Source organism: Curcuma longa, chromosome 1 (assembly GCF_044706935.1).
Source record: "Curcuma longa cultivar G26 ecotype Majalengka, Jawa Barat chromosome 1, ITB_CL_G26_1.1, whole genome shotgun sequence".
Taxonomy (NCBI): Eukaryota; Viridiplantae; Streptophyta; class Magnoliopsida; order Zingiberales; family Zingiberaceae; genus Curcuma; species Curcuma longa.
Window position 1 is genome coordinate 24,960,080 of NC_133861.1, and position 72,089 is coordinate 25,032,168.

The 72,089-nt window shown below is 38.6% G+C and overlaps 3 protein-coding genes and 3 pseudogenes across 7 annotated transcripts; all 6 read right to left on the bottom strand.

Annotated features, from left to right (window-relative positions):
* Window positions 1-15,085: 15,085 nt before the first annotated feature.
* Window positions 15,086-20,117, bottom strand: LOC141821529 (putative serine/threonine-protein kinase At1g54610). Of its 2 annotated transcripts, none has more exons than XM_074708935.1 (7): window positions 19,834-20,117; window positions 19,462-19,746; window positions 17,155-17,472; window positions 16,652-16,879; window positions 16,390-16,487; window positions 16,193-16,313; window positions 15,086-15,501 (listed from the first exon to the last, which is right to left on the bottom strand). In XM_074708935.1, the coding sequence occupies exons 1-7, from the start codon at window positions 20,044-20,046 to the stop codon at window positions 15,196-15,198; spliced, it is 1,569 nt and encodes a 522-aa protein (XP_074565036.1). In that variant the 5' UTR covers window positions 20,047-20,117; the 3' UTR covers window positions 15,086-15,195. The 2 variants fall into 2 exon arrangements, with proteins under 2 accessions (XP_074565036.1, XP_074565032.1); XM_074708931.1 differs by having other exon boundaries at window positions 15,086-15,507.
* A 1,749-nt stretch (window positions 20,118-21,866) lies between these two features.
* Window positions 21,867-25,524, bottom strand: LOC141839830 (disease resistance protein BAK6-like). 4 transcript variants are annotated; one of them, XM_074727692.1, is made up of 9 exons: window positions 25,251-25,524; window positions 24,727-24,858; window positions 24,443-24,575; window positions 24,122-24,193; window positions 23,828-23,971; window positions 23,520-23,663; window positions 22,320-22,400; window positions 22,177-22,229; window positions 21,867-22,060 (listed from the first exon to the last, which is right to left on the bottom strand). In XM_074727692.1, exons 2-9 carry the CDS (start codon window positions 24,797-24,799, stop codon window positions 22,035-22,037), a joined length of 726 nt encoding a protein of 241 aa, XP_074583793.1. In that variant the 5' UTR covers window positions 24,800-24,858; window positions 25,251-25,524; the 3' UTR covers window positions 21,867-22,034. The 4 variants fall into 4 exon arrangements, with proteins under 4 accessions (XP_074583793.1, XP_074583785.1, XP_074583776.1 ...); XM_074727684.1 differs by having other exon boundaries at window positions 24,727-24,892; XM_074727675.1 differs by having other exon boundaries at window positions 24,727-25,074.
* A 6,361-nt stretch (window positions 25,525-31,885) lies between these two features.
* Window positions 31,886-36,443, bottom strand: LOC141811777 (uncharacterized). The gene is made up of 5 exons (XM_074699833.1): window positions 35,308-36,443; window positions 34,835-35,163; window positions 33,186-34,756; window positions 32,476-32,825; window positions 31,886-32,418 (listed from the first exon to the last, which is right to left on the bottom strand). Exons 1-5 carry the CDS (start codon window positions 36,416-36,418, stop codon window positions 32,120-32,122), a joined length of 3,660 nt encoding a protein of 1,219 aa, XP_074555934.1. The 5' UTR covers window positions 36,419-36,443; the 3' UTR covers window positions 31,886-32,119.
* Window positions 36,444-41,352: 4,909 nt separating this feature from the next.
* On the bottom strand, window positions 41,353-43,257 carry LOC141826765 (uncharacterized; annotated as a pseudogene).
* A 412-nt stretch (window positions 43,258-43,669) lies between these two features.
* LOC141826774 (uncharacterized) lies at window positions 43,670-46,042 on the bottom strand (annotated as a pseudogene).
* A 579-nt stretch (window positions 46,043-46,621) lies between these two features.
* Window positions 46,622-50,568, bottom strand: LOC141826783 (uncharacterized; annotated as a pseudogene).
* Between the last annotated feature and the right edge of the window lie 21,521 nt (window positions 50,569-72,089).

The following is a 72,089-nucleotide window of genomic DNA, read 5'->3' on the forward strand; positions in this document are numbered from 1 at the left end:
ATCTCAGCTCGATTTAATCTAGATTGGATCTGATCGGCAATAGGGAACGCCCTTGAAATGCAGAACAGAGACCATCTAGATTCTGATGATTCAGCTGGAATACTTCGAATCGCTTTCAAATTGATGCGCCGGAAACCTAAAAAAACCTTCAAGGAACGCCTCTGAATGCTCTTTGTTGCTCCGATCAGTTTGGATCTGAAGAAATCAGCTGAAATCCACGGCGGCAAATACGCTCTGAAGAAACCCTCAACAGATGACTCCGCTTCTAATTGATCATCGAACTGAGCTGGTAGATGTCTCTGGAACTCAGGAATCAATTTGGAAAGAAGAGATCCGACGATTGCTGCTCTAACCTAAAAGAACAGACGAAGAAATTGGCGAAGACGATGGCGCTACAGTGATCGCGATCCCAGCGCTACAGTGTTTCTTCTCGTTATAACTGGGATTCGAAATCAGCCGGTTCAGCTGCGGTTTGGCGTTCACTCCTGTTCAGCATCGGTTCACTCCAAATCAATCTGGTTCAGCCCTGATCAAACCCAATTCCACTCCAATTCGACTCCGATTTCGACCCAATCAACATGAATCTTGATCATGAAATCTCAGTCTATAAATTGATCAATTTTGGTTGAACTCGGTCTCAATTTGGCTCAATCATGGTTCCACTCGAGTCCTACAAAGATTAAAATCAATTAATACCAAATTAACCATCAAAATTATAGAAATTAAATCAACCATCTGAAAATATACCACATCACAAATGCAATTCAATTATGTTGATTAAAACAATTAATTGTTCATACAAAATCCAAATTTAACCAACAAAATACCATGAAACCCTAGTTTATCAAATTCCCCCACACTTAGCCTTGTGCGTCCCGCTCAAGCCAAAACAATAAAACTAAGAAACTATCCTACCATCGTACCCCCCTAGATCATCCTCAATCATAATTAGAAAACAATTGAAAGAGAATTATCTAAAGTTGTAGAATCTCAAAAGTTTAAGTCCATAAACTAGACTCTTGTACTTGGTTAACCACCTAGCAAGTTTCATCCTTCATGACTAATTAAGATAAATGCACCACACTCAATCTCACAAGGTTGTTTTCAGTAGATAAATCAGTGGCTCTCACCCTAATTCTAATTCATGATCAAGTAAAGTAGGGCTCACTCAAGCAACTTAAGTTTCATGCACTTCCATAGGCTTGCTTGTTTTCTACTCTCCACTAGCATTCTTGATTTTTGAATCCACACCTATTAAGGATTATTGAAGACAATAAGCAAATCATGAACTGAAACAAATGATATAAGAATTTAGAAAGAACAAGGTTAAGAAAAGAAACTTTAAGTAAATGCATGATAGTGGTAGATATGGATATACTTAAATGCTAACCAATGACTTCTTGCCCTCTTTTCTATTTCCTTTCTTTTGTAACACATTTGTTTCTGTTCACTCTTCAATTCCATGAAACAAATTTGGTTTAAACATTTCCATTTCCTCTTCTTGATACTTTCTTCTTCTCTTTTACCCATTTTGGCTCAAAACTCCACCAAATATGCTATCTTTTTATTCCCTTCGCAAACAAACCAAATTCCTTCACATTTAAGTTTCAAAAGAGATAAGAAATAGCAACCAAATCATTAGCAAGCAAAATTCATTTCACAGTAGACCATAACTGCAAAGTATCAATGACAATTTCAATTCCAAAAACCATTCAAAACCAAATTGATACTTTCTTTGTTCTCTCCATTTCTTCACTGTTTTTCATCCATTCTTTTTCCATAATGAAGATTGATTACTAATGTTTATCATACTGAAATTTCCCTGCAATTCGAATTCAAATCAGTGCTCAAACAATTTTCAAAATCCAGCTGAAAAATACTGAATTTTCTGCATTTTGCTATTTTTTTCTGATTTCTCTTTTTCTACTGTTTCTTCCTGGTTTCCTTCCATTCTTTTTCCAGTTTGTCACTTGATTTCCATTGTTCATCATACTACAATTTCGTTGCAATTCGAGCTCGAATCAGTGTTCAAACAATTATCAAAACCCAGCTAAAAAAAACAACTAAATTTCTGTATTTTCTGTTTTTCTGAATTTCTGCATTCTGCTTCTTTTCTTTCCTTGCTCAATCCTGAAATTTGATCTCTATTAGCTCATCAATCTGCAATTCTTCTTTGCAATTAGAATTCAGACCAATATCTGGAAAATTCAAACTCAGCTTGAACAAATATCAAACAGAATTTTGTTTTTTTTTTCTTCTTCTGAATTCCTGGATTTATATTCTGTTTCTTTTCTTTTCTTTCTGCCATCAACAAATTTAATCAGTTTCTCAACTTATTGTCCAGTGTATGCTTGAATGAAATTGAACTATCTTAAGCATGCATTAGAAAAATCAAAATCTAGAGTTAAGGCATTAAAAGAAGAACTTAGGAAGACTAGAACAATCGCATGTGACCATAGCAACCTAAATGAAGAAAATACAAAACTAAAGGAAGAAAATGCTAAATTAAAGACATGTTTAGAAAAGTTTACATTAGGTTCACAAAAACTTGATCTAATCTTGAACAGTCAAAGGGCAGTGTATAACAAAGCTGGGTTAGGATATAGACCTAAGGAAGTATCATATATTTCACTTGTAGGAAGACAATCTAACAAACCTAGCACTAAAGGAAAACTAGCATGGGTACCTAAGAAGTATCTTTCTAATGTTAGTGAATCTAGTTTTTGGATACCTAAGAAGGATATTTTTCGTATCATGTAGGTAAACAAAAAGAAGGACGAAGGCATGTGGATTTTGGATAGCGGGTGTTCAAGCCACATGACCGGGGATGTAGGTAAATTCACCAAAATTAAATACATGAAAAAGGGAAACGTATCTTTTGGTAATAATGAAACATTAAAAATCATAGGAAAAGGAACCATTAAAATGTCACCCACTATAACCATACATAGAGTTTTATTGGTTAAAGGCATGAGTTTTAATCTACTTAGTGTAAGCCAACTTTGTGATTCAGGCTACCAAATTGACTTTCATGCTAACAAGTGTTTGATTAGGAAAATAGGAATTAACAACATCATTTTAGAAGGACATAGGAAACAAAACTTATACAAGCATGAAACTCAAGGAAATATCAAATTTTCAAAAATAATTTTTATAAAAATATTTATAATAATTTTTGAAAATGTTTTTCAAAATATTGTACTTTAATTGTCCTTATCATCTCACCCGTACTAAGTGTTGCAATACATGGCATACACGGGTAACCTTATGGGTTATGTGAGATGAGTAGTCAATTTTATCTTTATTAATTTTAAGTTAAGTTCTAATGAAATGTTTGACCTTGAGTTAGATTCAGGTTTAACCGTCAATCAATTAAGTCCACATTTCAAAAATCAGTTTCCAGGCAGTGGCGAGGCACAGGGGCCTTCTTGGGTATCGGAACAACGACCACTTTCTAAGACAAAACTGATTCAAGAAATTATGACCTTAACCGATTTCTTGAGAAACCTTGGTCTAACTAGTCTAGGATGTGGCGAGGTAGCTTCGGTCAGTTCCACTTGACTAAGCAGACCAAGCAAGGTACTCCTTACCCCACTTGACTACCCAAACCAAGCTTCCCTAACGTACTATCATCTCGCCCCACCCTGGTACTATGTTGGCAAGTATCAACCATTCATGTGTCCTTAACTAACCGTTCTAGATTAAGCGTTAAGTAAACATGATGACATGACATGTTATATGCATTTAAAATAAAGCAGATGCATGTCATGACAAGTATGCATGAGTCAAACAATTCAAGCAATATTTTTAATTTCTAATAATGTATCAAATTCTCGATTTGATACATTTCGTGTGAATCCGCGAATGTGTCAACCCACTTTGACACACTTTGAGTTTTATTTTTATTGTTTCATTTGGTAATATTTTAATTTAGTTTTATAATTAAAGGTAATTTATTAATTAAGTTCATGACTTTTAATTTTGAATTTAATTTAATTTTAATTTAATTTTAATTTTAATTTAATTTAATTTTAATTTTAATTTAATTTAATTTAATTTTTAAATTTTTTATTTTTTTTATTTTTAATTTTAATTTAATTTAATTTTAATTTAATTTTAATTTTAATTTATTTTAATTTAATTTAATTTAATTTAATTTAATTTAATTTAATTTAATTTAATTTTAATTTTAATTTGATTTAATTTAATTTAATTTAATTTTGAATTTTAGAATTTAATTTATTAGTGTTATTTAATATTTCATAATTAAATGGTACATTATTGTAATTAATTTTATTATTTAATCTTGAATTTTTATTATTTATTTTATTAAAATTATTTAATGTTTAATAATTAAAAGGTACGTTGTTATAATTAATTTTAATTTAATTTCGAATTTTTATTATTTATTTTGTAATAGTTATTCAATAAAAAATGATAAATCCCAATCAGTCTCATGGACTCAATCCTTGAGGGTGGCCGGCTCGGTCCCACGGAAGTTTCCCACCGACCACCAGGATAAATCGGGAAGCGCATACGGCGGCCAATCCAGATGCCCAGCATCCTTTGATTGCAAATTTTTAAAGTGTAATTAAAGGGTAATTAAAGAGCGCAAGAGTTATTCAATGTATCATAATTAAAGGGTACACTATTATAATTAATTTGATTATTTAATTTCAAATTTTTAAATTTTAATTTTGAATTTTTATTTAATGTTTCATAATTAAAGGGTACACTATTATAATTAATTTGATTATTTAATTTCAAATTTTTATTTGTGAAATTATCAATTTTAGGATTTATCTTGTTGAAGTTTGAATTTTTCTTATTATCAGAATTATCTTGAATTTTTAATTCTAAATTATTAATTAAATTTGAATTATCATAATTTTTATTAATTTTATCTTGTTGGGTTGAATTATTATTAATTTTTGGAATTGTTAAATTATTTAAATTGATTTATTAAATTTATCTTTATCTTGGTTGAAAGAGTTAAAGACTTGATCTAATTTTTTATTTATTTGGGATAAATCTAGATTAATTGCATTTGAATTAGTTAAATTATTATTTAATTCAGAATTATTAATTAATTTATTAAGTTTAGATGAATTTTTCTTATTTTTAGGATCTATATTTGAATTTTTCAATTTATTTAATTTAGAATTATTCCAATTTGAATTATTTAAATTATTATCTAATATTTTTAAATCTGACTTTTTCAAATTTGAATTATCCAAATTTGATTTAGTCAAATTATTTAAATTTTTATCTAATTTTAATTTTTTTAACTTATCCAGATTTGACTTTTTCAAATTTGAATTGTTCAAATTTGAATTTGTCAAATTATCTAAATTTTCTAAATTAGAATTTTTTTAACTTATCTAAAATTTTGGATTTATCCGATGAATTATTCAATTTGACATTTTCTAATTTTTCAGATTTATCTAAATTTTCTAATTTTTCTAAATTTGCAGGAAAATTATCTAGATTTGCAGAAATAGAAAAACTAGCATGCGCATGCAACCTAGGGGTATTTTCGTAAATTACTTGACTTACCGGAATCGCTTCCCCTAATTCTGATTTTTTCGCCGTCTTCCTCTCCGGGCACCGGTTCTTGTAGTGACCGTGTTTTCGGCACTTGAAGCACTGGATGTGCTCTTTGTTCCTCCGGGCTCCTGGCATCGGTTGCTCCTTTGCCGCCGGTGGTGCCGTCCGATTCTTACGAGTAGGACACTTATTTTTGTAGTGTCCTCTCTCCCTGCACTTAAAACATATTATATGAAATTTAAAATGAACTTTAAAATTACCTTTCTCCCCCTCCATCTTTGCCGTCTTGCTCCCTTGGCGGTTAGTCCAATCAAGAGCGCACCGGCTCTGATACCAATTGTAGGATCGTGTACGCGCTAGAGGGGGGGGTGAATAGTGCGTGTGACTTTTTCAGAATTGTTCGCTTTCTATCAGAATACTAGCAGCGGAATTAGTAAACAAAACACAGGGGACACGCGGGATTTACTTGGTTCCTAACCCCCCAGGGTTAGTACGTCCAAGGCCTAATTCGGGAGGCGCCCGTCCACTAATGGTCTCCTTCCCGAACCTTGTTCGGAGGCGGAGAAACCCGTCTTACAGTCCGATAAACAATCAATTAAAATAAGAACAGAATATAAAAACAATAAATTAAACGCAAACTCTTGTTGCCGATCTGGAAGTCCTGAGCGCCGCACACTCCTCCTGGATCTTCCCCGGTTGCAAGAACTTGGCCTCTTTTGCGTTTCACAGCACTACTAGATGAGGAGGGAAGTTTCTGGCTTGAATAATTTTGTTTCTGCACGTTCACCTCCTTTTATACTGCTCCTGAGTCGACTCCAGCAAGCCCTGAGTCGACTCCAGCTGACGTGGCAGATAAAATCTTCATTCTGCTCGTTATCTGCTGTCCGAGTCGACTCGGCTGACCTCTGAGTCGACTCCAGCCCTTGGAGTCGACTCCAGCCATAATCTGAGTCAACTCCAGAAACCTTTTTTGTAGATCTCTGAAAGGGCTTCGAAACGCATCCGACCGTGCCTCGTTTTGAGTCCCGAGTCAAAAGTTATGACCCGTTGAAGTCGACCCTGCATTATGGTTCCTGCAAAATAAGCATGAAAACAACTAAGCCAACCTAGCTTTACCTTGTGGGTCTAACTTCGGATTTCTTCTGAAATCCTGGGTTAGTCTGACGCCTCCTGTTCCACTCCAGGAACGCGCCCTTACCCACTCCACTCAGGAGAATTTATGCCAACCAAGTCCTCCAGACTTGTTGGACTTTTGCTCGGCTCTGTCCTCAGCCCCTAGGATTTGTGCTGCGGTTCGGTTCTCTCTAACCAACCCAGACTTCTGCTGCGACTCGGTCACCTAGACCAGCCCAGACTTCTGTTGCGACTCGGTCACCTAGACCAGCCCAGACTTCTATTGCGACTCGGTCACCTAGACCAGTCCAGACTTCGACCTAGTGCTTCGACTATGCCAAGACTTCCGCCTGATCCTCCAAACCAGGACTTTCCTTTGCCTAGCCTACAACTAGGACTTTCCCTTGCCCAGCTTCACTCACCAGGACTTCCCTTGCCCAATCTTCCAGATTAGGACTTCCACTGCCTAGTCTAACCGACTAGGTCTTCTCGCTAGTCGTCTGACTAGACTTCACTCACTTCCACACATCCAAACATCAGATCCTGTTTGGGTCAACCCTTGGTCAAACTGACCAGACTTAGGTGTATTGTCAAACATCGAAACTCTAGGCAAGATCTTAGTGCATCTTGCACCAACATTGTTAATTAAATAAAAGAGAAACTTTATAAAGCATAAAAATTCTTCCCCAAATATTTCTAGTGGAGATGCGGGGTATCGATCCCCATACCTCTCGCATGCTAAGCGAGCGCTCTACCATTTGAGCTACATCCCCAAGTTATTTAGTAATTAATTATTCCAATTTGAAAGTATTTAGTAATTAATTTTTAATAAAAGAGAAACATTGTAAAGCATAAAAATTCTTTCCCAAACGTCTCACATATTTTTCTAATGGAGATGCAAGGTCTCGATCCTTGTACCTCTCGTATGCTAAGCAAGCATACCATTTGAGCTACATCCCCTAATTAATTGGTAATACCAAACTAGTTTAATCAATTTTATTAATTATTCCAATTTTAAAGTATTTAATAATTAATTTTTAATAAAAGAGAAACTTTATATAGCATAAAAAATTCTAGTTGCTAAATTTTGCTACATTGCTAATAGTTGTATTTAAATATAATAGGCTTAAAAATTAATTTTTTATGTTGTGAGCTACTAAATTTTGCATATTAAGGGAGCGCTCTATCATTTGAGCTATATCCCCTACTTTTAAGGTTGAATATTTGGTTAAAACCAAACTAAATTGAACCGAATTAATCGAAACAAAACAAATCAATTTTTTTTTGAATTAACGGAACCAACCGAATTTTTAAATAAAAATCAAACAAATTGAGCCGATAAAATATCGGTTAATTCGGTCGAAAATTAAATTAATCAAAATTTTCAACTATTATGGGAGATTTACCGATTAATTAGGGATTTATAAATTCACTTAATTAGGAATTTATCAATTTTTTATTTTGATTTATTCAATTTAACCGAATAAGAAATTTGAAAACTAAATCGAAATAATTGATATACTCGATGTTTTATAAAAAAAATAAAATTTTAAAAAAATTGATATTTTGAAATAATCAAATCGAATTTTTAAATTTGGTCGGTTCGATCGGTTTATTTGATTTAATCGAACTTTTGCTCATCCCTACTTGGAGTAGCAATCCTATAAGGGTTATGAACCAAATAAAAAACTTGTGTTTTAATTCATTTTTCCCTACAATCTTTGTTTTTAAAAAAGACTCTAAAAAGAAAATTTTTAAAATACGAGATTCACCCCCACTCCCTCATGTCTTTTTCAATGTAACAATTTGACTCCCAACTCGGTAGGAGCACTTGGCGTCCATTTGGGAGCACTCGGCATCTCAACTCGACATACTGCTCAGGAGAACTCGACGTCTTGACTCCGCTCTCAACTTTCCACTTGAACTCAGGAAGTAATTGGGCCACTCAAACCTGCCAACGACGACCCTGTGAGCACATTCAAACTTGATTGGACTTACATCTAACGTGGATTCAACATAGGGGCGATCATATCATTCAGTGTCTTATTCCGACTCTGGGACCAGTTCCACACGGAGACCGACTTCGGACTCCGGGACCAATACCACTCAGTCCTCGACTCTTGACTCTGGGATCAATTTTCACTTGGTGCTTGACTCTTGACTCCGAGATCAATTATTTGGTCCCTGACTCTTAACTCTGAGACTTCTATCACTTGGAGTCTGACTCCCAAGGAGAGGAGACGTGGTTAACTGAGAAGGTAGAGGAAGTGAGGTGACGTGGTACTATCCAAATCAGCATGTGGTCTCCCTCATCCCGACGTGGGGAATTGAGGGTCGTGGGTGCCTCCCTTTATGTTAATGAGGTAGTATAAAAAGAGTCTGCTCCTGCCGGTGCATGTATGCTCTCACAATTCCAACAACACCTTGTCTACTTCATTACTTTTTCTTCTCTTTCATTCTCCGATCATTGGGGTTGACTTGAGTGTCGGAGTGGCTGCGCCAAGGTCCACCTTGGCCTCCATCTAACGCTCTTTGAGTGCTACAGAGAATCCTCGAAGTTGGTGCATTTCCAACCCAATGAATATCGTTTTGAAGACCTCTGATCCGTCACCAGCCTCCCCATTGGTGTTTTCCTCGTCCTTGATCTCGACCCGGATCATATAAGAAAATGGGAGGAAGAAGGCAAAAAGAAGTGGGAAAATTTTAAAAAATTAATATAATATTTATTAAAAAAAATCCTCTAGTTATTAAGTCTTTCCCTTAGTCTCTGTTAACTTATTTGATGAAGGTATCTAATTGCAATACTTATGTAAATTCATATGTGAGTCTAGTTTGGGTATCCCATTGCAACATATGGTATGTTCATAGATAAAACACCACGTTTGACATAATATTTTGACCTTTTTATTAAATCAGTTGCTTTATAAATTTTTGTTTCTTATTTGTAATTTTAATAGAAGTTAACCGCTAAATTTGTAATAACAACAAATCAAAAGATTATTATAATCATTTTTGTCATCAAAGAATTCTTGTGAGCATCGTTATATAAAATATTTTAATTGTCATACTGTCTTTTTTGTTTGAGCCTTTCTTTTATGTTGTATTGATTGTGGAAAACGATCTTTTTCAAGAAGACTGGCGATCAAGGAAAAAAGGTTCAGATATTTCAGTACATTGTACTCAAGTGAACTCTCTCTCTCTCTCTTTTGATTGGCTTGACAACAGGGCTTGTAGGATATTTTAATTTTACTTATGTTCATTATTCATCAATGTATTATAATAAGTAGATCCTTAATTTTAAATGATACTTAAAATTAGATCCCTACTCCCCCAAAGTTACTCAGATATTATAAAGATCTACTTTGTTACAGTTATACTTCTATTGTAGGATCTCTTAAGCACTTTGATTAGCAAAATTGCCAACTGGTCATTTAGATGACAAACAATGTGATAACTTTATTGGATAATTTGGGTTGCACCTTCAATCAATTTCTGTTGTTGCCCTCTTGTGAAAATATTATAGTTTGGTTAGATACATCTGTTCTGAAGGGATAGTTTTTGATTAACAAACATCATCAGACATTAATTGATTGTAAATGGACCATAGGCTTGCCTATAAAACTTTTCGATATAGAAATCTGTGTACCCCCTCTTTCTTATACTAGTAGGGAGACGTTACGTACTTTAAACTTTCCTTAACTTTTACTTATTAAATAAAACAACTCAAATAAACTTTTCTTTTTCTGTTTAACATGCGGAAGCAAAAGAAATAAATATAAATTCTTGGACATAAAATAAACATTTATTTAATTCTTAATCTTTGATCTTATTCCGCGGTTCCGCCGACACCACACATCAAACACTTTTCCAGCTGCCTCCTCTTTCCTAAAACTTTTCCTTTTATTTATCTGCAGTATAAGGAATGCAAACTATAAGCAATGCTTAGTAAGTACATCATCTAACTCACAAAAATCATAGAAAACTTCGTAATAACATATGCTATTATATGAAAGAAAATGCTGGTAAATGATATGGGAAAACTTATACTATATATAAGTGAAAATAAATAAACATCCTTCTTTGGGCCCAGCGAGGTATCAATGCAGACATCTCTTATATAGGCGAACCTTGTGCCTTGAATTCCTTTTCTTATGGGCGAACCTTGTGCCCGGAATTCATTATGGGCGAACCTTGTGCCCTGGATTCCTTTCCTTGTGGGCGAACCTTGTGCCCAGAATCCTTTATGTCTTGCATTTCTTATGGGCGAACCTTGTGCCCGATACCCGCCTCTTAAAAGTAAAATATCTTTCTTATACTTCTTATATCATGCAATTCTACCATTTACGTATGCTTTAACAAAATCATGCATATATACTTTAACAAGATCATGTTTATGGAAAAACACAGGAAACAATTTATACATGCTATGTAAAAGAACTTAATGCATGCTTTTAATAAAATCATACTATAGAAAGAGCAAAGAAAATAACGGAACAACTCATACTGCAGGTGAGAAATGTACTTACCTTATTGATGAATTGTCACAATACGACCCTCTAATTACTACTAGATCCACGAGTCAACGTCCTGCAACAAAACATTTTCTAAATAATATATCCTATAAATCTTATACTAGAACAAACCTCAATCGAATCTTATATCCCATCTAAATTTAACCTAATCCCAACCTAATCTCAATTAAACCAATTCATTAGTTAAACTCAAATAACCTTTCCAATTAGATTAATCAACATACGCATCTTTGATTTATCAAACATTAACTACTAACTAATTAACTGATTACTAATTAACTGATTACTAATTAACTGATGATCAACAACTAACTAATTAACTAGCTAATTATTAACTATCCAACAATTAATTACTAATTAACTGATTAGTATGTAATTAACCAGATTAATAACCTAATTAAACTAGTCTAATCAAACCAATCTTAATTAATCAAACTAACTTTAATTAATTAAACCTTACCTTAATTAATTAATCTAATTAATTAAACTTTGCTGCGCTTGTCTTCTCCACCCGAACAGGGCAGCGCGGCCGTGGATCAGCGGCGGCGATCGGACGGCGGCTGAAGGTGGTGGCGCAGCGGCGGCGCTGGTCAGTGGCGAATCCGGAGCGGGGCGGCGTCGCAGGGTGGGAGGAGGCGGCTGCTCTGCTTCGTCTTCTCCGTGCGGACAGTTCAGAACAGGGCAAGGACGTCGGCTGGCTGTGTGCGTCGGCTGGCTGCTCGTTTCCTCACGCGGCGGCAGCGGATGCAGAGCAGAGGGGAGACGACAGTTGTATCGGGCGGTGAGCGCCAGGCGGCGGAGCAGAAGCGGCGGCGGCTGGGCAGGGCGTCGATCGCGAGTTACAGGCGGCGGCGGCGGCTGTCGGCGGAGGAGCTCGGCTAGGGTTAGGGCAAGGGATCCTTGCGATGCCCCCTCCTCCGTGCCGCAGCCCTCCGCCCCGTCTTATACCCGCGGTCGGCGCGAGAAAGGCGGCGGCGGAGGCGGAACCGTGGCGGACTGGGTCAGAAGGGGTTTTTTTTTATTTTATTTTATATTTTTTTTTGAACAGTAATTAATTAAACCGGTTTAACATCTCTTTACTGTAGCGAACCGGGTTCAGACTTGGTTCGCTTGGTTCAGCCATCAAACGACCTCTGATTTGGTCAAACTTGGTCTCGTTGGATTCGTTTTTGCAAGGCGAATCTTTTCACCTATTTTATTCCATCAAATTCCCTTCTATCATTTAACTAAAGAATCTTTTATTATAATTTTAAATCTAATTAATATTCCTAAAATAGGGAGAAATAACCCGGGTGTTACACCGTTGGCTAAAAATCATTTTTGATGGCTTGACAATAAGCTCTGGTAGCTTATGAAGCCGCCAGCTATAGGAGGCATGCTATGGTGGCTGGACAGTAGCTAAAACCTCGAGTTTTCATTGATTGGAAGGAGATGGTGGCAAAATCGCGATCGGAGCACTGGCCTTGCAGGAGAAAATCGTGATTCTAACAGAGAGGTGAAAACGTGGCGTTGGGGAACCTTTCCCCTTTATCCGGCAGTCGGCTCTGAGAGCGCGCGATTGGAGAGAAGCCCTATAGGAGAAGGCGCGATTGGGAACAAACATGATCAGAAGGGTCGACGGTTGAAGCAGGCAGCTAGAGTTTCTGATCACCACCACCAAAGGAGGCCACCCGGAGCTTGAATCGCGATTTCAGAAATAGCGACTGGGAAGGCTCAAGAAATCGATGGCGCTCACACATTTTGTAGGGATGGCTCGGTGAGGGAGGGTTTGCCTTCTCTAAAGAGTGGGCCAACTTCTGCTTCTCAGCCCTGGCTGTTGAACCCTGAACTTGGGTCTTCAATTGGATGGGTGGGCGTCCTTGCAGGGTCGGGTCTCGGTTGGGGCTACGACGCCAGACGACCCCTTAGCGGTGGTGGATTTCTTGGCCTTAGACAGGGTTTGGCTATGAAAACATGTTATGTAACCGAGCAAGGGCTCGTGGGGTCGGTGTTCGAACATGTGGATGTAAATGGAATGGTCGGCCAGGATCTTATACTGAAACCGAAGGTGGCGGGCGACGTCTTTCTCATATATTGAGTGTTGAGTCTCATACCAGGGATTCTCGGCGACCATGGAATCAAAAAAGGAAGGAAGCTAGACTTACAGTGACAAAAAGGGTTGTGAACGGTTGCCGAAGAAGGAGGTGATGAAACTAAGAAAGGCTGGCAGGTGAAGAAGGGTAGGAGGTAGCGAGAAGAAAGGGCTCTACGAAGAAGTTTAAGTGCACTGATGAAGAAGACGGCTTCCAGCACAATCCCCTTTTGTACTCCAACCTTGATGCACAGTAGAGCTAGCGTGTCATTCGGAGAGACCGTTGGGTGAGGGCGGTTACATCTCCATGGTTGAGAGACGTCGCGAGTCCGACCAATCAAACTAACACGATCTCTCTCCTCGACCGAAACACAGCATCAATCTCAACCTTTGATCTTCACTGAGGTTTTGAACTTAAACGGTAGAATTGCTAGAAACAGACACGTGACGATATGCCACTTGATCTTACCGTACGGATCCTGGAACCAAACTCGCATGCCTTCTCCATTAATGCAATGGGATGAGCCCTAGCCTCGAGATAGATCCCATATCAGGGTGATGCTCTTGCATAACGATACGCGATCTCGCATAATTGGCTCATTAAATGTGGTCCGACCCGCAACCACAGATTCAAGACGAGGGAAAAGTGTCCAACCCATTATCGTCCAATCAATTGGTCTACACTTTCTTCGACTAGACTTAAAGGGGAGGTTTATGATGTGGCAGATTTTGACTAGTCTTACGTGGCATTGGTAGTCAAGAGATAAGCTAATGTGTTGAGACAAAAGTCAATAGTCAACAAAGAATAGACCATCACTTTGAGACTCGGCCTCTCGATCTCTCGGCCGCTTGGCCACTTAGCCTCTCGACCACCCAGCCTCTCAGTGACTCGACCTCTCAGTCACTCGGCCTCTCGTCCTCCCGGCCACTCGGTGTATCAACCTCTCGGCCACTCCAGCTCTCAGCTTCTCGGCCACTCTAGCTCTCGACCTCTTACCTTCTCCGCCTCTCAGCTTTTCGGCCACCTGGCCACCCAACCTCTCGGCCTCTTAGCCACTCAATCACTCGACCACTCGACCTCTCGGCCACTTGACCACTCTAGCTCTCGACCACTCGACCTCTCAGCCTTTCGGCTTCTCAACCACCCGGCCAGCCAGCCTCTCGGCCTCCTGGCCAGTTAGCCTCTCGCCCTCCCGGCTACTCGGTCACTCAGTCACTCGGCCACTCCAACTCTCGACCACTCGGCCTCTCAACCACTTGACCACCACCCTTCGCCTTACACAGAGACTGCAAATGTTCCTAAAGCGTGTGGCACTTGCAAAACGAACAGGGCGATTACGAGAATATCAGGTCTGGTTTCCTGGATACCCTCGTACCTATGCATGAAGTCAAAAAGTACGAATAATCAACTACTGCTGCGTCTAGGATAGTTACGAGGTTGACAGACTTGATCCCCTAGATGACTCATGTCTGCGCCTTTGGTCAGCCATCGGTAGGGCCGGTCTCTTCAAGCCCGATAGACGACCCCCCTCGAATTGACGTGGAGATGCTTGTCATATCTTCTTTCTTCATCACCCTCATTTCCTTCCACCGATACTAACTTGAGCGTTAGAGTGACCTACCAAGACTCTTCTACGTCAATCTAACCTCTTTTCTCTGCTTTGCCTTCAGGTTCTTTCATCGATGAAAGCGAAGTCCCACATACATTGATAACTTGTTGACTGGTGATTTGACCATCCACGACATCCAATCGGAACAGATATGAATGAATCAAGAGTTCAACTTGAGCCAACCAAACTCATAATCAAACAAAATGAGCAGGTGGATGAACTCTCTATGGTAGATAGCAAACATCTGAAGTCTTCCTTGTCTGTACATATTTTATGGTGAAGTGAACGGGCATGAGATACAAAAGGCTAACTACTATTTCACTTACTCCAAAACTTCTAATTCTTTTCTTTTGTCCCCATGCACTCTTCTATTTCTTTTGATCTGCATGAATCTCTTCAAACCTCTTGGCTCCTCTTTGCTTATATTCCTCTTGTGAGTGACTTCACTAGTAACCAATCCTCCACTGGAGTATTCCTTTGCTTCAAACACTGAGGAAGTAAAAGATGTATCTGGTGCTATGAAAGAGATTGGTCCACCCAACGGGATTCCAACAGATCCATCCTGATGAGGTGGTGGGAACTTCTCGCTTTTGCTTGTTACATTTATATGAGTCATCAATCGCATTCTCTGCAACTTGGCAACACAGGAAAAGATACCAACTTGAGTTCATGACAAAAAAAAATTGAAAATCACGAGATGTTGAAATCCAGCCATGATAGGAAGCTGAAGGGAGAGAAAAAAAATCTTTCAGAGATTATATTAGAATCAATTAGACTACTTGAGTCACCAAAGGAACTAGTAAATGGGATGCAGGAAATATTGTATCTTATTCTCAGAAGACTACCATTCCATAATATATATACAGCAAGTTTGCAGTATCCAGAGAATACTCTTTTCTTCTTGCTTTGTAAGAGTTAATTAGAGGAAGGACAGAGGCTATGAATCAATCAATGGCTTCAATCCTTCTAAAACATTATTAAGAAACAAAAGAATAAAGTAATGTTTAAAACATCAGAGCAATTTGTCTTTTTTTCTACAAAACAAATATAATAGTTTGATTATATTGACTGTATAACTTTTCAATTTGAATTTGTATGTTATGGAAACCAAAGCAAGCACAGAAGTTTCTGATGGCCATAATTTATGACATGTTAATTATTTATTCTTTTTATATTCAAGGATCTATATGATTCTTTCCCCCTATATTTAAGAGCTAATGTCCAAAATAGTCCATATTTATGGTAATTAAAGCTTATGTGCAGGTTCAATCTATCATAACTGACTACTAGAAGCAAGATTAGAGCATTAACAGACGTACTTCCAAATTTACTTGCAGCTCTGCATTGGCTTCTGGAGCCGGGACTGCTCTGCTATGGCAATTACGGACACTAGATCGTCTTGATGCTTCAGAATAGCCTTTCCGACAAATAGTGCTTTGTCTGTGGAGTTAATAAAGAAAGCAAGTATGGTTAGTAGATGAAAAAGCTTGTTCCTGTTAAAGGAGCAAGTATTTACCTTCTGGCCTTCTCTCTCAGTTTTGCATCCATTTCTTTGCTTGGAGGATACTGAGGCAAGCTCAATGGATCACAGGCACAAGGTTCAGTGGTGAAGAACTGTACTACCAGAAAAAAAATTGGTTATCGATGAATGCTTCTGTTAGTATTTGTTACTTGAAAATTTCTAAATTATCCTAAATAACTATTTTAATAGTACATCAACATATCCCTACTAGTGATGAAATTGGGTTACCACAAAAGGTAATCATTGAAGTACTCACTTCGTGGTTCAAAGCAGTAGTAGCTGTGCCTCTATCATCTGGGTCAAGTGAAAGGAGTGAGTCAATTAGAGACAGAGAAGAAGGTGGAAATTCCTTGAAGGTTTCTCTTATGCAACAGGCATAGTTTTGTTTTGGCCTCACAATAGTAGTATGCCGCAATTTCGACTTCCTCCAGTACTTTTCTGAAGGTGATCCACACAACTTAAAGATCCTGTGTAGCTGCTCCACCTATGTGCACATGATGAGGAGTTCAAACCTCTAGTTTAGTTGTAATACGTGAAGTCTATCAGCACAATCATTAGCAATTAGGAACTCTCCAGTTTCACCTCCATAAACAATTCATCAAGGAAAAAAAAACATATATTTGCATTATGACATTGGTAGCAACTGTTGCTTTAGGAAATGGAGAACCTATGCACAATATTTTTCCAAGACATATCTATCAGATGTTAGGAATGCCCGATAATGGCACTACGTAGATAAATGGTATACTATGTCGTTACCTCTGTCCTTCCAGGCAATACTGGTTTTCCCATAAATAATTCTGCCAAAATGCAGCCAGCACTCCAGAGGTCAATACCAACACCATAGTTTGTTGCACCAAGTAGGAGTTCTGGAGCACGATACCATAACGTGACCACTCGACTAGTCATTCGTGCCTTACGGCCAGGATCAAAGGTAGAAGCAAGTCCAAAATCAGCTATCTTGAGTGTTCCTTCATTGTCCAAAAGCAAATTTGAACCTTTGATGTCACGATGCAGGACACCTCGACTGTGGCAATGCTCAAGACCAGAAAGTAACTGCTTCATGTAGCATTTGACCTGGAGCAAATTACAGGCATAGAATATCAAGTGGATATATCACGAAGGCAAAGGTACAAAAGAAAATGCACACCTATAGATCAATTCTGGTGTTGCTAAAACTCATTTTCCTAGGATATGAACTTAAACTTGATACATATCTCACAGTCAATACACACCTCGTCTATTTTGTATGGACTTAAGATTTTAACATTTGCAAATCACAAAAGTGAACGAAGCAAAATAGTTGAAGTTGCATCTGCAGTTGAACTAGTTTGTTATAAACCATTGTCATAAATGTTTTATAACATACCAGTCAAACTTTCTTCCTAGTATACCATGCCTAATTAACTGCAAATAAAGAGACAGCAAGAAGAATACTTGAGCTTCACTTTCAATACCTTTCAGACAAATTATTAGGGGTTCAAAGGTTTTTAGAGGTGCAAGTATTTTCCATTTTTTTATTTTTTTTATCCTCCAAAATTGGTCGAATTTTTAAAATAGAGTACCATCCATCAACAATTGCATCCAAAAGTGGAATAATAATAATAATTATTATTATTATTATTCTAGTTAAGCACCGTGGATGGTCAAGCCATTAGACAACGATCGATCTGATGTGTGCAACTTCATGGCAGAGCTCAAAGGAGAAAATGATGAGAACCTGAAAAACACTTCAATAGGAGGCTAAACTAGCGCCGGAGAGTCCCGACAGGCCACTCTGATGCTCAAGTTAGGATCCTCACGAAAAGAGAGAAGTCTTCCCTCTTGGAGAAGAAGAAGATTAGAGTTTTTAGGAGTAAAACCCAACCCTTACCCAGACCTTGCCCTCAGGTTTTTATAGCCATCTCCCTGGATCTCCACATCAGAAGGGATGGAGGCGTCCAAGTGCCCCTTGAGGAGACCAGCTCTAGCAAACATTTACTTTCGGCAACATACGCAGAAAAGAGGGTATCTGAGAGGACCGGGTCTGAAATCCTCGTACCCATCTACAGAGGGAAGGGGTACTAAGGAGATCGGGTCTGAAATCCTTGTAACTGCCACAGGAGAAATGGGTATACGAGGAAACCGATTCTGACAGTCTTGTAACCTCCTGCTTATTCTCCTATTGCTGCATGTCTCTAGGAATATTCACATTTGCCTACCAGCGGGTGCTTGGATGTCAGAAGTTCGTACACTGTACAAAAGCAGAACTCAAGACAGAAGTGGTGCTCGAGGCCGAGATAGGATCTAAGGTGGTACAGTCGAGCTGAGACTCGGGACTAAGGTGATCGAGATATAACACTCGGGGCTGCTTGGTCGAGATGTGACTCGGGACTGCTTGGCCGAGATGTGACTTAAGGTTGCTTGGCTGAGATGTAGCTCGGGACTGCTTAGCTGAGATGTAGCTCAGGACTTTAGTTAGCTTGGACCTGGCTTCCCCTCGAATAGAGTCATTCCCCCTGCGTTCTTTTGACCTTGACTACCTCGCTGTCTTCGCTTGACTCTTGACTTTTGCCCAAGTGGAGGTCATGTCATCCACCATATCTGCATCACAAGTCCCTCCCTCAAGTCTAGTCGAAGAAGACAGAGTCCGACTGACTAGATCATGTTTGGCGATTCAGCCCTTTTATCCGCAAGCGTTGTGCGCATGTTAGTAGCCTGTCGCGTTAGAGCCGATGCATCGAGGTCCAGTGCTGCCCCAGGTCAGACCTCGGAAGGGCCTGGACACGAGAAAGCTCCAAAGGAAAATAGTCCCTCCTTGGCCGAGCAACTGCGCACCTACGAGAGGGATATTCTATGTTGACTATTGATTTTTGACTCGACACATCAGTTTACCCCTCGACTACAAGTATCAGAGTTGCTGGATTCCGCTATAATAATAATAATAATAAATGCACAATTGATAGAACAGTAGAAAAGTTAAGAAAGACATTTAATTCTAAGAATTGACCGGATCAAATCACCAGGAAGAAGACGCAACTTTGCGTTCCAAAAGTCCGAGAACCTAAATAGGAAATGGGAGCTGACCTGGGGCTCCGTGAAATGCACAGCGGGTGCCGCGGCGAGTCCAGCGAGGTCATGCTCCATGTACTCAAAGACGAGGTAAAGAGAGGAGGAGACGCGGGAGATGACAATTCCCTCTAGCCGGACGACGTTGGGGTGGTCGAGCCGCCGGAGCACCGTTATCTCCCTCGCCATGAATCGCACGCTCTCCGGCTCCACCGCGTCGAAGCGCACCTTCTTCATCGCCACCATCCGCCCCGTCTCCAAGTCCCGCGCCTTGTACACGTTGCTGTACGTTCCCGACCCGATCTGGAACCCGCACAAAGATCGGAGCTTTCCTCAACAAAACGCCCCAAAATTCCACCTTTAGAATGTGGGAAGGCGGATGGAGCGTACCTTAGCAACCTTACGGAACGAGTCGGCTCGGCGAGGGTTCCACCCGCGGAGGGCTTCTCCTGCGACGGCGAGGAGCCAGGTGGGCCAGGTGGAAGGGTCCGGAGGGGAGAGCGCGGGGGGGATGCAGGGGCGTTCTGAGGACCGCGTTGGGAGAGCTTTCTCGGAGGGGGCCGAGGGGGCAGCGGCGCTCCGCTTGCTGAGGAGGCAACCCATGGGTGGCCGCCTACATCGAGGGCGGGAAGTGGTTCTCCGGCATGTCGTGGCTGCAACTTGCAAAGAGATACTCCCCAGTCCCCCCGCAGTATACTGCGCTTGAAGAAAAGAAAGAGGCAGCGTTAGATGGCAAAATTGGAAAAGTACTAAAATCGTCCAGAATATTTCAGGTTTGACATTGACTTTTATAATGGGGAAGTCAGAAAAATTCAAGCAAAGGAAAATAAATGCGAAATGGTCAACCATAATAAAAAATAGTAATTAACAACCCGTCATTGTTACATGACGTAACTGTATTGATAATCACGTTTTAATCTTGCATTCCTTTCACGAAAGCTGTTATCATTCCAAGTAATTAGAGGAAAAAGAGACGTGAAAAAGGGTAAACTCGTAGATAAAGTGAAGTTGAAGGGCATTCGTGTTGCACCTTTCAAACCACAAAATGCTTCCGGGTTGGCGTTCAAGAAGTCCTGCAGACTGAGAAGTTCCAATCGATCTCAGAACACGACGCGTGTGCACGCAGTTTAAATGCGCCTGCCCGTCGCAGTCATTCGCCTCACCGGTTCGCACCCCTTTTCCCTTGATCACCTCTCCTAGATCCCATGTCTTCACTCAAACAGCAAACTCCAATTTGCAGAATATGCCTTGTGGAAGTGTTTCCTTGGAAAACAAATGGCCTAAATGTTTCCTTGGTTAAAATCTATATAATCAGAATCTTCATTTGTTTGAAAAAAGCAGAAAGATCATTATTAAAATATTTTATTTTCAGGGTCATCCATTCAATCTACTAACTGCACCAGATTCATTCCACCACCTTAATAATAAATGTTAGAAAGTAGTAGATAAGATAAGAATTAAGAGATGAGAGGGACATGCATGCCAAGAAAACAAAAAATAATAAAGGCAAATGCTTTCATACTTGATACGGTTCGGCCAATGCTTTCTCCTACTGCAGTGTCAGGCTGCCATGAGACTGAAGCCATTAGAGTTGCTGCATCTGATCTCCTTTCAAGACGATTAACAATTAGAACAGCTCAGCAAGCAACTTAAAACACCAAGTAAATAATTCCAATTTACCCAAGTAAAACCATCACCTTTTCCTCTCTTTGCTACCATTGTCTTTTCCGTTCTCTTCTCACTGCTTTCTGGTCTCAACGCTGAAAAAGACAACACTAGTATGTGTAAGGGAGCTTGAGGAATGTGGGTCATAGGTTCATCACTTTTCCCTTTCAAAATTCTACTGCTCTTCTGAACATAACAGCCCTGCTCTTGTTACCACTGTGTTGGCTCTGATCTCTGGTTCCTCTTTTGCACCCCTCCCCAGGCCAACATAAACAGCTCAGTCACAGACTACTGCTCTTCAAAGCACCATATCATTGCACTGTATGCAACCAAGAATCTAATTTCAGTTTTCTAAGTAATTAAGTCCTCAAGTGCATACATAGATTCAAAATAAATTTCACCATAAAGGTATTGAATAAAGCAGGATGCTTGCAGCTTTCTGTTCAAAAGATCTGAGCAGTTCTGTGGCAAATGGTCGGATTGCATTGCTTGAAATTGGAGTGGCATCATGAAGGCCTATCAATTTAGAAAGATACTGAAAGGGCTGATGGCATCACAGTTGACATAATTGCTTTGCCCTGAAACTTTCTATAGTCTTTTACATCTTATTGTAGTGTAACCCATCATCATCATAAATAACATGTATAATTGAGATAAAAGTTGTATACCACCGAACAAATAGTATTTTTTTTCCTGTTCTCCTCAGATTAAACTAACCAAAAGAAGTGTTTTATTTTGGCAGAAAAACCATAATGATCTTAAAGGAAAGGTCTGCATCTTCAAAAATAAGAATGAAAGTGACGGCACAAAATTACAGTTTTCAGGGAAAATCAATCGTCCCCAAACTAGAATGACAAGTAAATAATGCTTGGTGTAGATTGTTTCTTTATTTCTTGTGCAGCTCTGAATTTAAAACAGCCGGAAGCTTATGCATCTTGAATGACGGTAGTAACTGCAAATTAATTAAATACAATGAAATCACCCATGTTTAGCACAAATTATATATTATATATAGCCAGAAGTATATTTGTTCCAATAAAGCCTAATTTGTTGATGGATATGGCTCACCTCTTTTCCCAGAATTCCTAGTTGTCCCATTCATATAATTGTCTGAAACATTTCTGCCAAAACACATGCCAAAATGATGATCGATTTTCTTAACTTCAAGATATCTTTAATTGAAAAGTGAGGGATTGTAGAATTCCTCTCACATCTCAGTTAGGTTGCCAGTGACAATGAGATCAAGCACTTGTTCTGGTATTACTCCAAAAAGATTATTTCCATTAAGCCGCCTGGAAAATTTGCACATACTTTAGTCTATTATTGGGGATTGGAAGTGAAAGAAACATTTAGGAGGTGTTTGGTTGGGGGTTATCATTGATAACCTTGGTTATCTGATAACCTTGTTTGGTTCAGATTATGATTGATTCCCAAGTAATACAACATCACCGCCACATCAGCAAATGGGTTATAACCCGGTAATGTGATTACCTTGGCAGCCTAAGGTTTTCTAGGATTCCTGAGGTTAACGAAATTTTTTCCATAATTACCCTCCGATTTTAAAACTAAGTCAATTAAAAAGTACTATGAAATCTAATTAAAATCAAATTATTTAATTCAATAAATTTAAATTTAAATTTAAATTTTTATAAATTAAAAAATAATTTATTTTAAATTTAAAAAATAAAATTAATGAATCATATTTATTAATTTAATGAATTATTTTATTAAAATAAATATTTTAATAAATTATTTTATTAAAAAATATATTTTTTTAAATTAAAAAAATAAAATTAACCAATTATATTTATTAATTTAATAAATTATTTTATTAAAATAATTATTTTTAATAAATTACTTTATTAAAATAAAATTATCATATTATCTTTATTAATTTAATAAATTATTTTATTAAAATAATCATTTTAATAAATTATTTTATTAAAAGAAATATAAATTTATTTTAAATTTAAAAATATAAAATTAAGGAATTATATTTATTAATTTAATAAATTATTTTATTAAAATAATTATTTTAATAAATTATTTTATTAATATATATATATATTTATTTTAAATTTTAAAAAATAAAATTAATAAATTATATTTATTATTTTAATAAATTTTTTTAAAATAATTATTTTTAATGCATTATTTTATTAAAATAAAATTAACAAATTATACATATTAAATTAATGAATTATATTAAAATATAATTGAATGAGGGGTAATATAGTAAATATAAAACTGGTTATGTTTTATTCCTTCCAAATAAATAAAGTGAACCAAACAATATTAGGTTATGTTTTATGCCCCATAACCTTGGTTATGTGATTACCTGGTAATCACATAACTAAGGTTATATATCATAACTTGAACCAAACGAACCCCTTAATGTACAGGGAACTTACAAGTTCACTAAGGACTCAATATTGCCAAGAGAATCAGGGATTGAGCCACTCAATGCATTGCTGGAGAAATCCAATATCACCAGATTTATCAAGTTCCCTAGTGTAGCTGGTATTGCACCACTTAGGTTATTTGAATACAACCTCCTGCAATATCATTCATTCATTAAATCCTTAGTAATGAAAATGAAACTTCAATCAGATTACAACATTCTTTTGATGTTTATCATGCATATAGAACAAAATGATATATTTTCATTTACATTCATTTAAAAAAAATCTATAGTTGTAAATTATAATTGCAAACTTACATGTAAGCCAAGGACTGGATGTTGCCAAGAGAAGAAGGGATTGCGCCAGTCAATCGATTCTCGTACAAATCCAAGCTCACCAACTTCGTCAAGTTCCCCAGTTCAGTTGGTATGGCTCCAGTTATGAAATTTGAGTATAACTCTCTGCATTGTTCACCATATCACTCATTAAATCACAAGCAGTGATGTTACTTCAAATTTTGTTCTAACAATATTTTCTTATACAGAAATATAATCTGAGTTAACTTAAAATCTGAAATTCTATATTAAATTCCTCTTTAAAAAGTTTCTTACAGGTATTGAAGATTTGCTAGTCCTCCCAAACGAGGACTGAGAGGACCTGATAATGAAGCATTACCCAAATCCCTATTCCAAAAAGCATATCAAATATTAAGCAATGAGTGCAACAATTAGTATTGAAGGTCAGACCTATCGAAATTTTAGCATTAGTCATTGAAAATTTCACTAATCAATTCTAATTGCAAAACATAACACTTTCAAGGAAAACAACAATTAGCAACAAAATAAACAAGCATTGTGAATGTATATTTCAAAGTCATTTCAGTTGTGATACTATCAAAAATGTGTTGATTAGTCGAGCATAGAAAAGCTTACACTCGTATAACAAAGTTGTCGAGGTTACAGGTGACATGAAACCAAGTGCAGGGATTCACTAGAGTTGGATCCCAGGTTTGCAGGACATTATTCGGATCATTCCAAGCCCTTCTCTGGGCATAAAGAATATCACCTGCCAAACACAAGATCAAATAATCAATAACCATTTTAATAGGACAAGTTATTTCAAAAATTGTCTATTTTCTTTACATATTCCTTTGAACAAAGATTTTGGAGGCTGTAATGAAAGAATTTTAAATTGACACTTAATTTCAAGATCATACCTTCAAGGTTGGAATTCACCATTCTTGAAACAATGATAAGGATAGACAGAGAAGATAATTGCCAAGCCTTCATTGTAGAAGATCAATCAACAAGTCAAACTGCAATATGATTCTTCCTCTCTATCTTTCTCTCTGAAACAAGAGTTTGCAAGAAGAGTCTTGCTTGCTGTTTATTTTTATACACTTTTAAGTCGTAGATGAAGGCTTCACACTTTGTCACTCTAATGAATTAGTCAAAACTCTTACTTTGAAGTCGTCATTATATTAAATTGGATAATATAATCTTGTTTACTGAGTCTGAGTCTCATGGGCAATTTTTCTATTCGGCCATTGAAAAGTAAAGCTCTTCTAGAATCATAAGTGGATAGACTAATCAAATATGTACCGATTTACCAAAGCTTCTTCAAACAAATCTTAACTGAATCAGCAGGTCTTTGCAAAAGTCAATCTTGTGCATCATGTACATCAACCATTCGAATTACTAGTATTACCAGAAATTAATCGGCCAAAAATGGCGACTTTACCTAGTCACGAAACCGACCACCCTGTGCAAGTCCTACGCCGCCGCACAAAAACCAACATCGCGAACTATGGCGTGCCAGCGTCAGATAATTCGAAAAAATCGAATCGCCTTGCGCCGATCAGCAGAAACCTCACAGCCTACCACCTCCTCCAGCCCCTCATTCCCAACAATTCTCCTCGCCCTCATCCGTCATCCGTCATCCGTCATCCGTAGCAGGGATGGCAATTTCCTTCGAACCAGGATCCGATATCAGATTCGAACGGAGAAGGGTATTGAATGATTCGCTGAACCCGATGTGATTTTCCGATTCGAGGTAGATCTGGTAAATCCTATCCCGACCCGAATAGTCAATTATCTTGCCTGTCTATTAAATTTTAATATATTTTTTTGAAAGATGATAATCAAATGGAATTAAAAAAATTATTAATATAGCATTGATGATATATATTTTTATGGGATAATGATATTAAGATAAATTATTTTTAATATTTTTATTTAATTTGTTAATTTTTATTTTTATTTTTTTTATTTTAAAAAAATTAGTAAATATCTATAGTCTCATCGAAATAATTCAAATTTGAAAAAATATTATAGGCGATAATAAGATATTTAAGTAGAATATGGATATCAGTTCCTCCGACAGATATGTGATGAGGATGAAAATTGAATATCAAACAACGATGAAGATAAATATAATAAATAAGGATGAGAATGGAGGATATAAAATCTGATTCAAATCCGACCAATTGTCCTCCCTAATCCATAGGCACCGAGAGTGAGGGAACTCAATGTCGACGAGAATAAAAATTGAGCGTGAGAATGGACTAGGTATGGTGGGCCGAATCATAGGAGGCCTCACCAAGGCCCAAAGCAATCCATCTTCTTCGGTAGCTATACCATGTCAATTCGACAAAGTTCATTTACATTCGTTCAATTATAAAAGAATATATAAAATAAATAATCTTGAACACTAGTGAACTCAATTTATTTATATAAAAATAAATTATCAAAATAGTATATAATGAATAATATTCGTGAATAATTTTGTAGATTTTATTGTGTTCTTCCCAAACCTAGATCCAACCTCAGGCCGGGTTCGAATTGGACCCGACCAAGTCCCATAACTAGGTCAACGATCTGAAATCCTATCGGGTCATTTACAATTCCAGTCCAATATTTACTGCCTAATCAACGATACCTGAGATTTCGTTGCTGATACTTGAACTTGAGATTCCTAGATGAGAATATAATATCATAACCGACTAAACTACAAGTATATATTGATATTTTTATATATTAATTAATTATTTAATAACTAACCAATAATTTTTTTATTATATTGTTATACTTAATAGTTGGAAGAAAAGTAAGAGTAATAATTTTTTTCAACTCTGTAACAATTCGTTTATGCTAGAGGGAAGGAGTAAAAGAAATTTTGATTATTGGAAGGGAGAATTTTTTTTAAATATTTAACGGTTGAGATTATTTGATATTTTTTGATTGATAGTTACAATTTAGTATCTATTATTTTCTAAACTCTATAAATAAAGAGCTTATTTCATCATTTTCACATTATCTTCTCTACTTTTATCATTTAATTTTGAAATTTTGATAGCTTTCGACTTCAATTCTCCGATTATAATAAAAGGAGGATGTTCATCATCACAATCTCAGAATGGTAAAGACAGGGGCGGATCCAGGATTTCATATTTGGGGGGCCATATAATGAAAACGATATACTCATTTGAACAAAAGAATTGCCCAAAGATACATATCAAGGACCTAAGTACAAACTTACATATTCGGCTGAAACTCACCCGATTTACTTCTTCTCTTCGACTCTTCCGGTCTGCCCTTCACGCCACTGCCGCCGCCGATTGACCCTGTTACCGGTACTGCCCAATCCACCCTTCACTCACCGGCGTCCTCAGCCACCTTGCAGATCGCCGGCAATCCAAGCTGAAGTTGTTGCCGCCGCGCCCGATGAAGACACGAAGAAGACGGAGGCGCGATCGGGACCCAACGAAGGCAGACTCGCGATTTCTAGGTTTCCTTATCGGCTTATCGGGTTGGTTTAGGATCCAATAGATCAACAATCCATTAACCCTAAAACCTATTAACCAGTAACCCTAAGGGTTTAATCTAAACACATTAAAGGTTCAACTTGGGCTGGGGGGCCATGGCCCCCCCGGGCCCTTAATACATCCGCCCCTGGGTAAAGAAATAATCAATCTGAATAATGTTTAGGGTTTTTGGGAAGCAACCTCGAACAGAGGCATAAGCTCTGTTTTTATCGCGAGGAAGGGAGCGCGGTGTAGCGAACCCAAGCTAAAACCTAAATAGGGTGTGGCGAACCCAAGTGCACTGTATCAAACTCGAATTTCTAGGATTTACTACAAACCCTAAAACACTTGGTTTACTAACCGAACGAATTTTGATTTGACCCAAATCAGTTTTGTTCATTTCGTCTTCACAAGACGAACCTTCTCATTGCATCTGCTCTGCCAAAATCTCTTCCATCGCGAACTAAATCAAGTTGGTTCAATTTGGTTGAAAACCGAATCATTTGGTTCACTATCCAAACGACCTTTGATTTGAACAAAATTAATTTCATTCATTTCGTCTTCGCAATATGAGTTCCATCATTTTGTCCTTTGTCCAGTCTAGCCAGACTTTATTTCTCTCGTTCTGAGAAACCAATTTTTAAATTCGTTTTAAGTTCTTCGGAGAACTTGTAGTACGTGTGACCCAATAGGTTCCCGATTATGTTGGTCATCCGTAATTAACCATTAATTACGGAACGATTATGAGTGGCACCTAGTAGTATATCATGATCCCCAATTGACTAAAAAATCAATGATTGATTTCAGAACATCTTCTAAACCTTTCAGCAGCTCTAGTTAAACGTGCCTCATTCCTTTCACCGTCTTATACCCGTTTGATTCAGGACATGGGGTCCCCACTAGGCTGACTATGTTACACCTAACCCAAGCTGCTTTATTGTCCTGTGGATTCAAGTTACTTGTACATGTGTCCAAGAGTCTCATACTCTTGACATGTGATACTTTGGCCAAAGACTTTTAGTAATAATTCTGACAAGTGGTCGTAAGGTATACGTCTCCTTTTTCAAAGAGCGGTGAATCCTCTATGGGCTATTCAAATATCTTCGGGCACTTCGACTTATATCCAATCATCTCGGGTCCACACCTCCTCGGAGATGCTTACTTAAGATGTCAAAGTATAAGCCTCCATGACCAAGGTGACTTGAATACCGCAAGTCAAAGGAAACTCGCACTTAAGCTGCACTGAGATCTTCATTGACAAATATATATATCAAACCATATGAAGTCTCAAAGCAGGTCACTCCAATGAACTGGTTACCTTTAACTAGCATCCATGTTTAACTCTCAACATCTAATGTTCATAGCAGTGAGATCAGCTGCTTGGTTAACCAAGGAGTTCAAAATGTGCTAGTCTCAACAGAATCGATGACGTTCGTGCTCATCAATCCTCGACTAGGGATAATTCCAATACATTCATAATTACACGTGTAGAGATGCTCACTAGTTGTGATCCAATCACAAATTCTCTCACGCTATGAATCGTATTACGGACATTTAGTATTTGAGTTTAAGATCCAATCAAATACATATGGAATGTGCACTCAAATAGTGAATTGCTATTTATCCAATAAATAGTATAACCGTAAGGTAATTGCCTTAGGATATCCCTCAAATTAACATATAGCTCATTGTACATATCAGTTAGATATCTGCTGAGTTCCTTGAACTCACTCCGTTGGTTTTCTTCTTTTCAGGTTGATGTTTGTCTGGAGAGCCGCGCTGCTAGTCCCCTATCAAGATGATCTCGACAAGGTTGGTTTACTATGTTTTTGGTATTTAGGTATTAGTACTTGTTTTATATCGTAGGGCTCTTCGTATACATCTTCAATTTTAGTGTTCTTGTTATATTTATTGGTTGTGGCCTTGTGGGCCTTATTTAGTACTTGTTATGTACTTTTCACATGCTATATTTATGGATTGTGGCTGTGTAGGCCTTATTATATTTGTATTCAGGGAAAGTGAATTGTTACAGGGGAGATGCTGTTGAAATTGCTCGGACAGCCGTCTCCCGGGGCGTGACACTGCTGATTTTCAAGTGCCCAAATTAGAATCCAAAAATCCAGAACAAGTCTATATGGGGTGCTCGAACCCTAAGTTACAACCACCCCAAAACTCTTCCTCCCTTGCTCGTTGCAACCCTGCATGGTTGTTCAATTTGCCTAAGTCGTCAATTCTTTTAGTATTTGGTTCGATATGCCTAGGTAAGCTCCTAATCAAGCCTCAATTTTATTTAAGTCATTTCAATTATTTAAATTATTAATTTATGTCATTAGGATTAAGAAAAAGGCTATTGAGGCTGGGACCTCTAGTATCCCTAGCACAAATCCTAGATTACCTATTGAGGAGCTTAGGATTATATTTCTTTCCATGTCATATGTTGCTTTGCATTCTAGGTATCTATGTAGGAGATTCTTCATGTGTTCATGTAGACCTACAGTTGAGGTTATAGAGTATTATAGTTTAGATAGACTTGTTTATTATACTAGCCCGATTAATATAGGTTTATGTGTCGAATTGGACAATAACTTGGTTAAGGTCGATGACCTGACCTATTCCACTAGAGTTAAAAGTAGAGACTTTTTTCCATCTCTAGCTATCATTAGAGACCATTTAAGACTTAGACATTCATCATCTACATTTCTATGTTACCCTATGAGGGAGATGCCTTTTGGTGATCCCTACTCCCACTTTACTCTAGATACTATGCATTCATATTTCTTTAGAGAGAAAAGGGTCCCTACAGTGACTCAGTTTCCATCTGTCAGACTCATAGTACAGGACTATATTCTGTATAGAGTCTTAGTGAGATGCATTTTACCGCTTACCACTAGGGATGTCACTATGATGTGATCATTTCATACATTTTTGTTATATGCATTATGTCATCTCTGGGTCTTTATTCACCCTACATTCGATCTCGTGATTTGTTGAGACTTTTTTTCCTTTTGTTAAGAATCTAACCTTCAACCTTCTTGAATTTCCCTATCTTGCATTTGGTCTTTAGACTTGTGAGAACTTTTTCTTGCCAAGAATCCAACCTCTAGTCTTCTTGGACATTCTTGTCTGCATGCAATCTCCCAACCTATGAGGACTTTTCTTATACACTTGTCACACAAGTGATATTCCATCATTTACCTTAATTTAATACTTTCAAACATCAAAACTCCACATCCAGATTACACGAACGTTCCTTTCTAATACTATAGTTATCAATACAAGCATTTGAAAATTTCATTCCAACTTCACTCACTAGTTTTTGCCCTCTTTCTTGGTCACCATATACTTTTAATTTTTTTTCCTATTCTTACAATGTGCAATAACTTATAGGTTGCTCATTCTCTTGATTCATCGAGTACGTTCTTGGTCATCATTTTTAATTGATGTCATCTTATTCCACATCATATTCGAGTTATTATACGCTTTGCCATCTCATTAAAGATAGTTTATTTTTCTTCCTTCAACTTCTACCATTTGATGTTAGTAGCCATGGATGTTTTTCTACTGATATTCGAGGCGCATATCTATCCACATTAATCCATGCTGGGTGGTTAAATTTTCTCTAAATATGATCTTGTAATGTTTATAATATTTTTATCCCTTTTCATGATGATAATAAATAAGTCAACTTATAATCTATTATTCCCACTTTTAAATATTAGTTTAAAATAAAATGATCAAATAAACACTCTTAGAATTTAAAATTAAAAAAGAATGCTCTTCCTAATTTTTCTAAAAGAAAATATTGAAGTGGAGGGAAGTGATATTGAGAAAGGTGCTAGTTGTACATGTCTCAATCATGCGGTGTTGCTCAGCCTGTTTGGTTTAGATGGCATCAATGGAGGTGCAGATCCCAGAAAAAGCATCCTTCATGTGGTTTGTAAAAGAAGATCCCACAAAATAAAAAGAATGCCTAGATGGGTTGGCCTGTGTGAATGGCCGAGTGGGGTACTCTATTGTAAGTGGTTCAAGATGAGGACTAGTAGGAAAGGTTAGCTGACTCGTACGTGTACAGTGTTACTCTTAGGATCATGAAGGGGGTGTGGAGTTTGGTCTTCAGGGACAAGACTATGGCAATCTCCATCCCTAATAATCATTCTAATTGCAACACAAGATTCCATATCAATTCTTATGCTGCTCGTGGCTTCAAGTAAATCAATCAAATCATAGTTTAGGGCAAGAGCAATAGGTGTTATAAGCCCTCCTATATAAATGTTCTAGTTCAATTAAAAATCCCTTTGATTTGAGGATTAAATGTTGAGAAAATCTTATCTCAAGAACCCACAACTTGGAATTGAAGAAAGAAAGAAGGAAAGTCTAAATCGATAAGAATCCTTCAGATGAATAGAACCTCGAGAACCCGATATCGATTAAGAAAGTCTTGAGAAACCTTGGTATAGAGGAAGAGGGAAGACGCCACAACCTTGGGATGGAGGTTGATAAGTCTTTGAACGCCACAAGGGGATGCCTTGATAAGTTCTAGTTCAATGAAGAACCAACAAGTGAGAGCCTCACCATGCTTTAGATTGAAAATATGCAAAAGATACATGTGTGGCCGTCACCCCCTTTATTTATAGCTATAGGGTGACCTAAAAATCCTAAAAGGCCAAAAGAAAGCCCATTTAGTAAAGACCTATGTAGACTACTTAGCCATTTTAAGCTTATGGCATCATTACAACCCAAATAAAGCTAGAAATTGAGCCTAAATTGAGCCTACATATCTCTACTACATAAACATGAGACTAAGTGGCTACTTAAGCCCATCCAAGGCTTGAATTAAGTTGACTAAGCCGCATGACTTGCTCTTGGTCAAACCTTCTTCAATTGTAACTTTGGCCTTCACATCTTCAATTAGCACATTAAGTGCTTCCTTCATCTTCTTAGCCTTAGCTCTTGTAATTGGGCCTCCATTGATGCATAATGGATCATCAACAACATCTAGAGTGGGTTGAGTATGATCCATATTAGCTTGTTGGGCAACTTGTTCACTTGGTTTGACTCCATCATTCCCCCTCTCCTCAAAAGGATTCGTCCTCGAATCTTGATCACCTACATCAAAGGGAGAAAGATCAGAAACATTAAAAGTAGCACTCACATTATACTCACCTGGTAAGTCAAGCTTGTAGGCATTATCATTGATTCGAGCAATGACTTGAAATGGTCCATCGCCTCGTGGATGCAACTTAGAAAGACGTTTAGCAGGAAATCTTTCCTTTCTCATATGAACCCAAACCCAATCTCCTGGTTCAAAGATCACTTTCTTTCGTCCCTTGTTGGCTTGTGTAGCATATTGTTCGGTCCTCTTTTCAATTTGCAACCTCACTTTCTCATGCATTTGCTTCACAAACTCAGCTTTTCTTGTACCATCTAAACTAGCATGCTCAGAAATAGGCAAAGGTGACAAATCCAATGGAGTTAAGGGATTGAACCCATATACCACTTCAAAAGGTGAAAAATTAGTAGTAGAATGCACAGATCTATTATAAGCAAATTCAACATGTGGTAAACAATCTTCCCAACCTTTTAAATTCTTTTGAATGATAGCTCGTAATAAAGTAGACAAAGTTCGATTTACTACCTCAGTTTGTCCATCTGTTTGTGGATGACATGTTGTAGAAAACAAAAGCTTTGTTCCCAACTTTCCCCATAAGGTTTTCCAAAAGTAGCTTAAGAACTTTGTATCACGATCAGAAACTATGCTTCTCGACACTCCATGAAGTCGCACGATCTCCCTAAAGAATAAATCAGCAATATGGTTAGCATCATCTGTTTTCCTACAAGGAATAAAATGAGCCATTTTAGAAAATCTGTCCACAACAACAAAAATAGAATCCATACCTCGTTTTGATCTAGGTAAGCCTACAACAAAGTCCATGGAAATATCCACCCAAGGTTCACTAGGAATTGGTAAAGGTGTATACAATCCATGAGGTAAAGATCTAGATTTTGCTTGCCTACATGTGATACACTTCTCACAAAACTTGACTACATCTCGTTTCATGTGAGGCCAAAAGAAATGCTCAACCAAAACATCTAGAGTTTTTCTTACACCAAAATGTCCCATTAGTCCCCCACCATGAGCCTCTTGGATTAATAATTCTCTCAATGAACAATTAGGCACACACAACCTATTGACCCTGAAAAGAAACCCCTCATGCCTATAAAACTTCCCAAATGCAGCATGTTCACAAACTTCAAATACATTTCCAAAGTCAGGATCATTAGAATATAGATCTTTAATGTATTCAAAACCTAACAATTTAGTGTTCAAAGTAGAGATCAAGGTATACCTTCGAGACAAAGCATCTGCAACAATGTTTTCCATACCTCGTTTATACTTGATCACATAAGGAAATGACTCAATGAACTCCACCCATTTTGCATGACGTCTATTCAACTTACTTTGGCTCTTCAAATGCTTCAACGATTCATGATCAGTGTGAATGACAAACTCTTTGGGCCACAAGTAATGCTGCCAAGTCTCTAAAGCCCTCACCAATGCATACATCTCCTTGTCGTAAGTTGGATAGTTCAAAGTTGCTCCACTGAGTTTCTCACTAAAATAAGCAAGGGGCTGACCTTCTTGTATTAGCACAGCTCCAATACCTATTCCTGATGCATCACACTCAATTTCAAAAGTTTTAGCAAAGTTAGGTAATGCAAGTATTGGTGCAGAAGTTAGCTTCTCCTTAAGTAAGTTGAAAGCTGAATTTTGTTCACTATCCCAATGAAAACCAACATTCTTTTTAACAACTTCAGTCAAGGGTGCAGCTAAAGTACTAAAATTTTTAACAAACCTCCTATAGAAACTAGCCAACCCATGAAAGCTACGTACCTCATTTATGGTTTTTGGTGTTGGCCATTCACGAATAGCCTTAACCTTCTCTTCATCCACTGCTATTCCCTTAGCACTAACAATATAACCAAGAAACTCAATCTGACTAGTGCAAAAAGAACATTTTTGAAGGTTAGCATACAACTTTTCATTTCGCAAAACAAGTAGAACTTTTTGTAAATGATTTAGATGCTCATCTAAATTTTTGCTATAAATCAAGATGTCATCAAAATATACTACAACAAAGTCCCCAATAAAAGCACGCAAAATATGGTTCATTAATCTCATGAAAGTACTAGGTGCATTAGTTAGCCCAAATGGCATGACTAACCATTCGTATAAACCATACCTAGTTTTAAAAGCAGTTTTCCATTCATCTCCCTCACGCATTCGAATTTGATGATAGCCAGACTTCAAATCAATTTTAGAGAAAATGCAAGAACCATGTAGTTCATCTAGCATATCATCTAATCTAGGAATAGGATGACGATACTTTACCGTAATCTTGTTGATAGCCCTGCAATCAACGCACATTCTCCAAGTTCCATCCTTCTTAGGCACAAGCAAAACAGGAACAACACAAGGGCTCAAACTTTCTCGGACGTACCCTTTCCTCATCAACTCTTCAACTTGCTTTTGAAGCTCCTTTATCTCCGCTGGATTACTCCTATAGGCCGGTCTATTAGGAATTGTTGCTCCTGGGATGAAATCAATTTGGTGCTCTATTCCCCTAAGTGGTGGCAATCCATCAGGAACCTCATCAGGAAATACATCATCAAACTCCTGCAAAAGAGATTTAACAACACTAGGCAAAGAAGAGTTAAGATTGTTAGTGTTGAAATAAGCCTCCTTGTACAAAAGTAAAATCATCGGCTGTTGAGAATAAAAAACTCTCTTAACCTCTCTTTCTTTTGCATAAAAGCTCACTTTTTTACTCTCTTGCTCTTGAAGTTTTTTTTCTTTTTCATTCTTTTTTTCACTCCTCTCATCCACACTTTTTATCCACACTTTTTTTTTATTTTCTCACACTCTTTTTCTTTTCCATTTTTCTTTTTCACACTCTTTTTCATTTTTTCTTTTCTCACACTCTTTTCTTTTTTCACTCTCATTTTTGATCCTCAATTGATCTTCATATACTTGCTTAGGAGTTAATGGTACAAGAGTTACAAGTTTACCATGCATCATAAAAGAATACTTATTTTTGAACCCATCATGCATGACCTTCCTATCAAATTGCCATGGTCTACCTAAAAGCAAATGACTTGCATGCATTGGCACTACATCACAAAGAACCTCATCATGATACCTACCAATGGATAATGAAACCAATACTTGCTTAGTGACCTTAACTTCCCCGCAATCATTCAACCATTGTAGTTTATAAGGTCTAGGATGTTTAGTGGTAGGTAAGCATAATTTCTCAACCAAAAGAGTACTAGCTACATTAGTGCAACTTCCCCCATCAATAATCATACTACATACCTTCTCTTTGATGTGGCAACGGGTATGAAATATGTTCTCTCGTTGTTCTTCATCTTCTTCCTTCATTTGCACATTTAGAGCACGCCTAGTGACGAGGGCTTCACCTTCAACGGGATACTCTTCTACATCACTTTCCAATACTGGTGGCAAGGCACTATCATCTTCGGACTCACTCTCAGTTTCAATATCACCATTTTCTTTCAAAATCATAATTCTTTTGTTTGGACATTGTGATGCAATATGTCCCCTTCCCAAACACTTAAAGCATTTAATATCTCTATTTCTTGAAGACTGGATAGGTTCTTTACCTTTGACCAATGGAGAACTAGCATCTTTATTCTTGGAAAACTCGGTCTTACTCTTTGATGCAACTTTATCATCTTTTTTATTCCAGCTAGATTTCCAAGTGGATGAATTATGACTTTGCCCATGCTTGATTGAACCCTTCCTTTTGAGTTGTCTTTCAACTTTCATGGACATATGCACCATATCTTCAAGCTCCACATAATGTTGCAACTCCACTACATTTGCAATTTCTGGATTCAAACCTTGTAAAAATCGTGCCATGGTTGCTTCTCGGTCCTCCTCCACATTGGCTCGAATCATGGCAATCTCCATCTCTTTGTGGTATTCCTCCACAGTCTTGGACCCTTGTGTTAGACTTTGTAATCTTTGGTACAAATCTCGATAGTAATGTGAGGGAATGAACCTCTTTCTCATTATAGATTTCATCTCCTCCCATGTGTCAATAGGTCTCTCTTTGTTTCTTCTCCTGCTTAGAATAATTTGATCCCACCAAATAATAGCATAATCAATAAACTCAACAGCAGCAAGTTTTACCTTCTTTTCTTCAGAGTAGTTGTGACAATCAAACACTAATTCCACTTTCTTTTCCCACTCTAAATATACATCTGGATCACTTTTGCCTTGAAATGAAGGAATCTTCATCTTGATATTGCCCAAGTTTCTATCAACATATTCATTTGCCCTTCCTCTTCTTCCACCAATTCTAACATGACCAGATCTGCCACTAGAAGCTCTATCATCAATGTCCTCAGAAATGTCATCATCATCATTGTCATCACGGTTATGCTGCCTTGCACTTCGTGTAGGAACTCTACCAATTTGATTATTTTGTAGTCCAGTAATTAGAGCATCTTGCCTCTCTAGTCTGTCAAGAATTTGACTGAATCTGATTTCCATACGTTCCAAGTGTTGTCTCAAAGCACGTTGTTCAAGGGTTTCTCTAGCTCTTGCTTCATCTTCACTTGTCGCCATTAAAGTAAGCTGTTGTCACTCAATCACTCAACTCACTAATGTTAGCTCTTTAAAGAACTTAGAATTGAGGCAATTCCCTGTAAGCGTTCTTTGACTAATTGAAAAACTCCAAGGAAATTAGGATAAAAGATAGGAATTGAAGAAGAATGCAAATAGCAGAATTGAAAACTTGAATTAAGTACCGAAGGAAATTTGCCAGAATTGAATCTAGGCAAAACTTATTAGAATGCAGAATTGAAAGATAAAGATACTGGAAATAAAAGCTGAAAAGGAAATTTGCCAGAATTAATCTAGGCAAAACTTGAAAGAAATGCAGAATTGAAAGATACTTGAAATAAGTGCTGAAAGAAAATTTGCCAGAACTTAATCTAGGCAAGTGCCAGAATTAAATCTAGGCAAAACTTGAAAGAAATACGAAATTGAAAGATAAAGATAGCTGAAAGGAAATTTGCCAGAACTTAATCTAGGCAAGTGCCAGAATTAAATCTAGGCAAAACTTGAAAGAAATGCGGAATTGAAAGATAAAGATGGTAAAAAAAATGCAAGTATAGAAATAACAAGCTCTCTACACCCACCTTTTGTTGCTTCTTTTCTTTTACCCACTTTTTCAAAATTTCAGCCTTCCTTTCTTCCTTTTTTTCCCTTTTTTTGGCCGAAAAAATTTTTTTTCTTTTTTTTTTTGGCCGAAATAAATAGCCGAAAATAAATTTTTTCTTCCATAGCAACAAGCAAATAAGACTTACAAAGATTGAAAGAAATGCAAATAATAAGTATCAAATGATGAACAAGATAGATAAAGTTTCAAGCACAAAAGAAAAGGATAACCAAATCGATTTAGAAAAACCTAAGCTCTGATACCAACTGATGTGAACCCAAAGAGAAATATCTCAAGAACCCACAACTAATTGAAGAAAGAAAGAAGGAGAGTCTAAATCGATAAGAAAGATGAATAAAACCTTGACCCGATACTTAAGAAAGTCGAACCTTGGTATAGAAGAAGAGGGAAGACGCCACAACCTTGGGATGGAGGTTGATAAGTCTTTGAACGCCACAAGGGGATGCCTTGATAAGTTCTAGTTCAATGAAGAACCAACAAGTGAGAGCCTCACCATGCTTTAGATTGAAAATATGCCAAAAGTTACATGTGTGGCCGTCACCCACTTTATTTATAGCTATAGGGTGACCTAAAAACCCTAAAAGGCCAAAAGGAAGCCCATTTAGTAAAGGCCTATGTAGACTACTTAGCCATTTTAAGCTTATGGCATCATTACAACCCAAATAAAGCTAGAAATTGAGCCTAAATTGAGCCTACATATCTCTACTACATAAACATGAGACTAAGTGACTACTTAAGCCCATCCAAGGCTTGAATTAAGTTGACTAAGCCGCATGACTTGCTCTTGGTCAAACCTTCTTCAATTGTAATTTTGGCCTTCACATCTTCAATTAGCATATTAAGTGCTTCCTTCATCTTCTTAGCCTTAGCTCTTGTAATTGGGCCTCCATTGATGCATAATGGATCATCAACAACATCAAGAGTAGCTTGTTGGGCAACTTGTTCACTTGGGTTGACTCCATCATTTAGGGTTTATTGTCTTCAGGGTTTAGTGATTTAGCTTGTTGGTTAAGTCATTTAACTTGTTCACTTGGGTTTATAATTTGACTTTATGATTTATCTCCACCGCTGACCCATGCACCCCTTCCACATCACCCATCCAACCACCATATGTATCACAACCAGTACTAACCAGGCTTTGAAGAACATCGTATATATGTCAATCCCAATCTATCTAATTTGCAAATCCCAAACAACTCTCTATCAATAGAATTCCCATCCAGCAGTCTATCTCCATCGACATCAAAGGCCCTGTTTGCTAGATAATCCGCCGCCATGTTCGCTTCTCTATAGGTATGGGAATACCTAACATGATATTGTCGAACAGCCTCCTGTATCCTGAGAACCAAAAGACGAAGTTCCCAACTACAAGTGGGTGCCTCAATAATATGAATTGCCGCCAACGAATCTGACTCTAGCCATAATGGGAAAAGATTATTTGCTATACCAATTCCAAGCATTTCCACATTGCAAACAATTCAACCATAATGTTGGAACCCTCTCTTATAACCCCATGCATTGCCTGCACAACCTGGCCATCATGATCCCTTATAAGAAAACCATAAGAAGACCTTCTTGGATTTCCCTTTAAGCAACCATCCGAATTAAGCTTATAAGTGCTCACTGCAGGTTTATGTCACTTAACTACAGATATAGTAGATACCTTCTTCCGCTGAATTTCTAGCCCAAAAACCAAAGCCACCTTAGAAAATCCCCTCCAGTGCAAACCATTTATTAATCCTGCAGATATACCAAAAATCACATATTGAAGAATTTTGCCAATTATTTTTTGTGTCGCCCAACTGATATCACGGTGCTTACCATCATTACGCGTCACCCATAAAAACCAAAGAATCAAAAAAGGAATCGCCTCTCTGATATGCCCCTGCTTCTTCCATCTTTCTCTAACCCTCCATTTTTCAATATTCATGAACTCATTAACACGAAACCAATGTGCGAAATAAACCCATACCTCTATAGCTACCTGGCACTGAAAAGAGAGATGCTCCCATGACTCCATCTCCCCACAATGTTGACACTTAGATGCCAAACTAACTCCCCTTTGTTGTAAGATGGAATCCATTGGTAATCTTCTCAAAAGAAATCGCCGTAAAAAAATAGAGATTTTAGGAACCAATAATTTACTCCATATTGCCGCCCCCATGCTCCACTCCTGACAACGATCGAACACAATTCCATGCCGACTTCATAGAGAATACTCCCTTAGGTGTTGGCTTCCAAATCATCATAGACCCTTCTCCCCCTTGTACAACACAACCGGCCACTTCCTCAACCCTTACAGTTGGCAGCACCACCCTCAACCTGTCTCCGTCCCAACCTTCTCCATCCCAAAAATCCAAGACCACAGCCCCCCGATTTCCCACAACATCATAGGATCTGAATAAAGGTCCACTGTCAAGCCACCCATCGAACCAAAAGCTCAGCCGTCCATCACCAATTTTCTAATCTATTTGATTTTCTGCCAAATCTCGCATCCTCACCATTCTTTTCCAACACAGAGAAGAGTTCCCTTTTAGAGGAACCACCACTAGAGATGTCACACCACAGTATTTCTTCAGAAGATACCTTGCCCATAGAGTGTTCTGTGGCCGGAACTTGTACCACAACTTCAAAGAGACCACAGTTGATACCTCCAATAGCCTTCTCACCCCTAATCCACCTTCAAGTTTCGGCTTGCATATAGTAGCCTAAGAAATTCAATGTGCTTTCCCTTTTGCCACCAAAGATCCCCAGAAAAAATTTGCACATATCATCTCTAACTGTTGTAACACCTGCAACAGATAAATAGGAAGAGAACTCAACACACTTTGAATCAAGAGAAGTCTACCTCCATGGGAAAGCCGTGCTATATTCCAACCCATTAGTTTCTTCCGTGCCTTCTCCAATAGGGGCTAGAAATAAATAGATTTCCTGTTTCCCGAGAAAATAGGAACTCCCAAATATAGAATAGGTCCAATTCCTTCTCTGAATCCAGACATCATAAAGATTTGCAATTTTCTATCAGCAGAAATCCGATTAGCAGGGTAAAAGGAACTCTTTGAAATATTTACCAATTGTCCCGAGCATAGCATATAGGCATTTAAGAAGGCCATAAGTTTTTTGACACAGTTAATAGAGTCATTCCTGAATATCATAACATCATCCGCATAAGCCAAGTAAGAAATTCTAAAATCACATCCAGTAGCAAAAAACATCTGGGGAAATCTGTTAAATAAATCATCCAGACCTCGAAAAAAAAATTCGGCCGCAATAATAAATAGAAGAGGAGAGATAGGATCCCCTTGTCGAAGCCCTCTCTTTGAATGAAAAAACCTGCTAGTTGCCCATTAATGCGCACCGAAAATCAACAATCCACAATGCATCTTCTCAAAATATCAATCACCCCCTTTGTAAAAACCGAAAGCCCCTATAATCTGAAACAAAAATTTCCACTGAATTCTATCATATGCCTTGGCCATGTCAAGCTTTAAAATTAAGTTGCCATCTCGAACATGATAATTCAACTTATGATATAACTCTTGGGCCATCAATATATTATCCGAAATAATTCTTCTTGTCACAAATCCACTCTGCATAGGGGAGATAATTTTATCTAAAATCCTACTCAGCCTCTTCGCCATCAATTTAGAAATAATCTTGTTCGATACATTGCATAACTGATAGGTCTAAAGTCCTGCCACCTCTAAGCATTATCAATTTTGGGAATAAGCACAATTGTGATAGCCACCATACCCCGTGGAAAAGATCCCCCCTACAAGAAATCCAACACTGCATCAAAGACATCAAATTTAATGATCTCCCAACATGCCACATAAAATGCTACTAAAAAACCATCTGGTCCCGCCACACTCTCCTCACACATATCCCAGACCACCTGCTTGACTTCCTCCATAGTAGGCATGGCTGATAAGGCTAGATTTTCCTCAATACCGATCAATCTTGGAATGTGTTCCAGGCTTGCAGTATTTCTTTCAACATCCTCCTCCGACAGTAGATTCTCAAAGAACTCTACACCTTATGCTTTGATTAACTCAGGGTGCTCTATACACACACCATCCTACCAGATTCAAAAATTTCTACCTGCCATCCTCCTCTTCTGAACTAGATGATGAAAAAATTTTGTATTTCTGTCACCCTCTCCCATCCACCTAACTGCTGTCTTTTGTTTCCAAAAAACCTCCTCCATGTGTAGAGCTTTTTGTAAGGATGCTTGAGACTTAGCCATATGAATTCTATTCTCAACTGTTGGATCCGCATCAAAGGTTCGTTCAGCCATAGGAAACTCAGCCTCCGCCGCCTACACCTTCTCATGAATGTTCCCAAAGACTTCTTTATTCCACCACTTTAGATGATTCTTCAATCTCTTTAATTTAATCGGTAATTTCGGCATTCCAAACTCATGACAAGGAAGCATCTAATTCAAATGAACAGTAAGAAGAAAACCGTCATGTTTTATCCACATATTCTGAAATCGAAAAGAGGCTTTCGAAAGCACAAAAGAAGGAAAAGACAATAAAAGCGGGCAATGATCCGATGTGGCTCTGCTCAAATGCTCCACCTTAACACCAAAATCTTTAGCACTCGAAGATGGGGACAACAGAACCCTGTCCAATCTTTTCCACGCCCTATTATTAGTCCATGTGTAAGCATCACCCACAAAACCAGCATCTAATAATCCCGCCATCATTATAAAGTTGTTAAAGTCCCTGACTGCCTTTGGCTTTGATAAAACTCTTGCAGAATGTTCATTAGATCCTGTAATAACATTAAAGTCTCCCCCAACCATCCACAACTCATCTAAAGCCGGTCTAGCCTCCAACAATTTGTCCCATAGCTCCTTCCTTCCACTACTATCATATTTAGCATATACGACAGTAACAAATAAGCAACCAGAAAATAGATGAGATGCCAACTTCACATGTAGAAACTGATCATGATCTATTAGCACAAAGCATTCAATATTTTGATCACATAAAAATCATATCTTTCCAGAGCAGTTTGACACAGCATAATCAAAACCCAATCTTCTAGTTATGAAACTCACATCAAGAGAAATAAAAGGTTCCAATAATCCCATAAAATTTATTCTATGCATCTTTTTCAAATAAAGCAATCTTCTAACAGTAGCATTATTCCCTAGTCCCCTAACATTCCATATGAGGCCAAACATTTAAAACTTAGAGGAAGAGGAAGCCCTTAACATAGTTGATTTACTTCTAGTCATCACACCAGAAGGAGCTATAGTATTCCAATTTTTTCCATTTAATAGGCCTATTTGGAACATAGTAGTAGGAAAATCACTCAAAAGATTAGTAGGTTCATCATTATTACTACTTGGCACCATGGTGAGGGGGGTGGTTCTCTTTAGCTGCATACCATCTTCCCCTTCTGATTCCTCTTCTTCCACAAATGTCTTTGAACTCGGAATACCCTCTAAGACCTCCTGATTTGCCACCGAAGATATGCTTCCCCATTGACCCGAATCTATCTGGACTTGATTCAAGGTGCACGACACTAAAGTGCCCATCAGATAAGAACTACCCCTTGCTGATGGTGTTGGGCCAGTCAACTGCGGTGGTGGCACTCCTGCAATCTCCCCTTGCTCTGAGTTTGTTGCTACTTGTTGTTGATGTGATACTGAGCTGTACTCCCCCATTAATTGATTTGCTTTGGCGACCAACAGAGTTCACAACCAACACATCATCAGAATGCTCCTTTCCTGTCCAACCACCTGTTCCTCCTCCACTAAATCATGCGGCTCTGAGTTCCCCTACTTGTTGTGCTCATTCCTGGATTCATCACAGTCCTCTTCCTCCAACGTCGTTATTCGCTTTGCCACTCCTGCAATCGCCTCTATTTCCAGTTGCTCCTCTTCCACCAAATTATTTAAAATTTGGAAACTATTCCCTGTCTCTTTCTCATGTGGTTTTTCTTGTGCCTGCACCTTAGAATTCCCCTTTTTCTCAATTCATGCCTGCTTCTCTCCTCTTGTCTTCTTCAGCCCCCCTTCCTATGCCTCTACAGGGTCGTCAATGCCCTCATTCTCATTTCCTGTTACATATCTTCGATTAAGAAAGTATTCGAAGATCCTCTCTCCCTTTAGTAGCGTCATCCTTCCCAAAATTTCGCTGTGGCTTTGGCCTATTCCCATTAGCATAGCATTCCTCCTCCGAGTGCCCCAAATGCAGACATTTCACACAATACTTCGGTACCCGCTCATATATCACCTTTTGTAGTCGTTTCTCCTCGCCGATACCAATCCAAAATTCGTTCACCTTTGGCTTCAAGAGATCAATTTCTACACACACCCTGGCCATAGTTAGCCTCGAGCAGTCTGCCGTGGCTTCATCAATCTTTATTGGATTCCCCACAATCTTAGCCGCCGAAAATAGTCCTCTCTTGTTAAACATGTGAATCGGTAAGTCTGGGAGTTGAATTCACACAGGTACAACTGACGACTTTGTTGTGTACGAAAAGTTAGGAGTCCACTTAAAGATTCGAAGAGGAGCTCCCCCAATATACCAAATCCCTCGAGTCCAAACTCTAGCCATATCTTCACTCGTTGTTAGATGTATGAAAATGTAACTAGAGCGCATAAATCTTATGTTGTAGAATCCAGACAATCCCAAATTTCTGAACGCTTGGAGGATAATTTGCTGTTTTGGCCGCATAGCAGAAAACTTCCCTATCAAAGCGAAATGATATGGTTCAGCCATTCCCTCAACCTCCTCTTCCGTGTAGAAGATCCCGGGCTTGTTATTGTAGATAGTGGCAGGTTTGTAGTCTTCCCCAACATCTTCTAAGTTTTTCTTTGAGGCTCTAGGCGAAGTGGGTCTAAACACCGCTGCATAGGAAGCTGTCCGCGCCTTCTCCACCTCCGGTGCAGGTGCCCTATAGACCGTCGGCGGAGCAGACACCAGGAGAGGCGAAAACTGTCCCAGATCCGTCGCTAGCGGAACAGGGAGCCCTCTGTTTGTCGTCGACGGCATAGAACCTCCAGTGCCGAAAGATGCCATCGACGCTCGATTTGCCGCCATCCTCGCAGGCGGAGTAAGGCCAGCGGCCTGCCCCACAGCCAGAGCTCTACTGGAGGCCACCGTCACAGTCGGAAACGTGTCCTGCAGCAAGCACCGCCCAACATCGTGGCTAGAAACGCAAACCGCGGCGAGCGCCGCTTGGAAACTCACAATTTCGCCCCAAAATCGCCTTGATTTAGGGTTTAGGGTTTAGGATTTTGGTTTTTGATTTTAGGGTTTAGGGTTTAGGGTTTTAGGATTTAGGGTCTAGGGTTTAGGGTTTAGGATTTTGGTTTTTGGTTTTGGGGTTTAGGGTTTAGGGTTTAGGATTTAGGATTTAGGATTTTAGGGGTTAGGTTTTTGGGGTTTAGGGTTTAGGGGGTTTAGGATTTAGGGTTTTGGTTTAGAGGATTTAGTGTTTAGGGTTTATTAGGGTTTAGGGTTTAGGGTTTTTTTTTTTAAAAAAAGATGAATCTTATTACTGAAAAGAGGAAATGTCATACTAGAAGGGGGGCCAAACCTGACCTTCTAGCACAACTTATTACACTTAATTACATTAAGAAACTCAAAAAGCTTTACATTGCAACCCCCACTACCTTAACTATACACAAAAGTATGTTAGCTTCTATCCCAAGAAATCCATCTATCAGAGTATTGCAAATCAGCAGCCAACCCTTGCAAAATCTCCACAACCATCCCCATCAATCCTTGCTCAGCCACATCAAGACACCTTCTTTGACCTTCAACTACCGAAGCAGCAGAAGCCATGCATGATAACGAAGCATTTCAAATGAACCAGCCACCCTCCAACCTTTTCAGATAAAAACCAGCAAAGAGGATTCAAAAATCGTTGCAAAATATCAATAAATCACAACTTCATCATGCGCCACACACCACCCAAAAGGTTTCCATCTGTAAGACTAATCCCCATTAAAGACACCACATACATGCCACACTATCCATTCAGAAACAACAGAAAAGGATGCAACCATAACACCAAGTAGCTAGAATATCCAAATGCAGAAACAGAATTTGAAACCAAAAGAAAATCAGATTTGCTGAAATTCCAGAAAGCCTTCAAACCACACTGTAATTGTTACCATCACCCAGCACATTTCCAACATGAATTTCAAAAATAGTTTCAAATGAATCAACCACGCAAATCAGCCCTTTGTGATGCCAAAGTAAAAGGAAAACCAACTTCCACAATCATTGCTCTACATTCACACAATGAAGATCTTCCAAGACATACCGTGGAGAGAACCATCTAGCCCCACCAATGATAGCCTATTGCTGTTCAGCAACTTTTCATGTTCATATGGATCCTGAAATGCCTTTCAACAGCTGGCACAATAAAATGAATATCAGTAAGCATCATCTGACCATCTCCTCATCTCCGTTCCGCCCATCCACTTCCCAAGCCATCTTCCAAATTATATCAGTAATGTATCAGTAACAAAACAGATAGCCTATCTCCCTGCAATTAGTTTGCTGGCAGATAAACCATGCTTGAAATTCCCTGCAGCACCTTGCCTCTACAATCTCGATCGAAGAACAACCATCCAGCCTCCACTCATCACATTCCCACCACATATTAGTATTCTCAAAGCACATAGTTTTCAGATGATAACAAACTTTAGCTTGCCAACCAAAAGTTTGGAAACCATTCAGTCATGTATCAGTAATATTAAGTCATGTATCAGCCATATGAAACTGCCATGAAACTGCCATATGAAACTGCACTTCCATTGTATGGCTTTCTATATAATCACTACACTTCCATTGAAACTGCCATACAAAATTCCGAAGCCACATCCAATTACAGTCCATATCCAACAACAGCCAGGGAGTATATCAGCCATGTATCAAAGCCAAAACTTGTCAAACAGAAACACACCTTTCTTACCAACCAACTTCCTTGAAGAGTGCTGCCAAAATTGGAAGAAAATCCTCATACCAGACCAATGTATAGGAACAAACCAACAATGCAACAGAATAAAAGCTTCACTCCTGCAAAACCGGCACCAACATAGAGATTGCTGTGTAGGCAACCAACAATTCAGACCTTGCTGTGCAGCTCCCACCCATGCGCCATTGCAGCAAAATTGCCACTGCACAGCCGGCACCAACAGTAAACAACAACTCAACCATCTTGCCATGAAACCGCCTCCTAGCATCAAAGGCCTGCAGAAATCTGCAACACAGAAACACCAATAGTAGCATTTTCGATTCAACCCATCATCACTTAGCAATTCCACCACCTACACATAGCTTCCACAAAACCTGGAAATTCCCTTGGTAATCAAGCATCCCATTACCCCAGGCTATTAGAACCCTTCTCTCCCATTGCAGTTTGCATTTACTACCCCGGTTTTGAAGAAAACCTTAAGTATGGCAGCCCCACTCTATCCAGATTACAAATCCCAACCAACTCCCTATACATAGAATTTCCATCCATAAGCCTATCGCCAACAAAATCGAAGGCCTTGTTCGCTAGAAAATCCGCCGCCATATTCGCTTCTCTATACGTATGTGTACATCGCACTGGGTACAACCGGATTACCTCCCTAATTCGTAACACAAGCTCCCGGAGTTCCCAATTACAAGTAGAAGCCGCAATAATCTGTAAAGCAGTTAGAGAATCTGATTCTAACCATATAGGAAGAAAATTGTTCTCTACACACCAGTCCAATCCTTTCCACATTGCAAACAGTTCAGCCCTAACATTTGAACCGACTCCTATAACTCCATGCATCGCCGTAATCACCCGTCGTCCATCATGATCTCGAACAAGAAAACCATACGAAGAAGTCCCTGGGTTCCCTTTTGAACAGCCATCAGTATTCAGCTTAAAGGTGCCCACTGCAGGTTTACACCATCTAACCACTTGCATCATATGCACCATTCGCATTTTAATCTCCACTCCAAACTTCAACGCCACCAAGGAAAAACCCTTCCAGTGTAACCCCTTGATTAAACCAGCAGATATACCAAATGCCACATACTGAACAATGTTCCTCATAATTTGTGAAGCCGAACATTTAATCTCCCGATGCTTAGCATCATTGCGAGCCACCCACAAAAACCAAAGAATTAGAAACGGACATGCCTCTCTAATATGCCCTTGTTTTAGCCATTTATCCCCAATCCTCCATTTTTCAATATTGGTGAAATTTTCCACACGAAAATGCCCAGAAAAATAACCCAAACCTCCCTAGCCACCTGACATTGGAAGAAAAGGTGTTCCCAAGATTCCACTTCACCACAATGTTGGCACTTAGAAGCTAAACATACACCACGGTTTTGTAAAATTGAATCTACCGGTAATCTTTTCAATACAAACCGCCAACTAAAAATCGAAATCTTGGGCAGCAATAACTTACTCCAAATAGCATCCCCAATACCCCAAGACTGACGAGTATCTCTAATACAATTCCAGGCAGATTTAAATGAGAATAATCCTCTAGTTGATGGCTTCCAGATTAATTTAGAGACTTCACCAAACTGAATTGAGCATTCGGCCACTTCTGCAGCCACATCATTTGGCAAAACAGCCCTTAACTGGTCCACATTCCAGCCTTTCCGCATCACAAAAATCCAACTAAAGCCTCCTGGATTCCCCACTACCTCACAAGAGTGAAATAGAGGACCTCTATCCAGCCATCCATCATGCCAAAACCTTATCCTACCACTACCAATTGTCCATCCTATGTGACTCTCTGCCAAGGCCCGCATCTTCACCATCCTCCTCCAGCATGGGGAAGCACTCCCTTTAAGAGAAACAACCACGGGAGATGTCGCACCACAATACTGTGCAGTTAGATAATCCAGCCCAAAGAGTTTTTTGTGCCCGAAACCGGAACCACAACTTCAGAGAAACCGCAGTTGCCACCTCCAGAAGCCTTCTTACCCCCAAACCTCCTTCATCTTTCGGTGAACATATAGCAGCCCAAGAAATCCAGTGGGCTTTCCCTCTTGAAGCCGAAGATCCCCAGAAAAAATTCGCAAAGATCATCTCTAGTTGTTGTAAAACAGATTTAGGAGGCAAGATAACCTGCAGCAGGTAAATAGGAAGTGAACTTAAAACACTCTGAATCAAGATCAATCTACCTCCATGGGAAAGACGTGAAATATTCCAGCCCATCATTTTTCTCCTCGCCTTCTCAAGTAAAGGTAGGAAATATGTAGACTTCCTATTCCCAGAAAAAATAGGAACCCCCAAATATGACAATGGTCCAATACCCTCTCTAAAACCAGATATCCTCGAAATCTGTGATTTTCTAGAACAGAAATCCGTTTAGCAGGATAAAATGAACTCTTTGTGACATTTATTAGCTGTCCCGAACAGCTCATATATGAATCAAGAAAACCCATAATCCTTTTAACATTATTAATGGATCCATTTACAAAGATCACAACATCATCCGCATACGCCAAGTGAGATACTCTGAAATCACAACCAGTGGCATAATACATCTGGGGGAATCTGCTAAATAAATTTTCCAAACCTCTAGATAAGAATTCTGCCGCAATAATAAATAAAAGTGGAGATATTGGATCCCCCTGACGAAGTCCTCTTTTTGAATTGAAAAAACCCGACAGTTGTCCGTTAATTCGGACCGAAAACCAACAATCAACAATGCATCTCCTTATTAGATCAATGACAGCCTCTGCAAAACCAAAAGCCCTCATGATCCGAAACAAGAAATCCCACTGAATTCGATCATAAGCCTTGGCCATATCAAGCTTCAGAATTAAGTTTCCTCCCCTAACATGATAATTCAGCTTGTGGTGTAACTCTTGAGCCATTAGAATATTGTCCGAAATTACTCTTCCTGAAACAAAACCACTTTGCATAGGAGAAATGATTTTATCCATAACTTTGCCTAATCTGTTAGCAAGCAGTTTGGATATTATCTTATTCGAAACATTGCATAGACTAATGGGTCTAAAATCCTGCCACCTTTGGGCAGCATCAGTCTTAGGAAGCAGCACAATCGTAGTAGCCGCCATGCCTCGTGGAAATGCGCTACCTCTAAAGAAATCCAGTACTGCCTCATATACATCAAATTGAATAATTTCCCAACAAGCCACATAAAATGCAACAGAAAATCCATCAGGCCCCGCAGCACTATCCTTGCACATGTCCCAAACCACTTGCTTGACTTCCTCAATAGTAGGTAAGGTATAGAGAGCTAAATTTTCCCCATCACTAATTAAACTTGGAATATTCTCCATACTTGCTGCACTAAGCTCAGTAATGTCCTCACACAATAACTTCTCGAAAAAAACCGCGCCTGAGGCTTGAATTAACCCTGGGTTGTCAATACAAACTCCATCCTCCCAAATCCGAAAAATCCGACTTGCCAATCTCCTCTTCTGGGCCAACTGATGAAAAAACTTGGTGTTTCTATCACCCTCACCCATCCACCTAACTGCAGCTTTCTGTTTCCAGAACTCCTCCTCCATAAATAGAGCTTTCTGTAGTAATGCCTGAGTTCTGGCCATTTGTAGTTTATTTTCATCTGTGGGATTCTTATCAAAATTTTGTTCAGCTATAACAAATGCAGCTTCAGCCACTTGAACCTTTTCATGTATATTCCCAAATACTTCCGCATTCCACCATTTTAAATGATTCTTCAGCCTCTTTAGTTTGACCTGTAGTTTCTGCATTCCATTTAGGTGACAAGGTAGCAACCAATTCAAACGAACCGTCATAAGAAAACCAGTATGATTAATCCACATATTTTGAAATCTAAAAGAGGATTTATGAAGTACAAATGTAGGAAAAGATAGCAGAAGAGGACAATGGTCAGATGTAGCTCTGTGTAAATGCTCCACTTTAACCCCAAAGTCTTTAGCACTCCAAGAAGGGGATAAAAGCACCCTATCCAATCTTTTCCACACCCTATTATTTGTCCAGGTAAAAGAATCACCCACAAATCCAGCATCTATTAGTCCAGCCATCATTAGAAAATTATTAAAATCTCTCACAGCGCCCGGCTTTGACAAAACTCCCGCCGAATGTTCATGCGGCCCCGTAATAACATTAAAGTCTCCCCCAACCAACCAAAGATCGTCACAGGAAATATTAATCTCTAATAGTCTCTCCCACAGCCCCTTCCTTTCAACATTATCACATGAAGCATAGACCACTGTAACAAATAAACAGAAGGGAACAGATTTGAAGTTAACTTCACATGAAGAAATTGCCCATGGTCCAAAATCACAGTGCAGTCAATATTATGATCACAAAAAAACCAAATCTTGCCCGAGCAGTTTGATACAGCATAATCACAACCCAGTCTTCTAGTCATGAAACCCACATCCAGTGAAATAAATGGTTCCAAAATGCCCATGAAGTTTATCCTATGTAGCTTTTTCAAATAATGTAACCTTCTAAGCGTAGCATTATTCCCCAAACCCCTTGCATTCCAAATCAGCCCAGACATTTAAACCTTTGAAGAAGAAGAAGCCCTTGAGCTATTAGCTTTACTTCTGGTCAGGACACCAGAAGGAACCGCATTGGTAGGTACATTCAAATTCCTACCAGTAGCATTTTTAGGTTTATGTGAAGCCCGATTAGCAGGAAAAATCAGCAACTGATCCAAATTCTCAGCAGCCTTGCTGGGCTCCATATTCATTGATGCTGATCTCTGCAGTGGCACACTATCATCCCTAACTGACTCCCCCTCTTCCACAAACATCTTCTGTCTAATCAGGCCCTCCGAGGTCTCCTGATCCGCAGAAGATGACACCATTTCCCCTTGGCCCGAATCTTCAGGAACTTCGTTGAGAATACAAGTCGCCAAGTGGCCAACAGTAGCTGTACCACCTATTACTGATTCTGCTGGAACCTTGTGCCCACCTTGTATTTCCTCCCCGCTGATCAAACCCTTCTGGTTAGTCAGGATGAGACCAAGTCCCTCATCCGGCCCAAACTGTGCTGAGTTTTGTGAAATCTGCCCATGCCGAGTAGTAGGTTGCTTCTCATGGTGTGCAGCAGCTGTAACTGGTTGCTTGTTAGTGGCTAATGGCTCCTGAACACCCTTGGTTCGGTGATGGCTAATCTGATCCAAACCATGTCCCTGCTCACCATGCCTTGTCCCAAGAAAAGAAGCATCTCCAACCACCACTTGCCCCTCAATTCTCCGTGCTCCATCATCATTTGAAATTTGCGTCCTACCTAATGAATCCTGAACCAATACATCCTCAGAATGCTCCCTCGATTGACCAATCTCATTGCCTTCCGCTACCACCGTTTGAAAATGAAATCCCCTTAGCTGAGGTTGCTCATTCCTGGACTCCGCACTACCATCATCCTCCATACTCGCAACCTTCCTTGTCAAATCAATAATTCTCTCCTCCCCCAAATTACCATCCTCTGCCAGATTGTGTAAAACTTGAAAGCTATTCCCCATGTTAGGTGATGGGTCTATCTCCTCGACTTGTGCATTAAAGTTTTGTTGGTGCAATCTTGCCCCAAGCATTATTGGGTTTTAATGTTTGGCTAAAACATGTTTAAGTTAGGCAATGTTGGTGATCTAACGTGTGTGAATTGAGTTCACAGGAAAGTCCAGGTTAGAAGACTTGGCAAAAGGTGAAGTCCCGGAGGCGCGGCCTCTTGGCAAAGGTGAAGTCCCGGAGGCGAGGCCTCTTGGCAAAGGACTTAGCACGACGAAGCTGAGGGAAACGTCTCAAGCTAGTGCAAGGAAGGGCACGAGGCTTGTGGAAGGCGTTTGAAGGTTTGCGTCAAGGCTAAGGGCTGAAGAAGAAGCTGAAAAGGGAGTTTCAGCTTGGTCAGTCAACTGGAATTGTGATTCAGTTGACTGATCAGAGTATCAGTCGACTGGACTGTATTTTCAGTCGACTGATCAGAGTATCAGTCGACTGGACTGTAATTTCAGTCGACTGATGGCTGAATAAGTCATACACAGAAAGATCAGTCGAGCCAGAAGAAGGCAGTCGACTGGCACCAGTCGACTGGCCTAGGAGCAGTCGACTGGAATTCAAACGTTGGGCTAATTAATGCAGCAATTAATGCAGATTCTGTAGCCGTTGAAGCCCATCAGTCGACTGGCCATGGGAGCAGTCGACTGATGTCACGAAAAGCATAAAAGACAGCTGCGAGATTGAAGAGAGCACTTCTTCTTTTCGAGTACATTTTTGTGAGATCTTCAACGCTCTGTCTTTTACTTTTCTACTCTTCCTCCCAAAGCTATTTTCTATTCATAAGAGGAAGAGATCAAGTGTAAAGGTTTCTCCGCCTTCAAGAGTTCTTGAGAAGGAGATCTTTTCATAGTGAAAAGGGTGTGTGGGCTGTGTGGATCCTTGGATTAGTCACCTCTGCGGAGGTGGAGACCAAGTAAATCGAACCGGGTTAGCGTTGTGATCTTTTATCTCTTTTATTATTTTGCTTCCGCTAATCTCTGTGCAGAGAAAGATCAAGAAATATCGAAAAATGCTATTCACCCCCCTCTAGCGAACGCACCGATCCTCAACAAGTGGTATCAGAGCCCGGTACGTTTCGGAAGATCAAACCATCAACCGGAGCAATCTATGGCGTTTCAAGAGGGATACAGCACCGCACGACCACCATACTTCGATGGCAACGATTTTACCTACTGGAAAGGTAGAATGAAATATTATCTTATGAACGACATTGAAAATTGGTTTAGTATTGTAGACGGCTTCGAGGAGCCAAAGGACGCGGACGGAGAACCTCTCCCGACAAAGAACTGGACGAAAGATATATGCAAAAGGGCTCAAGCAAATGCAAAAGCCACAACGACTTTACAATGCGGGCTTTCAAAAGAGCAACTGAGCAAGGTCGGCCCATTCGACTCGGCCAAGCAACTTTGGGAAAAGCTCATCGAATTGAATGAAGGCTCAAGCGAATCGAAACGAGCTAAGAGGGATCTCTTGGTTGGACAACTCCAAACCTTCACCATGAAGCCAAATGAAATGGTAAGTCAGATGCACGGGCGATTTAAGGAGATCGTGAACGGTCTTCATGTAATAGGTGAGAAAATTGAAAACAGGGACTTGGTAAGGTATGTACTTCAAGCATTTCCCCGAACCACCTTATGGGCATCGATGGTTGATGCTTATAAAGTGTCAAGGGATTTATCAGTTGTTAAATTAGATGAATTATTTTGTGAACTTGAATTACATGAGCAAGCTAACTTGTCAATGAAAGAGAAAGGTATAGCCTTGGTTGCAGAAAAGAAGAAGAAGAGGAAAAAGAAGGAGGAGTTCTCATCCGAGTCCGAGCACGAATCCTCCGACAGTGACGAAGAGATGTCAACTAGAGAGGCAGTACATTATATCAAACAGATGACTGGAAAGTCGAGAAGGTTCACTAAGAGAGATATCAAGAAGATGGTCACATCACATCGAGGTAAATCTCAAAGTTCAAACTATAATTCTAACGTCACTTGTTTTGAATGCAATAAGAAAGGGCACGTCAAGACAAACTGTCCAAAGTGGAAGAAGAAAGAAGAGAAGGAAAAGAAAAAGGAAGGGAAAAAGAAGAAGGAGGTCATGGTGGCCCAAGCCACGTGGGATGATACATCGAGTAGCGACTCATCGGATGATGAAGAGATATGTCATATCACTAGGCACATGGCGCTAATGGCACGTGGAAGTGATAAAGAGACTACAAGTGAAGAGGAATCAAGTAGCTACGAATCTTCATCAAGTAACGATGAATCCTCCTCAGGTGAGGATGAGGTAATGGATAAAAAGAAACAAAATCTTATTTTTCGAACAATGGCTTATCTTAGAAATGCTTTAGTTGAATCGAAATCTAAGGTTAGGATATTAAAGAAAGAACTTAGAACTATTAGGAACAATGCATGTGAATCTAGGGACTCTAGTGAAATTAACGAAGAAAATGCTAAATTAAAGAGTGAAGTCACTTATTTAAGAAAATGCTTAGAAAAATTTTCAAATGGATCAAAAACCCTTGATATGATTCTAAATAACCAAAGAGCGGTTTATAACAAGGCAGGATTAGGATACAAACCCAAAGAATTTGCATACATTTCCTTAGTAGGAAGACAAACCTCATCTATTGGACAAGTCACTAAAGGAATGGTAAAACAAGCATGGGTTCCCAAGAAGTATTTAGAAAATGTGAGTGAATCAAGTTTTTGGGTCCCAAGGAGTGATGTATTTCATGTTGTATGAGTAAGGAAATAATGGAAACCCCAAGCAATTCAAGGTTATAACTAGGGGTAATTATCAAGGGGGAGTGAGAAGTGATGTGGCTAATGAAAGAGTATTCATGACTAGGATTTATAGCTCATAAGACTCTAAAGAGACTTGACATATGCTTTGTAGAGTGATGAATTTTGGCTTATAACGATTCCCTACATTTCATTTCACAAGACCCTAGGAAAGATTGCTATGTATATGAACTTAACAATTATATGATATGTCTTTCTCTCTTATCCAATTTCTTTTAATATATGTTGCATTCTTGTTTGATTTAAATTAAGGATGGTGTATGGATTTAGGGGGAGTTCTTGTAGTTTAACATATCATTTTTAAAACATACTTCAATCATGACCCCAAATCTACAATTTAGACACATTTCATAAGCCCATATGAAAATTTTAGTAATGTCTACCTATTGACAATCTTAATCATCAAGAATGTTGATACAAAGCTTTTATGCCATTAAGAATTTAACGATTTTTGAAACTTGGTATCAAACTTATAAAATATAATCATTTTTCATAAATTCATATTTTTCCTTGATAGTATATGTGAAAACAAACTTGCTCGCAAAATTTTAGATTTTTCTGAATTTTGTAGAATTTTTAACGCATTTCTGAAGTTTGCTGTATAGTGCTGTTTTAGGATATCAGTCGACTGATGCAGAAATCCAGTCGACTGGACCAGTCGACTGCGGCCAAAATTCACTCGACCAATAATTCTGTGAGTTTCTTTTTCTTGTCCAGTCGACTGCATCAGATGACCAGTCGACTGATGTGTCTGATTTTCACTGTTTTGACCCGTTTCTTGATAATTGATCATTCTTTGACCTCTAATTTTTGATACATGCTCTAGGAGCATATTTTTGGTCTATAGGAATGTCCAAAACCTAAAACTTAGATGTCATAATACAATTGTTGGTGCTTGTTATAGATCTTGCTCTACCTCTTATTTATGTCTACCTCCTTAAATTCACATTTCTTCTTGATGATCATTCTAACTTAAGGGGGAGGTTGTGTTTTCAAACTTAAGGGGGAGATTTGTCTTTAAATTGATACATCATTGAAAAATATATGTGAAAGGGGGAGCTTGGCATTTAGGGGGAGGTCTTGGTTAATTCCTAGAATTTGGCATCCATATATATTTCATGATCATTCTAGAAGACCTTAGTGTTGCCCCCATACATAATGCATGCTTGTTTAACGGATTGATACAAAGTGATTGTGCCTTTAAGAGTTTCAAGAATTGTCAACTCTGTATCAAATAATTATTTTAATGGGTTATAACTTTTCAATCATGTTATAGAACTTCTAAAGACTAGTCAGAAAGTGAAATTCATGTTTACATTTTTACACCTTGCTTACATGATTAAGGGTTGGAATGAACTTGATAACTTTCCAAAGATATTGTTGGTGCAATGATGTTAGGGGAGGTCTACTTTAGGGGGAGTATGACCATCATTGGATAAAAGGATTACCTTTTTGATTTTTGTCAAAAAGGGGGAGAAATGAGAGATGTTTAAGTTAGGAGAAGGATGGTTTAAGTTAGATCATGTTATATGATTCATGCTTATCATGCTTATCATGTTTATCATATCATGCATGTTGTTATCATGCTTTATGTTTATTATAATCATGTTGTTATGCTTTTCATATTTGGCAATGTTGGTGATCTAACGTGTGTGAATTGAGTTCACAGGAAAGTCCAGGTTAGAAGACTTGGCAAAAGGTGAAGTCCCGGAGGCGCGGCCTCTTGGCAAAGGTGAAGTCCCGGAGGCGAGGCCTCTTGGCAAAGGCAAAGGACTTAGCACGACGAAGCTGAGGGAAACGTCTCAAGCTAGTGCAAGGAAGGGCACGAGGCTTGTGGAAGGCGTTTGAAGGTTTGTGTCAAGGCTAAGGGCTGAAGAAGAAGCTGAAAAGGGAGTTTCAGCTTGGTCAGTCAACTGGAATTGTGATTCAGTTGACTGATCAGAGTATCAGTCGACTGGACTGTATTTTCAGTCGACTGATCAGAGTATCAGTTGACTGGACTGTAATTTCAGTCGACTGATGGCTGAATAAGTCACACACAGAAAGATCAGTCGAGCCAGAAGAAGGCAGTCGACTGGCACCAGTCGACTGGCCTAGGAGCAGTCGACTGGAATTCAAACGTTGGGCTAATTAATGCAGCAATTAATGCAGATTCTGTAGCCGTTGAAGCCCATCAGTCGACTGGCCATGGGAGCAGTCGACTGATGTCACGAAAAGCATAAAAGACAGCTGCGAGATTGAAGAGAGCACTTCTTCTTTTCGAATACATTTTTGTGAGATCTTCAACGCTCTGTCTTTTACTTTTCTACTCTTCCTCCCAAAGCTATTTTCTATTCATAAGAGGAAGAGATCAAGTGTAAAGGTTTCTCCGCCTTCAAGAGTTCTTGAGAAGGAGATCTTTTCATAGTGAAAAGAGTGTGTGGGCTGTGTGGATCCTTGGATTAGTCACCTCTGCGGAGGTGGAGCCAAGTAAATCGAACTAGGTTAGCGTTGTGATCTTTTATCTCTTTTATTATTTTGCTTCCGCTAATCTCTGTGTTCGAAAAACTATTCATACCGAACGCACCGATCCTCAACAGTTGGATCCACACAGGGACAACCGAAGATTCTGCTGCATAAGAGAAATTAGGAGTCCACTTAAAGATCCTCAGTGGAACTCCCCCAATATACCAAACACCCCTAGTCCAGATTCGTGCCATATCTTCACTAGATGTTAAATGCAGAAAAATATAACCAGATCTGAGAAATCTTATATTATAAAAATTAGAAAGGCCTAAACTCCGAAACGCCTGAAGAATAATTTGCGGTCTAGGCCTCAGGCTAGAAAATTTTCCAATTAATGAAAATTAAAATTCCTCAGCCATACCAGAAACCTCCTCCTCGGTATAGAATATACCTGGTTTGTTATTGTAGATTGTGGCAGGTTTATAGTCTTCCCCCACATCTTCAAGACTTTTTTTGGATGCTCGTGGAGAGGTAGGTCTGAGCGCCGCTGCGTATGTGGTTTGGTGTGCACGATCAGCAGCAGGAGGTTCCCTAGGCTGCGCCACCGGCCCCCTTGTAGCAGTGACTGATAGAGGCTGAAATTGAGAGAGGTCCGGCGGAGGGAGAACAGGGGCGCCAGCGGTAAGAATCGCTGGCGGAATACGGTCGGCGACCATCGTCTCGTACAGGAAGTTTCCAGCGGCCAACGTCGCGCGTTGCGCACGGACTGCGTCCAAAACCTTCGTTTGAAGGCTTCCTGCGACCAGCTCCGAGGTTGATGCACAACCGGTGGCCACAACAGCCGCCGGAGCACGAACAGCGGCAACGCCGCTTGCCTAATCACCAGAAAATCACCCCTGGCGACGGAGAGAGGAGGCGGCGGATCAAAAAAAACCCTGGCGGAACACGAACAGCGGCCAGCGCCGCATGAGAAGTTGGAGTCGCCTTCGCGTGGATAGGAGCACCGCGCGGGAGGTTCTGGTCGGCGCCAGCGCCGCGCGAGGCGGACCACGGACGGCGACGAGCGCCTCTTGAGAAATCGCAGTCGCCGTCGCCTGGAGAGGAGCACCGCGCGTTGCACATGAATCACGTCCAGTACCTCCGGTTGAAGAGTTACCGCGACCAGCTCTGAGGTTGAAGGACAACCGGCGGCCACTACAGCCGCCGGAGCACGACCAGCGACGGCGCCGCTTGCCAAATCGCCCAAAAAAACCCTGAATCCTTACTTCTCCTTTGTTCACGCACTAAAAACATAAAATGAACCACACAAGCACATCAGTGAAAAAGGAGTATATTAAGTATTGCAAAATGCAATCAAAGATTCATTGAAAAATCAGCATAATACAGGAAACAGAGAGATCAGTCGACTGCCATTATCACCAGTCGACTGATGCCTGATAAACTGATTACCAGTGCCAACTTCGAAAAGTCATAACAAATTCATATTAATTCAAAAAAATATGAGATTTTACAATATGGTTTAATGACCCATAAATAATTTTTGAAAAATGGTTTCAACATATTTTCAATCCTAAAGATATCATTTTGATACTATGTGTCAAAAGATTTCAATTGTTTAAGAGACTTGCATTAGTATTAAAATATTTTTGGGTATTAAAATGTTGTTTGTACCAATCCTTTGGACTAGTAGAGTGAATTTAGAGCATACATCAAGTATTTGATGTCAATATATGGTCAATTTCCTATAAATCAGGTCAAAATTACAGTGTCATAGAGATATCAGTCGGCTGATATCTGTCGCAGTCGACTGATGGCTGAAAGTTCTGATTATACAGCCCAACTTTAGAAATTCATATTTAATTCAATTTTCGTCCAAAAATTCTAAAATTTGACAATGTCATTTCTTAGCCCATTATCTGTGAGATAAAATTAGTTTTAAAATTTTTTGCATAACTAAAACATGAAACGCGCTATTCACCCCCCCCCCTCTAGCGTTTTCTTTCGATCCTACAAATAGTGATTGCCTATCGAAATGATCAAGGATCACGGACCTTGGAGTAATAGCCAGAGGTTGTGAACCAAGTAAAAATAAACACATCATTTGTGTATTTTTTTGTTTTTCATTTCCGCTGCATGACTCTATCTTCGAACAATTTTCTAATGCGTACGAAATGTGTTATTCACCCTCCTCTAGTATTTTCTCAATCCAACTAAAAGGTCTCATACCAATGAAGATGTCTTCCATCTTATAAATTCATGATTATATATTTTCAATATAGGATTTTGATTGTAATCCCAATACTTCGAACCAGTCATTCCAAACTATTGAACCTGTTGGTGCCCCGGTTAGTTTTCATGTGATCAACCAAGTTAGGTTAAGTCTTGTGTATTTTTGATCTCTTTGTCTAAGTGTACAGGAGCTTAGGAACGGAGGAAGTCGAACGTAAGACGTAGCAGACGAGAAGGATGGCACGGGAAAGTGAGCCGACGGGCTCGGTGCATCTGAGGGGCGCGAAAGCTGTGGAAAAGTACACCGGTGGAGTGAAAAGGGAGTACGCGATGTCTGAGAAACGAGAAATCGAAAGGAAGTATACTCGAGGGGTAAAAGGTCGAAGTCGGATTCAGGTGAGCCTAACTCCGATTGGGCAGAAATCACCCAACTGATGATTCTACAAAAATTCAACAAAAGTCAAATATGTTGACTTTTGACTATTGATTTTGACTAGAGTAGAAGACTTAGACTTAGACCTTTTGGACGTGAGTTTTTTTTTTTTAAAAGATAAGTTTTATTTTTTATCATATAAAAGATAAATACTTAATTTTTATTAAGGATAAATCTCTTTATCTTTTATTAAAGATAAAGTTTATCCTTATTTAATCAATGGCTACGATCAAAGCCTATCTCCGATCAACGGTTAGGATCGCATCAACGGATCAGCGGGCAAGAGAAACTTCATCTACGATCAACGACCCAGATCTATTCTCTTGAGCTATAAATAAGACTTAGAGTTTTGAAGTTATATGATCAATTACTTTGTAATTTTCTCTGTAAGTCTTTGTGCTTCAAAATTCTGTAAAAGGTTTCTCCGCCAGAAGGAGATTTTCATATTCGAGCTTCAACTGCCTTAGCTTACAACCACCTAGGTTGTAACCAAGTACATCTGTGTGTATTTGCCTTTTACATTTGTTTATTTTAATTAATATTTATTTATTTAATTGCTTGCTACTAACTTCTATCCTTGTAAGGAAACACAAGAGATTCGTATTTTATTTTCAGGGCAATTCACTCCCCCTCTTGTCGGTCCACCTCGATCTTGTTAAATTTGAGAGGTATCCTAAGGCAATCGCCTTATGGTTATACTATTTATTGGATAAACAGTAATTCACTATTTGAGTGCATATTCCATATGTGTTTGATCATATCTTAAACTCTAATATTGAATGTTCGTAATACGATTCATAGCATGAGAGAATTTGTGATTAGATCATAACTCGTGAGCATCTCTACATGTGCAATTATGAATGTATTGAAATTATCCCTGGTCAAGGAATTGATGAGTACGGACGTCATCGATTCTGTCGAGACTAGCATGTTTTGAACTCCTTGGTTAGCCAAGCAGCCGATCTCACTGCTGGAGACATTGGATGTTGAGAGTTAAACATGGATGCTGGTTAAAGGTAACCAGTTCATTGGAGTGACCTGCCTTGAGACTTCATATGGTTCGATACATATGTCAATGAAGGTGTTCAAGTCACCTTGGTTAGCCAAGTGCGAGTTTCCTTTGACTTACGGTATTCAAGTCACCTTGGTCATGGAAGCTTATACTTTGACATCTTAAGCAAGCATCTCTGAGGAGGTGTGGACCCGAGATGATTGGGTATAAGTCAAAGTGTCCGAAGGTGTTTGAATAGCCCACAGAGGATTCATCGCTCCTTAAAAAAGGAGACATATACCTTGCGGCCACTTGTCAGGATTGTTACTAAAAGTCTTTGGCCAAAGTATTACATGTCAAGAACATGGTACTCTTGGACGCATGTACAAGTAACTTGAATCCATGGGACAAGAAAGCAGCTTGGGTTAGGTGTAACGTAGTCAGTCTAGTGGGGACCGACACATAGACCATGTCCTAAACCAAGTGGGTATAAGACGATGAAAGGAGTGAGGCACGATTCAGTGTAGCTGCTGAAGGGTTTAGAATTATTCTGGAATCAATCATTGATTTTCTGATCAATTGGGGAGCATGATGTACTACTAGGTGTCACTCATGATCGTTCTATAATTAATGGTTAATTACGGACGACCAACATAACCGGGAACCTATTAGGTCACACGCACTATAAGTTCTCCAAAGGACTTAAAACGAGTTTGAGAATTAGATTCTCAGAATGAGAGAAATAAAGTCTAGTTGGACCAGATAAAGGACAATATGATGGAATTCATCTTACGAAGACAAAATGAATGAAACTGATTTCATTCAAATCAGAGGTCGTTTGGTTAGTGAACTAAATGATTCAGTTTTGAACCAAAATTGAACCAACTTGATTTGGTTCATGATGGAAGAGATTTTGGTAAAATGGAAGAGATGAAAACCTTGGTCTTAGGAAGACAAAATGAACAAAATTAGTTTGGGTCAAATTAGAGTTCGTTTAGTTAGTGAACTAAGTGAACCAAAGATGCATCCGATTCGCTACAGTGTTAGGGTTTTCAGTTGGTCCGGTTCACTTCTTATTAAGCTGGTTCAACAAATTCCTAATCGTTGTTTAATTCATTCAGCCGAACCTGCTCAAGCCCTAACCGATTTAACACTGTAGCTTCTCCTTTAAAAGGAATCACGATTTTGTGGTCCTGTAGATCTTCTCCACCATGACAAAAATAGAGCAAGTCGTGATTTCCCCTGTTTTTCTCTTCTCCCCGGTGAACACCGCCGAAACCCTCCTGTTCCTCCTTCTTCCTGGTGTCGCGGAGCAAGTGTAATGCTGCCTCCTTCCCGCACTGCGTCGCCGCTGTCGCGCTTGGGAGCTCGCTGCCTTCGCGCTCATAGCTTGCGGTCAGTCTCGCTCAAAGCTCGCCATCTTCGCGCTCGAAGCTCACGGTCAGTCTTGCTCGGAGCTCGCAATCTTCACGCTCGGAGCTCGCAGTCAGCCTTGCTCGAAGCTCACCACCTTCGTGCTCGGAGCTCATCGTCGCCCCCGCTCGAGAAGCTCGCCATCTCTCGCACTCGAGAAGTCGCCGCCTCGGGAGATCACCACCCACGGGAGCTCGCCGCCCTTGGGAGATCGTTGTCCTCGTGGCGTTGCCGCCCTCCTTAAGGATAACCCTGTTTGGCCATGAAGAAGAAGAGAGGACTATCGCCTCTGTTCTGTTCGGCCTGTAGAAGAAAGGAAGGACTGTTTGGCACTATGGGAGAGGAGGAGATACTTGGTTTTGTTTTCTTTTCAAGAGTGATTCATGAAATTGCTACCGGAATAATCGGTAAATGTTATCGGAAGTTTTTCGTTAGGGTGTTGTCATTCATCCCTGATCATTAGACGACTATCTATAGTCCTCTCGAAAACTTACAAAGTTTTCTGGAGAATTATTCCATCTTGATTGGAAAGGATTTCTAGTCATTTTTCCGTTATCGGCAGTCAAAAGTTGACCACTGAAAACTACATCGAGAATATGATTCTCGGTGATAGTTAGAAAGCCCCAGAACAATTGCGACAAATGTTGTTGCGTGGTTTTCGAAATAAGGCTTCTCTCGATTCGATCATCAACTAGTACTGAAGACAATGACGTGACTCGTGGCTTCCGAAGTCGTCTAGATGAGAGCTTAGCGTGGATCACCAATAGAGGTAGGACTTCGATGAGGACCGCTCGATTGATGCCAACACTGCTCAACGTCATTGGAAAGGTACGCTTAGAATAATTTATTATTCTGTAAAAATTTTAATTTCTTGTTATGCCTTGTACTTGTTATTTCCTGTCTATGCATGCGTGTGTTGTGATAATAATTAGTTTTAATTATCTATCTATTTCTGTTATGCACGTTTTTGACATGTGTAAACAGGCAATTCACCAAAAGTTGGTCAAGTGTTTCTGGATGACAAATAAAAGTTTTGAGATTAGACACATGGAGACTAGAAGTTACAAAATGAAGTATGTTTGTAAGGTTCAACCTTGTGCTTGGAAAATCATTGCTAGAGGACCCATAAAATTTTAAATCACTATTTTTGACAATCTATACACTTGTTCAAAGTCTTTGAGAAAAGGAAGGGATCATAGAAACTACACTAGTTATTGGGTTGTTGATGAGGTTCAAGGGCAACTAATGACTAGCGAAAAATACACACTAAAGATGAATATAACAGACATTCAAAAAAGAAAATCCTGAAACTTTTGACTTAAGTATTCACCACCTTGATCGGATCGAAGTGTTCTAATACTCTTGTCAAGTTATTTTTCTACTTTAATTTTTGAATTTTTTGAACTTTTCAAATGCCTCAGATTTGTATTTCATTAAATACATATATCCAAATCATGAATAATCATCGATAAAGGTAATGAAGTGGTTATAACTTCCTCATGCTTGAGTTGATATTGGACCACACACGTTGGATATATCTAGGCCAAGCAACTCTCCCACTAGTTCACCCTTTCTGGTAAAAGGTAATTTAATTATCTTGCCCTTAAAGCATGATTCACATGTGTTCAAATGAATATAATTCAAATAATTTTAAATTGCCAACCTTTTGGAGTTTGGTCATGCGTTTCTTGCTTATATGGTTAAGACGATAATACAACGAGTAGGAGGTTAATTGATTATCTTTTCAAGTACGCTTGTTGTTCATTTCGATATTGAATGCCTCATTGGAAATATCTAACATGTAGATATTATTGGTTAATGTTCTAAAGAACTCCATTCAAAATTAAGTAACAACAATCGTTACTAATAATTAAATGGTACCCTTTTCTATTTAAATAAGAAATAGAAATGATATTCTTTATTAAAACAGGAACATAGTAATAATCTCCAACTCTAAGATAAGTCTTTTATTATTCCTTAAGCCTTATATGTCATCACATATATTAGAGTCGCACCCATTATCCAATATCCGAGTGCCTAAGGAAATAGTGTAACATTCAATTACGAAAATACATCAAGCGAATGAGGCATCACATGCCTACTTTCTCTTTACAGACTCAAGATAAAGTTTGCAATTTCAGAATTAAGAATAATTCTCAAATTCCTATACCAGTCTAAAAATTAAGGTCAGTCAACTTGTTAGTGCCCTAAATTATGCGCAAATAATAAAACATCATGTGTAATTAATTAAATCTAAAAATACAATCGAGCATATAAGAGAGATGATTTATAATGTATTTGTAAATAATTTACATACATTAATTAATCTCAATTATTTTATGAATTCAAAAGTTCTTACTTTGAATTCGGGAGATTGTAGGTACTCTTCAAATGGGTTGATATCCACTTATAGATAAGAACAACCTTGGAGAGAGTCCAACAAGTCATTCTTAGCTACAATGGTAGGTATTGTTGGTGCCCCGGTTAGTTTTGATGTGATCAACCAAGTTAGGTTAGGTCCTATGTGTTTCTGATCCCTCTGTCTAAGTGTGCAGGATCTTAGAAACGGAGGAAGTCGAGCGTAAGATGCAGCAGACGAGAAAGATGACACGGGAAAGTGAGCCGACGGGCTCGGTGCATCCAAGGGACACGGAAGTTGCGGAAGAGTACACCGATGGAGCGAGAAGGATGTGCGTGACGTCCGAGGGATGAGAAGCCAGAAGGAAGTTATACGCTCAAGGGATAAAAGGCCGGAGTCGGGTTCGGGTGAGCCTAACTCCGGTTGGGCAGAAATCACCTAACCAGCGATTCTACAAAAGTAAATAAAAGTCAAATATATTGACTTTTGACCATTGACTTTGATCGGAGTAGAAGACTTAGACTTGGACCTTTTGGACGTGGCTTTTGAAGAAGAAAAAAAGATAAGATTTGATCAATTTATCTTTTATCATATAAAAAATAAATATTTAATTTTTATTAAGGATAATTCTCTTTATCTTTTGTTAAAGATAAAGTTCATCCTTATTTAATCAACGACTATGATCAAAGCCTATCTACGGTCAACGATCAAGATCAGTTGGCTTAGGCTATAAATAAGCTTAGAAGTTAGAAGAAAACTTAACACTGAAATTGTATTCTCTTCTAGCTTTTGTCTTGTGCTTCAAAGTTCTGTAAAAGACTTCTTTGCCAAAAGGAGATTTTCATAGTTGAACTCTCACTGCCTTGGCTTACAACTGCCTAGGTTGTAACCAAGTACATCTGTGTGTATTTACCTTTTACCATTTGTTTAGTTTAATTAATGTTTATTTATTTAATTGATTGCTGCTAACTTCTATCCTTGTAAGGAAATGTAAGAGATTCATGTTTTATTTTCAAGGGCAATTCACCCCCTCTTGCGGGTCCACCTCGATCCAACAAGTGGTATCAGAGTGGAGGACGTCGCAGAAGGACTAACCACCAACTGTAGCAAATTTTAAGAAGATGGTTGGACCAGTGATATACTCGTCAAAATTTGAAGGGGAGTTTATGTTGGGATCGTCCCGGTGCAATGCGCGTGTTCTCGCGTTTCGAAAATGTGCGCAGTGGAAATAAACAGATAATTAAACTAATTATTATCATACAACACACGCATGCATAAGTGGAAACAACATGTACAAGGCAAGGCAGAAAATTAAAATTTTCAGAATAAAAATTATTCTACTTGCACAATTAGAATTTGTAGAATAAAAGATTATTCTACGCGTATCTCACGGATGATGTTTGAATGGTGTTGAATCAATCGAGCGATCCTCGCCCGAGTCCCGCCTCTACTAATGATCCACGCTAAGCTCCGTCTGGACGGCTTCGGAAGTCACGAGTCATGTCATCATCTTCGGTACTAGCCGATGATTGACAACGATCGAATCGCGAGAAGCCTTATTTTGGAAACCACACAACAACGTTTGTCGCGAATCATTCCTGGGCTTTCTTACTATCACCAAAAATTGTATTCTCGGTGTAGTTTATCGGTGGTCAACTATTAACCTCCGATAATGGACAAATTAGTCGGAACTAATCCGATGATGATGAGAACAATCTCAAACGCTCCATAAGCTTCCGGCTACGATAAAATCCGATAACAATGCATTATGATTAAACCGACAATGATATCATAAATTGCTATGAGAAGAAATAAAACAAGGTATTTTTCTTCTTTCGGCTCTCTCTTCATGCGGCAAGCAACCAAAGATCGGTATTCTGTTCTTGTGGTCAACAACACAAAGTTACGCGGACACGAGCTATGACTTGTTGCGGGTCGGCAACACAAAACAGGAACCCTCACTGTTTTGGTTGACAAGCCTTTGTTCCGATTAGCAACACAAGACAGTAGATGCCACTGTTCCGGTTGGCAACACAGAAGATGATGACCGCCACTGCTCGCGCGAAGAAGAAGGGAACTTGACCGAAATGACGATCTCCTCCTTCACGCACCCAAGATGAGCAACTATAGCAAATCAGATTCGATCTTGATTTGCTTGGTTCAATAACCAAATGATCTTCGATTTGACCCAAACTAGTTTTGTTTGATTCATCTCCACAAGATGAATCTCCTCCTCACTTCCGTTTTGCCAAAACCTCTTCCATCGTGAACCAAACCAAGTTGGTTCAATTTGGTTCAAAATTGAAACATTCGGTTCACTAACCAAACGACCTCTAATTTGAACTAAATCAATTTTGTTCATTTCATCTTCGTAAGATGAACTTCATCATTTTGTCCATTGTCTAGTTCAACCAGACTTTATTTCTCTCATTCTGAGAATCAATTCTCAAACTCGTTTTAAGTCCTTCAAAGAACTTGTTGTGCGTGTGACCCAATAGGTTCCCGGTTATGTTGGCCGTCCGTAATTAACCATTAATTACAGAACGATCATGAGTGACACCTAGTAGTATATCATGATACCCAATTGATCGAAAAATCAATGATTGATTCTAGAACAGTTTTAAACCCTTCAGCAACTATATTGAATCGTGCCTCGTTCCTTTCATCGTCTTATACCCGCTTGGTTCAGGACATGGTCTATGTGTCGGTCCCCACTAAGCTGACTATGTCACACCTATCCCAAGTTGCTTTCTTGTCCTGTGGATTCAAGTTACTTGTACACGTATCCAAGAGTATCGTACTCTTGACATGTAATGTTTTGGCCAAAGACTTTTAGTAACAATCCTGACAAGCGGCCGCAAGGTATACATCTCCTTTTCAAAGAGCGGTGAATCCTCTGTGGGCTATTCAAACACCTTCGGGCATTTCTTCTTATACCCAATCATCTCGGGTCAACATCTCCTCGGAGATGCTTGTTTAAGATGTCAAAGTATAAGCCTCTGTGACCAAGGTAACTTGAATACCGCAAGTCAAAGGAAGCTCGCACTTAAGTTGCACTGAGATCTTCATTGACATATATATCAAACCATATGAAGTCTTAAAGCAGGTCACTCCAATGAACTGGTTACCTTTAACTAGCATAGTTTGGAGCATGGGAAAAGAAAAATGAAGGTATTCTTTTCCACAGATTATGAATTATTAATTATCATGAAAAATGGCTATGCAGCTCTGGAAGATAATGAAGGAAAGATCAAGGATCCTGACTCCTAGAACAAGAAGGAGCAAGCAAACACTATAGCGAACGGAAAGGCAGAATTCCATCTGCTGACCGTCCTCCCTGAACAAGATGTCAATCGAATCGGGAAGTATGACTCGGCAAAGGAACTTTGGGAAAAATTCATGGAATTGCACGAAGGCACCTCGGAGGCAAAACTGACGCGACAAGATATCCTTCGAAGCCGACTGACCAATCTCCGGATGGAAGACGGAGAATCAGTTGCAAAATTACACGCCAAGGTAAAAGAATTAATCACAAGCCTCGAAAATCTCAAAGAAAAGGTGACCAATCGCAATGCTTAAAGGTACGCCCTAAACGCATTCCCAAGAACCCCGGAATGGACCTCGGTAATCAACACGTACTATATTTCAAAAGATTTAGAGGTGAGTACGTTAGAATAGTTATTTTCTACATTAGAACTTCACGAATCTTGATGTGTAGAAAAGAATAGGAAAACAGACAACGTCACACTGAATACAAGGAAGATCCAACTCGACGAAGAATCTTCAACGAACGATGAAGAAACAACTCTAACGGTAAGAAACTTGTCTAAATTTATTAAAGCTAATCGTTCTAAAAAGGTGCAAAAAAAGAAGAAATGCATGGTCCAATGCTACAACTGTAATGAGGAGGGTCATCTGAAAGATCAGTGCCCCAAACTCAAGAACCAACCAAAGAAGAAGAAGGCACTAAAAGCCACCTGGGACGAGACCTCATCGGACGAATCGAAAGCTAAAGTGTACGTCGGACTTGCGCTGATGGCAAGCCACCAAGAAGAAGATGACAAAAGCACCTCGAAAGAGAGCAGCAACGAAGGGGGAGTCCCTAACTTCAAAATCGACTCGGTAAGTGAGGTATGCCTACTTTCACCTGCTCGAATTTATTCTATAATAAAATCCATATTGAAGTCTATGAATAAAATAGAAGAGGAAAACTTTGAATTAAAAGATAAATTAGGCACTGCATGTTCGTCTGATTTATCTGATAAATTGAGAATAGAAAATGAAAACTTGAAAAACTTAGTTGAAAAGCTAGAAAACGGTATTGTATGCTTATGAACTAAAAAAAAATTTTTATCTTGGAAATTTGAACTGGTATATTAAAAATCATAGGGGTCAACTTAGAAAAGTGCCTAAGAATTAAGTTCCTCCAAAGTTTTTGATTAACCTCGTAGAGGAAAATCTATTTTGGATCCCAAAGTCATGTTTAAATTAATTTTTTGAATATTTCTAAGTTAAAAAAATATTTATTTTTATTTTGACTAATAGCTTTTTCTTTATTATGTGTCCTTTATTTAACTAACACTCTTTTTATTTTCCTTGGGAAAATATTTTTAAATCATACCTTATCTTGAAAAAATTATTTTTATATTTTTTCTTAATGCAAGAGTGTCTTACCGATCTACTGTGAATTTTGATTTATTTTTTGAAAATAAAAATTAATTTATTTGCCTAAATTTTTTTTTAATAATAAGGTTTTAATTTCAAAATAACCAAAATTTTTGAATATTTTTAGATAAAGATTAAATTTCTATGATTTTATGTTTAAAATTTGAGTTTTTAATTTTAAAATTTAATAAAAAATTATTTCTATCATATCTGAAAAGTTTTTAAATCTACACATCATTAGTACAATTCGGCAAAAATTTTTCTCCGATGTTTTGATGAAAATTTTGAATTTTAAAAATTCATCTTTAAATTCTTTATTATGATAATTTTTGATTTAATCTTGAAAATTGAAAATAAGTTTTGACTTGAAATTTTTTGTACAAAGTTAAAATTTCCTCTTCTACCTGTATAAAAATTTTTGAATTTTTCCAATGGATGAATTATTTTCTATGAATTTTTTAAGTGATAATCATATTTTTAATTTTAAAAATACTTAGACATTTTATTTCTCAGAAATTAAATCTATTCAAGGCTTGGAAAAAATGTTTTATATTTTTTTTAAATTTAAAATATTTTTTTTTCCTTTCCCTAATTTGTTCTGCCCTAATTTTTACTGTGATCAAAGGGGGAGAGTGCTTAGGTTCAGGGGGAGGTTATGGGTGATAACTGTAATATTTTTATTATTTTTATGTCACAATATGTTTTATCGTTTTTATTATTTTTCCTAACTAAATTTGGGTTGATGCACATCAAAAAGGGGGAGATTATTGGTGCCCCAGTTAGTTTTGATGTGATCAACCAAGTTAGGTTAGGTCCTGTGTGTTTCTGATCCCTCTGTCTAAGTGTGCAGGAGCTTAGGAACAGAGAAAGTCAAGCGTAAGACGCAACGGATAAGAAGGATAGCACGGGGAAGTGAGCCGACAAGCTCGGTGCATCTGAGGGACGCAGAAGCTGCGGAATAAGTACACCGGTGGAGTGAGAAGAACGTGCGCGACGTCCGAGGGACGAGAAGCCTGAAAGGAAGTACGCTCGAGGGGCAAAAGGTCAGAGTCGGGTTCGGGTGAGCCTAACTTCGATTGACCAGAAATCACCCAACCGACGATTCTACAAAAGTCAACAAAAGTCAAACATCGTTGACTTTTGACCGTTGATTTTAAACGGAGTAGAAGACTTAGACTTGGACCTTTTGGACATGATTTTTGAAGAAGAAAAAAAAGAATAAGTTTTATCTTTTATCATATAAAAGATAAATATTTAATTTTTATTAAGGATAATTCTCTTTATCTTTTATTAAAGATAAAGTTTATCCTTATTTAATCAACAACTACGATCAAAGTCTATCTCCGATCAACGGTCAAGATCAGTTGTCTTAGGCTAGAAAAGGCTTAGAAGTTAGAAGAAAACTCAACATTGAAATTGTATTCTCTTCTGTAAGCTTCTGTCTTGTGCTTCAAAGTTCTGTAAAAGGCTTCTCCGCCAGAAGGAGATTTTTATAGTCGAGCTTCAACCGCCTTGGCTTACAACCACCTAGGTTGTAACCAACTACATCTGTGTGTATTTGCCTTTAACCATTTGTTTAGTTTAATTAATGTTTGTTTATTTAATTGATTACTGCTAACTTCTATCCTTGTAAGGAAACACAAGAGATTCGTGTTTTATTTTCAGGGGCAATTCACCCCCCCCTCTTGTCGGTCCATCTCGATCCAATAGGTATCATATACCGATTATGTATCACAAATACAAAATGATTATATTATACTATGTGATCAATTACTTGAATGTTCACATAAATATCGAGTTGTTAATACATTAACACATATACATCCTATGTATAACATCCAACTTAACCTCTATCCACATTGACCTTGGAAGAGTCCAATAAATCAACGCTTCAAGTTGAAGTCAGATCGCTAATTATGACAAATGACATGACATGACATAATTAATGCAACTAATTATGACTACTTCTAGCTATAGTCATCGTAAATCTCATTTAATAAAATATGATTAAAAATTCAATTTCACAAATTAAAATTCTTTAATTAAATTAGAAAATAATTTTTCATATCTAATCACATATTTTATTTTAAAAAATATAATTTTCAAGTGAAATTTCTATAATTAAAAATCCTTAATTAAACTATAATATTTTTCTAATTAAATTTATGACTAACTACCGATACGTAAAATTATTTTACGTGTATACCTTGAACTATCAAGCTCTGGTACTACTGTTGAGATCGTCTTGTTGCGTTGTGCGTGTTTACACATTTTGTAAACGTGTACAACAAAAATAAACTAATAATTAAATCTAATTATTACAACACACACATGCAAATACAGGATACAACAAGTACAAAGCATAACTAGAAAATTTAAAATTTTTGAAATAATAAATATTCTACGTGTATATGGGTACAACATTGAGTGGGATTGACATCAATCAAGCGACCCTTGTCGAAGATTTTGCCTCTACTGGTGATCCACACCAAGCTCTTGTCTGGACGACTTTCGAAGCCATGAGTCGCATTATCATCTTCGGTACTAGTCGATGATCGACAACGATCGATACGAGAGAAAAATCCAATTTGGAAATACACAACAACACTTGTCGCAATAAGTTTTAGAGCTTTGTAACTATCATCAAAAATTGTATTCCCGACGTAGTTTTTTGGTAGTCAACCTTT

Bases quoted from the DNA above. Each gene is read 5' to 3' on its own strand.
- LOC141839830 (XM_074727692.1), bottom strand. From the start codon at position 24,799: ATGAAGGCTTGGCAATTATCTTCTCTGTCTATCCTTATCATTGTTTCA. The intron at 24,576-24,726 runs GTATGATCTTGA...TGTGTTTGGCAG, and splicing joins GGTGAATTCCAACCTTGAAG to GTGATATTCTTTATGCCCAG. The intron at 23,972-24,121 runs GTAAGAAACTTT...TGAACAATGCAG, and splicing joins CTAGCAAATCTTCAATACCT to AGAGTTATACTCAAATTTCA.
- LOC141821529 (XM_074708931.1), bottom strand. From the start codon at position 20,046: ATGGGTTGCCTCCTCAGCAAGCGGAGCGCCGCTGCCCCCTCGGCCCCC. The intron at 16,314-16,389 runs GTAAATACTTGC...TTAACTCCACAG, and splicing joins CTGAGAGAGAAGGCCAGAAG to ACAAAGCACTATTTGTCGGA. The intron at 15,508-16,192 runs GTACGTCTGTTA...TGTGTTGCCAAG, and splicing joins AGCTGCAAGTAAATTTGGAA to TTGCAGAGAATGCGATTGAT.
- LOC141811777 (XM_074699833.1), bottom strand. From the start codon at position 36,418: ATGAAATCTATAATGAGAAAGAGGTTCATTCCCTCACATTACTATCGA. The intron at 35,164-35,307 runs GTGAAAAAAGAA...AGAATGAAAAAG, and splicing joins ATTGAGGATCAAAAATGAGA to AAAAAAAACTTCAAGAGCAA. The intron at 32,826-33,185 runs TGTGGACAGATT...TTCTACTACTAA, and splicing joins ATGGATTCTATTTTTGTTGT to TTTTTCACCTTTTGAAGTGG.